Source organism: Hyla sarda, chromosome 1, assembly GCF_029499605.1.
Source record: "Hyla sarda isolate aHylSar1 chromosome 1, aHylSar1.hap1, whole genome shotgun sequence".
Classification (NCBI taxonomy): Eukaryota; Metazoa; Chordata; class Amphibia; order Anura; family Hylidae; genus Hyla; species Hyla sarda.
Window position 1 is genome coordinate 325,396,956 of NC_079189.1, and position 72,089 is coordinate 325,469,044.

At 41.5% G+C, this 72,089-nt stretch overlaps 1 long non-coding RNA gene across 1 annotated transcript; it reads right to left on the minus strand.

Moving 5' to 3' along the window:
• Positions 1-7,016: 7,016 nt before the first annotated feature.
• LOC130306692 (uncharacterized) lies at positions 7,017-22,051 on the minus strand. Its single transcript, XR_008856023.1, has 4 exons — positions 21,935-22,051; positions 21,509-21,678; positions 17,461-17,590; positions 7,017-7,203 (listed from the first exon to the last, which is right to left on the minus strand). It is a non-coding gene; the product is annotated as an uncharacterized LOC130306692 (long non-coding RNA).
• Positions 22,052-72,089: the final 50,038 nt, after the last annotated feature.

Genomic DNA, 72,089 nt, shown 5'->3' on the forward strand with positions numbered 1-72,089 from the left:
CTTTCATAAACAGTTTCAACATCTAATTGAGAATGTGCTTCTGACATATACAATTCTTTGTCCTGAACGAACGTTGCCCCTCCTTTATCTGCTTTTTTTATAATCACTGTGGTTTCCTTTTTAGTTCTTCTAATGCGGTCTTTTCCTCTCTAGATAAATTCGATTTAATCCTATATTTCTCTTTATTCCATTCCTCTGTTATTTCTTTAAATACTACCTTTTGAAACGTATCCAAAGTGCTGCAGTTTACACTCGGATCAAACATACCTTTTTGATTTAATTTACTCTTCAGTATATCAACTACATTCAGTTCTCTATCTCTATCACTATTTCCAAAGTACATTCTGAGCCGAAGTAACCTGCAGAACTTATGGAAATCAATCAAAAAATAAAAATTACTAACATTCTCAGAGAGAACAAAACCAAGTCCTTTGTTAATTACATTTCTCTGGGCAACGGTTAATTCAACAGATGAAATATTGACTAGGAGCTCACAATCTTCTGATATTGTTTCTTGTTGCAGGCTCTTGTATACATCCCTTCCATATTTCCAATGTCTCTTCCTAGGGAAGAACTGAGAAAGAAAAATAGGATGAAGAAAATGAATAAAGATAAAAGCTTTACATATATATCGACATATGACGGTTACTCTAAATTGATAAGAAGGGTGGTTAACAAGTATTGGAATTTACTGAAAGCAGATGAAAAATACGGAAGTATGTTCAGACAAAAACCAAGATTCATATATAGAAAAAATAGATCCATAGCTAATCATTTGATTAGGGCAGATATAACAGAGAAAAAGGAACTAATTAAGGATGTTACTTTGAGTAACACTCAGATACAGTTTATAATGGATCTGCTGGAATTGATTCTGTACAGGAATTATTTTAGATTTGGACAAGATTTCTTTTTACAGCGACAGGGGACTTCGATGGGGTCCCCTGTCGTACCTAGTTTTGCTAATATTTTTATGAGTAAGTTTGAAGAAAAGTTTATTCCAGCACACCCATTATCAGTTCATGTGAAAAAATGGTTAAGGTATGTGGACGACTGTTTTGTCATCTGGACAGGGACCCCAGAGGAGTTGATGATATATATACAGTTTCTGAATAGTTGTCACCCGTTAATAGAGTTCACATGTGAATATAGCCCAAACCTTGTTCATTATCTGGATGTAGAGGTAAGCTATGGAGAAAATAGGTTTGAGACCACCCTTTTTTCCAAGAAGAGTGACCGTAACAATTTATTACATAAAAATAGTGGCCATGCCCCACAGGTATTCAGAGGAATACCGAAAGGTCAAATGATACGGGCTAAACGAATTTGTAGTACGGAAGAGGAATATGCTAAAAATAATTAACGCTAATTAGGAAGTTTGCCCAAAGAGGTTATGAAGAAAAATAATTAATTAAGACAGCAGTGGAAGTAGATCAAATTCCTAGGGGAGAACTGAGAAATAAAAATAGGATGAAGAAAAAGAATAAAGATAAAAGCTTTACATATATATTGACATATGACGGTCACTCTAAATTGATAAGAAGGGTGGTGAACAAGTATTGGAATTTACTGAAAGCAGATGAAAAAAAACTGGTCATGGTAGCCCCAGATTAATAGAACATGTTTTAGAACAGCATAATGGAGATCCCACTAGTCTAAATTTCCTGGGAATAGAAAGGGTTAACTATAAGGAGGGAGTAGATAGCTATAGAGCCCTTTTACAACGAGAAGCCAGGTTAATCCTGGAGTTGAATGCCCAGGGAAATCTGGGGCTAAATGACCGCTTAGATCTTAGTGTGTTTTTGTAATCCTGTGTAGCACTCCATGTAATTAGTTGTTATGAATTCACTGTTTATGTTTTTAACTGTTTTATCTTGCATAGCAAGCCACCTCCCCCCCTCTGGTGACGTCACGCAAGGTGAAGGTATTTACCTGTGTGAAGATCCAGAGACGGGTTAGTCTGAAGAAACGCCCGAAGGGGCGTGAAACAATTGTCACTCAGTGTTACATCCACCGCTCCGGCGTCCCACGCCGCTGTCAGCAGACTGCCGCATCCACAATAAAGAAGCTGTGATCCACCATCCGAACGTGAGTGCCTCCTGATTTCTCTTTTTTTCTTCTGCTTTGCATGTTGTGACCTGGAGAGGATTGAGCACCGCAAGGATTGTTGGACATATGGTTGTGAACGCTGCCTTAGTTCCTGTTGTCAGTGCACACAGTGCACTTAATTGCTATACACAGCAGCTGTGCCGGTTCTGTGTCTTGGTTTCAGTCTTGATTTGGATTTTCTGTTGTTACCTGAGCACGCCGCAGTCTATTTAAAGGACAAGTGTACAGCAACCTTAAAATGGAATCAGACGATTCAGTGAGCAGTGCGTTTAAGGTGCGTTTAATGTGGGACGCCAGGACGCGGATAACTTCTTCATGGAGTGCAATAGTAAAGATATTTATCAAGTGCTGAGTGTCAAAAATTTGGAGTTTAGAGTGGCTAATCTGGCTGAAAAAGAGACTAGACTCTTTTGGACTCTGAAATCATTAAAATCATATGCTGAAAGCAATCGAGTCCCAAGAGGACTAATAAATTACAAAGAGCCAGCCCTCTATACAGATGACACCGCTTTCTTGAAAGAATGGACGAAAATACACGAAGTATACTCCCTAAATATAATGAAGCTTGTAATAGCCCGGCATGAAAAAGAATATGAAGAGATAACGGCTGAATTGCTTAAAGCCAAGATGGAGTTAAAAGTGAGAATTCCCGAAGAGCATTTCTCTGCTTTTCTAATTAAAATGGAAAAAAAACTTACCTCCATTCAGACCGTTATTAAAGACGTCAAGAAAGCTAAATTCATCCGAGACAAGAGAGACTATGACACCGACAAGGTTTTCACATATGCTAAGGTCACGAAATGCCAGAATAAATATAGAGGCCGCCGCAACAGGAATAAAAATAGTAATGATAATAAAACAGACTATTGGACAACAGATTCAGAGTCCAGCAGCACCGAAGACCCAAACTCTGGCCCATCAGGAAAAGGCAATATTCCTGGGAAAACATCAGAAGCCAGTACCTCTCAATCGGCATCTAGTCACCCTTTAGGAGGAGGACCAGGAGAGGATATACAAGATGGGCAAAGCAAAGAAGGAAAATTCAAGAGGAAGAAGGTATCTTGGAGGCATTGACCGGGCAGAATGAACTGAATCAGGACAGTCTAGTTAATATTAATCTAACAGACCTACAATTAGATCCACATATGGAAAGTCCGTTAAAAAAAGGAATGAGTTTTTGTATGGTAGAAAAATTTGATCCCATACAATTTGAAATTGACTTGTTCAAGACTGTCAGGAAGTTGAATTGAAAAAGATTTTTTTTCCCTTAATAAATACACTTATGAGCAACAGAGATGTGAGGGGGAAATTCCAGTAAATATAGGTGCATTGGGATTTAGTGTCTTTGATGAAGCCTCCCCCGCTGAATTGGAAGGCTTGGAATCTTTAATAGACCTACTGAGTGAGAATGATCCTGACCTCATTCATGACAATTTTTTATCTGTCCCTGAATTTGTAGGGGGTAATAAATCTGTATTTTGTCCCCCGCTAGCGGTGGGAAGTGGCTTAGACCTCTTTCAACAGAGGGTACTTGAGAACATCAAAGCCCTTCACTACCCAGGGGGGAATGAAAACCTCAATAAAGAAGAAAAAATAGCCCTAGAAACATTAAAAAAGAGGGATGATATAATTATCAAAAAATCTGATAAAGGGGGCAATATAGTTCTCATGAAAAAGGAGTACTATGTAGAAGAGGCAAATAGACAACTAAATGACAACAGGTTCTATCAAAAAGTTAAATCCAATCCCCTTCCTAAAATTAAAAACAAATTACAATCCCTGTTGCGTCATTATAAGGAGAAAAATATTCTTTCTAAAAAAATGGCCAAAAAATTGCTACCAAAAACAATGAAAGCAGCCCATTGGTACTTTCTTCCAAAAATCCGCAAAACGTTGGAGTCCCCACCCGGACGCCCTATTGTGTCCGGAGTGGGGACTCTAATGGAGCCCATCTCTAAGTTTGTGGACTGGCTCCTCCATCCTTTATTGACGGAAATTCCGTCTTTAGTTAAGGATACTAATGAGTTTCTGATAACTTTAGAGGTGCTCTCTTGGCCCACGGACTGCATTTTAGCATCCATGGACATAGAGAGCCTTTATACTAGCATCCCTCAAGTAGAAGCAATTAAAGCTATACGTGACTTGTTACAGGCCTCTGACAAAACGACGGGTTACATTGACTTCATCTGTGATTCCCTGGAGTTCATCCTAATGAATAACTCCTTTAAATTTGGAGAACAATGGTTTACTCAAACTGGAGGAGTTGCTATGGGGACGCCAGTGGCGTGTACACTGGCTAACCTATATGTAGCAGCCTTCAAAAAGAGGTTTATTTTTTCAGGGAAAAAGTATTTGAAGTCAATTGCCTGTTACAGGCGATTTGTTGACGATGTGTTCATCGTTTGGACGAACATGGAGTCCTCCTTTGAGGCCTTCGTGTCCGACCTAAATGATACCAATGATATGAATCTTAAATTTATTTATAAGATCGGAGGTAAAGAACTTGAATTTCTTGACGTCTTAGTCTGTTTGGAGGGGGCTACCTTAAAAACTAAAGGGTATCGGAAGCCCACTGCCTGCAATTCCCTCTTGCATTTTGAATCTTATCCTCCTGAGCATGTCAAAAGGGCTGTCCCTTATGGGCAGTTCTTGCGACTAAGAAGAGTGAATAGCAACGATGAGGATTTTAAATTGCAGGCATTGGACTTAAAACGACGCCTTATTGCTAGAGGTTACCCGGCGAAAGTTTTGGACCAGGCTCTAGATAGAGCCTCTAAACAACAGAGGAAGGACTTGTTAAAGGGGAAAAAACACTATAAAAAGCTAAAGAATCAGGTGGATACACCTTCTTTTGCTTTTTCTTTCCGCTTTAGCCCTATGGCAGTAAAAAATCAAGAAGGCAATTTTTGATAAATGGTTTCTGGTGCAAAATGATGTGAATTTGAGGGAATTTACTAAAAATAAACCCTTAATAGCATTTAGAAAATCCAGAAACCTTAAGGACGAATTGGTCCAAAGTATGTTTATTGAAAAGAAACAAAATAGTGATTGGTTGTGTAAAACTCTGCCACCAGGTAATTACAAATGTAATACACTCAATTGGTGCAGTTATTTATGCATAGATAAAAGTGTAAATATAGGTGGCAAATTTATACAGTTCAAGGACACTATATGTTGCAGAACCAGTTTTGACGTATACATCATAATATGCCTGTGTAAAAGGTTTTATGTAGACTGTACAAAAAGAGCTTTAAACATCCGTTTTAGGGAGCATGTACATTCATTAAAAACTGGTCATGGTAGCCCCAGATTAACCCCTTAAGGACCAAGGACGTACCGGTACGTCCTTGGTCCTGCTCTTCTGATATAACGCAGGGTTACACAGTAACCTCGCGTCATATCACGGCGGGCCCGGCGTCATAGTGAAGCCGGGACCCGCCTCTAATAGCGCGCAGCGCCGATCGCGGCGCCGCGGGCTATTAACCCTTTAGCTGCGCGCTCAGAGCTGAGCCGCGCGGCTAAAAGTGAAAGTTCCCGGCTAGCTCAGTCGGGCTGTTCGGGATAGCCGCGGCTAATCGCGGCATCCCGAACAGCTGACAGGACAGCGGGAGGGCCCCTTCCTGCCTCCTCGCTGTCCAATCGCCGAATGACTGCTCAGTGCCTGAGATCCAGGCATGAGCAGTCATGCGGCAGAATTGTTGATCACTGGTTTCTTATGAGAAACCAGTGATCAACATAGAAGATCAGTGTGTGCAGTGTTATAGGTCCCTATGGGACCTATAACACTGCAAAAAAAGTGAAAAAAAAAGTGAATAATGATCATTTAACTCCTCCCCTATTAAAAGTTTGAATCACCCCCCTTTTCCAATAAAAAAAAAAACACAGTGTAAATAAAAATAAAAATAAACATATATGGTATCACCGCGTGCGGAAATGTCCGAATTATAAAATTAATTAAACCGCTCGGTCAATGGCGTGCGCGCAAAAAAAATTCCAAAGTCCAAAATAGTGCATTTTTGGTCACTTTTTATATCATTTAAAAATGAATAAAAAGCGATAAATAAGTCCTATCAATGCAAAAATGGTACCGTTAAAAACTTCAGATCACGGTGCAAAAAATGAGCCCTCATACCGCCCCATACACGGAAAAATAAAAAAAGTTATAGGGGTCAGAAGATGACAATTTTAAACGTATTAATCTTCCTGCATGTAGTTATGATTTTTTCCAGAAGTCCGACAAAATCAAACCTATATAAGTAGGGTATCATTTTAAGCGTATGGACCTACAGAATACATATCAGGTGTAATTTTTACCTAAAAATGTACTAAGTAGAAACGGAAGCCCCCAAAAGTTACAAAACAGCGTTTTTTTTTCAATTTTGTCGCACAATGATTTTTTTCCCCGCTTCACCGTAGATTTTTGGGCAAAATGACTGATGTCATTACAAAGTAGAATTGGTGGTACAAAAAATAAGCCATCATATGGATTTTTAGGTGCAAATTTGAAAGAGTTATGATTTTTTAAAGGCAAGGAGCAAAAAACGAAAATGCAAAAACGGAAAACCCCCCGGTCCTTAAGGGGTTAATAGAACATGTTTTAGAACAGCATAATGGAGATCCCACTAGTCTAAATTTCCTGGGAATAGAAAGGGTTAACTATAAGGAGGGAGTAGATCGCTATAGAGCCCTTTTACAACGAGAAGCCAGGTTAATCCTGGAGTTGAATGCCCAGGGAAATCTGGGGCTAAATGACCGTTTAGATCTTAGTGTGTTTTTGTAATCCTGTGTAGCACTCCATATAATTAGTTGTTATGGATTCACTGTTTATGTTTTTAACTGTTTTATCTTGCATAGCCCGCCCCCTCCCCCCCTCTTGTGACGTCACGCAAGGTGAAGATATTTACCTGTGTGAAGATCCAGAGACGGGTTAGTCTGAAGAAACGCCCGGAGGGGCGTGAAACAATTGTCACTCAGTGTTACATCCACCGCTCCGGCGTCCCATGCCGCTGTCAGCAGACTGCCGCATCCACAATAAAGAAGCTGTGATCCACCATCCGAACGTGAGTGCCTCCTGATTTCTCTTTTTTTCTTCTGCTTTACATGAAAAATACGGAAGTATGTTCAGACAAAAACCAAGATTCATATATAGAAAAAATAGATCCATAGCTAATCATTTGATTAGGGCAGATATAACAGAGAAAAAGGAGACTAGACAATCATTTTTAAGAACACAGAAAGTAGGGACGTTCCCTTGTAGGTCATGCCAAAATTGTAACAGCATAATCAGGGGTGACAATGTAGTACATCCTTCTCGTGGGAATACCATTAAATTAAAAGGCTTCCATACATGTGATTTGAAACAGGTTATCTATATGTTAAAATGTCCATGTGGAATGACATACAGTTTGTGAAATGAAAATTAGGTTAAATGAACATAGAAGTTCCATCAGGTTGTTTAAAAAGAAAATAGAGAATGGAGATAATGTATCCGGAGATTATTATAATAGAGAGAAATATGGGGAGGCAAGTCTGGCTAGACATTTTGTCGAGAATGGACATCAGATAAGTGAGTTAAAATGGTTGATGTTGGAGGAAATAGAGGGTATTAATAGTGAACAGGTAAAGAAGAGACTAAATCAAAGAGAAGTCTTTTGGATACATTGTCTCGATTCTCTGGCACCAAAAGGGATTAATGAAAGCTGTAATTTTAATGTGTTCTTATGAATACTGTCTGATTAGAATCCTGGTTTTAATTATTTTATATTTTGTATATAGAAAAGAATTCTCGCGAGAAAACGTACCTGTATAAGTATATGGTGGTGGGTTCACAGGAACTATGTTGAGAAAGGGAGGAGACTCCTGAAACGTCCAGCAGCTCGCATGCCAGTGAGCCTTTCCCCACCCCCTCAGAATTAGCGTCCACATGGCCAGGAACATACCGTCCAACAAGCAACAAGTCTGGGATGGAGAGTTCTTAAGACACCAAGTGGATTTACCTCTGAGCAGTTCATTGAGCACCGGGTGATTATGTTCTGTATATCTCATTGCAAGTTTGTACATGGATAAATATTGAGATACAGAACTTTTTAAGTGCAATTCCCAGTTGTATGTCTGTTTCTATATATACGGTCTATTGCACTCAGGATACGGAGCCCTGGGATAGACATAGGGAAGCCACCCATTATGTGCACACCTCTGGTCTGATTGTATTGAAAAATTCAGTGCTATACCACACAGTATACACTTGCTGGTGTATGAAAGAAAAAAAAAATACGCTTAACAGTGCCCTCATCATTGCAAAGGGCGTACATACAACCAAATAGTGTACTATATACTACCTTTATTTCTGTCTCTGCGCTAAATTCAGTGCTATACCACACAGTATACACCTGCTGGTGTATGAAAAAAAAATGTTTTTTTTCTGCATAGAAATACGCTTAACAGTGTCCTCATTATTGCAAAGGATGTACATACAACCAAATAGTGTACTATATACTACCTTATTTTCTGTCTCTGTGCTAAATTCAGTGCTATACCAAACAGTATACACCTGCCGGTGTATGAAAGAAAAAAAAAATTTTTTTCTGCGCAGAAATACGCTGAACAGTCCCCTCATCATTGCAAAGGGCGTACATACAACCAAATAGTGTACTATATACCACCTTTTTTTCTGTCTCTGTGCTAAATTCAGTGCTATACCACACAGTATACACCTGCCGGTGTATGAAAGAAAAATAATATTTTTTTCTGCGTATAAATACGCTTAACAGTGCCCTCATCATTGCAAAGGGTGTACATACAACCAAATAGTGTACTTATATACTACCTTTTTTTCTGTCTCTGTGCTAAAATTCAGTGCTATACCACACAGTATACACCTGCTGGTGTATGAAAGAAAAAAAAAATGTTTCTGCGTATAAATACACTTAACAGTCCCCTCATCATTGCAAAGGGTGTACATACAACCAAATAGTGTACTATATACTACCTTTTTTTCTGTCTCCTTGCTAAATTCAGTGCTATACCACACAGTATACACCTGCTGGTGTATAAAACAAACAAAAAAAAAATTCTGCGAATAAATACGCTTAACAGTGTGCTCATCATTGCAAAGGGCATATATACAACAAAGTAGTGTACTATTTAGTACCGGTATTTCTGTCTCTGTGCTAAATTCAGTGCTATTCCACACATTAGTATACACCGGCTGGTGTATACAACAAAAAAGAGAGTTTTTTCTGCGTATAAATACGCTTAACAGTGCGCTCATCATTGCAAAGGGCATACATAGAACCAAGTAGTGTACTATTTACTACCTGTTATTCTGTCTCTGTGCTAAATTCAGTGCTATTCCACAAACAATTAAACAAAAAAAGCATTTTTTTTTCGTAGTGTACTATTAAGTACCTGTTATTCTGTCTAGGGCCTACATACTGTGAAAGGACAGCTGTAAGTAATCGCCTGCTGCTGTTCTATACAACTACTGTTTAAAGAGTAGTGTGCCGTATTGTAATACCCTCATAAATGCACTAAGTATGTCAGGCAGGGAAGTGCCAGGACATGCACAGAGAAGGGGCAGAGGCCTACATACGTCAGGCAGAGTTGGCAGCAGACTTGGGGAGAGTGGCAGCAGGAGTCGCAGCAATAGGCCTGAGCTCCTGTTAACACCCAGCGGTCGTGTCGTCGACCCATCTCTCCTCGTCAATTGGTTTGCACACTCATCCCCATCATCACAAGCGACATCTGACAACCCCAGTCAAGAGTCGGTGGGTTCCTCAGACACAACCTTCAGTTGGCATGGCCCGGGAGCCGTCCCTGTAATCCCATTGCCTTTGTCCTATGCTGTTCCCTCTCCCAAAGAAGTATCTCATGCTTTGGGTTCAGCTCCACTATTTAGTGAGGATGATGTAATAGAGGACAATCAGCAGCTACTGGGCAGCCAAGAATGTGAGGAGACATGTGGCGCTTGCTCCCCAAGGCGGCCAAGTAGTGATGCGGAGAGTGACGTGGGAGGCGGTTTGTTCAGGGTCCTGAAGCAAACACTGTTGTGGAACCTGAGGAGGACATCAGTGATGTGCACACATCTTTTGATGATGATGAAGCCGATCGCAATTGGGAGCTGGGTGCAGAGGCTGGGGCTTCATCATCATCAGGAGAAGAGATTTGCTGTTTGCCAATGAGGCAGCAAGGCAGTAGCACGGTTGGCAGTCAGTGTGGTGGTAGCAGTAGTGGAAATTCCGGAGGCAAACATGCCAGGGGTAGACCACCTGCTTCGCAGCAACCTACCATTCTGGGAGGTAGTGGAACAGGGGTTCCTGGAGACGGCGCCAATAGCAGTCAAATAGTGCGGACTGCGGGTGGGAAAATCAGCTACTCTGCGGTGTGGTTGTTCTTCAAAAAGAATCCGGAGGACCTTAGAGTAGCCACATGGCAAGGGTCCCAATGTGGGCACCACGGCCCTGCACCAACACATGATTCGCCACCATAAAGCGACTTGGGATAACTGTGGCTCCGATGTAGTGGTCCAGCCTGATGCATCACCCAGTGGCCATCCGCTCCCTCCGTCATCCAGCCAAGGCTCCACCACCTCAGCCGAAGGGAGCATTGTGTCAAACCATCCTTCTTGCGCTCCTGCTTCTTCCGCTTTTAGTCAGCCATTCCGCCAACAATCGATCGGCGAAGCCATGTCCAAGAGACAACAGTATGTGCCCACTCATCCAATGGCACAGAAGTTGAATGTGCTCCTGTCCAAGTTGCTGGTGTTGCCGTCCCTCCATTTCCAACTGGTGGACTCTGCAGCTTTCAGGGAATTGATTGCTTGTGCCGAGCCGGGGTGGAGAGTCCCAAGCTGTCATTTCTTTGCGAAGAAGGCAGTACCAGCCCTGCATAAGTTTGTACAAGAGAAGGTGGGCCAGTCCTTGAGCATGTCGGTGTGTTCAAAAGTGCACGGCAGCGCCGACGTGTGGAGCTGTAACTACGGTCAGGGACAATATATGTCTTTTATGGCCCACTGGGTAAATGTTGTTCCTTCACAGCCACAACAGCAACTTGAACAGGTCACATCGCTTCCTCCTCCACGCTCTCGCTTGCTTGCAGTTGGTCCTTTTACAGTGTGCGCCTCCTCCTCCTCTTCCTCCCTGTCCTAGGCCTCCACTGCACGTCCAAATCTCGGTGGCCCTTCATCGCACCATGTGTGTAGGGTACAGCGGTGTCAAGCCGTTCTTCACATGGTTTGCCTTGGCGAACGGAGTCACACAGGGGAGGAACTGCTAAAGTCCATTCGGACGAAATCCGAGTACGGCTTACTCCACAAAATCTGGAAATGGGAACCATGGTGACCGACAATGGGAAGAACATCGTGGCCACGCTGTGACAAGGAAGTGTGAACCATTCGCCCTGCATGGCACACGTGTTGAATCTGGTTGTCAAGAAGTTCATCAAGTCTTCACCCCATTTGCAAGACATCCTGACAATGGCAAGGAAACTGTGCATGCACTTCAGCCACTCGTACACCGCCAAGCACACTTTGCTTGAGCTGCAGTGTCAGAACAATATCCCACAACATTGTCTCATTTGTGACGTTGCCTCACGTTGGAATTCCACCCTCCATATGTTGGACAGACTATACGAACAAAGAAAAGCCATCACCAATTTTTTGATGATCCAAGCAGATAGGAGTACTCCCCTGTGCAACTTAAATGTGAACGAGTGGCAGCTCATACGTGACACCTGCCGTTTGCTGAGGCCCTTTGAGGAAGCCACATTTTTAGTTAGTCGCTCGAATTACGACATGAACAACGTAATTCCACTCCTACATTTACTCCAAAAAATTATTGAAAACATGGCTGGTCACGGCAATGGAGACATTGCGCCTACATCAGAAGGCTACATGAGTCCTGTGGGGGACGAACTGGAGGAGGAGGAGGATGATGAGGGGCAGAGCGGAGCACAGTTTACGGTGGATGAGATGGCCGGTGTTTCTAGGACAGGAGGAGGAGGAGCAGGAGCAGCCAGAGGAGCTGGAGGGTTATTATGAGAGAGGCGAGACAGAGGACCCAGACACACCGTGGCAGTATGCAGTGGAGATGGAGGCAGGTAGTCCCAGCGAGTCACTGGCACAAATGGCACGATGCATGCTCAGTTGCTTGCGTAGTGACCACCGAATTGTCAAAATTCGTCAGTGCGATGACTTCTGGATCTCCACCTTATTAGACCCTCGCTACCGTCCCAAAATTACACCCACTGAGAGGGAGTACAAACTGACCTACTACAGAGAGCTTCTACGTAGTGGGTCTGCCGATGTCTATCGGCCACATGGTCCATCCACTCGCAGGTCTGACTCGGGGGGCCCTCTGCGCTCACCTTCCACTGCCACGGTTGCTGGGGAGGGGAGGGGTGGCAGGAGCAGTACCGGCTCAATCAGCAGCAGCCTGAGTCTTCAGCCGCATAGTGAAGCTACTCATCAGCAGCAGGTGGACATGGAGCAGGACCTGAACCAGCAGGTGGTGGCATACCTCGACATGACCGACATGCCAACAACAGTTGAAGATCCGCTGGACTTCTGGGTGGCAAAAATCGATTTATGGCCGCAACTAGCGGAGTTTGCCCTGGAAAAGCTGTCCTGCCCGGCCAGAAGTGTGCCATCAGAGCGGGTGTTTAGTTCGGCCGGGGCCATAGTCACCCCAAGGCAAACTCGTCTGTCCACTAAAAATGTGGAGAGAGTGACGTTTGTCAAGATGAATCAGGGATGGATCAACCAGGATTTCCAGCCACCAATGACAGATGGGTCTGAGTAGATGGACCATGCTGATAAAGCAACATTTTTCCCAATTATGCTTGGTTATGAAACACTGTTGGGCAGACCAAGGCATTGTACGGCCCCCGGGCCACATACGGCCCTTTGATTGGCTCTGACCGGCCCGCACTGATTGGGGGACAACTATGCTGCCTAATCTGGGGGACATCTATGCTGCCTAATCTGGGGAACATCAATGCTCCTAATCTGGGGGACAACTATGCTCCTAATATGGGGGAAACTGATGCTTCTGGCCTTGGGCCTATAATTTTTTGAAGTTTAGCAGTAGCTAAATACATGCTTAATGCAAATGTAAACATTGATCTTTAAATGTAAGGTGTTATGAAAACCTCTTTGGTACTGCGAATGACTGCTCCAGACTCATTCTGTGTCTTTCAGGAACTACTTGCCTCCCTGGTGCCTCTGGCCTTGGGCCTTCAATTTTTGGATGTTTAGCAGTAGCTAAATACATGCTTAATGCAAATTTCAACAATAATCGTTAAATTCTCGGCGCTCTGCCAGGGCCTTCTCCTACCCCGCCGGGGCAGATCCTAGGAACTCACTAAACCATGCAATCGGTAGTAGCGACGGGCGTTCTGTCAGGTTCTGTCATTGTTCTGCTGTGCGACAGTAATTCTAAGAGTGATGCCGGTAATCTGCAAGCTATTCTGAATAACAATATTATTTCACCCAGCACACTCCATATGCATTTTAGGACACAGCAAAGTGTTCTATACCCCTATAGAGGCTGTATGTAGGCTAGAAATAGCCTTTTTTAATATTGATTCGCCGCGAACAAATTTGGATCGAAACAAACTTTTCGGAAAATTTAACGTATCGGCCGAATCGAATTTTTGAAAAGTTTGCTCATCTCTAGTTATGATCTTTGATTTCCAGCACAAGGCACTTTATTTTGTCATGCACCTTCATGCATTTATATATATATGAGATGCCGGTGTTTATGAACATTTTCCACCACTTAATCAGAATGAGGTGTGCCCCATGATTATTATCTTATTTCTGTAGGATGTGCGGCGATGCAGCATTTTTTGATGCCTTTTCCTCCTCTATCATATATGTATTTGGTTTTTAATGCATACCAATATAATTGTTTGGATTTTATTCATAGTTAATGACTCCATTGCATCTTTTTGGGTTTACCACTTGTGTGGGCTGTAGACTCCGTCTCATGCTACCACTAGAGTGAAAGCACCGTCGGCATTCAAAAATGACCAAAACATCAGCCAGGAAGCATATGAACTGAGAAGTGGTCTGTGGTCACCATCTGCTGAACCACTCCTTTATTGGGGGTGTCTTGCTCATTGCCTATAACTTCCACCTGTTGTCTGTTCCATTTGCACAACAGCATGTGAAATTGAATGTCAATCAGTGTTGCTTCCAGAGCGGACAGTGTGATTTCACAGAAGTGTGATTGACTTGGAGTTACAGTATATTGTGTTGTTTAAGTGTACCCTTTATTTTATTGAGTGGTGTATATAACATATATAAAAATATGAGGGGTTGTGTATTAGTACCACGAAACACTTTTAGATTGTGGACTTTTGAATATGCACTACTACTGCAATATATATGCCATCTTTGGAAAAGCTATTCATCTGTTGCCTGGACAGAATAGCAGTATCCCGTTCATGCACTTTCAATTAAATTGCCGGCCTTCGCTCCCAACACGTCACCCCACGAGGACCTTCTCCTGACTTCACACACCACTCAGCTGGAGCTCCGGTCTTGCAGATCAGAGTAAAAGTGTCTATTCTCCGCTAACCAAAATGGAGTGTGGCTGCGGTGCAGTTTAGACAGCCGTCCTCCCGCAGTCAGAGCTGACCTTATACACGATGTCCACAACATATTTGGTGAGATTATCAATAAGTACTTCTATATACCATTCGTTAGATGCGTATCTTGTGTCAGTGACTGTCAAGCATTTAGGCTGATAGCCACAGACTTTTAACCATCTCCTGCCACCAATGCTGGAGTAGTAGATGCTGGATTAACTGATATTCAAGGGGAACTTTCATCTACCATCTTGATCCAGCATATATATTTTATGGCTATAATATACATTATAATTGCAGTAGAAGAGTATATCTACAGTTTTTAGTTTGTTAGTATAAATAAATCTTATTCAACATTTAATAGATTTTATTATCATACTACAATCAAGCACCAATATCTTTGGTGAGCTCCTTGAGGTTTCGGATTTTTGTTTTGCTTATCTAATCTAAGTATAATATACACACTTAGCGCTTTTATGCTTTTTCCTGTTAAACTCATAGGGCCCAGTTATTGTTAAAGGCCATAAATACCTCCAGGCTGTGGCATTCTGCCACTAAATGGTCTCCTATTGCTGCTGCCAATTAAGCCTGTCAATCTGCCACTATATGGTCTACTCATGCTGCCGCAACTTTAAGCCTGTGTCATTCTGCCACTATATGGTCCACTCATGCTGCTGCCACCTCAAGCCTGTGTCATTATGCCACTATATGATCTACTCATGCTGCTGCCACCTCAAGCCTGTGCCATCTGCTGCCCTATAGTCTACTCATGCTGCTGCCACCTCAAGCCTGTGTTATTCTGCCACTATATGGTCTACTCATGCTGCTGCCACCTCAAGCCTGTGTCCTTCTGCCACTATATGGTCTACTCATGCTGCTGCCACCTCAAGTCTGTGTCATTCTGGTGCCCTATGGTCTACTCATGCTGCTGCCACCTCAATCCTGTGTCATTCTTCCACTATATGGTCTACTCATGCTGTTGCCACCTCAAGCCTGTGTCATTCTGCCACTATATTGTCTACTCATGCTGCTGCCACCTCAAGCTTGTGTCATTCTGCTGCCCTATGGTCTACTCATGCTGCTGCCACCTCACGCCTGTGTTATTCTGCCACTATATGGTCTACTCATGCTGCTGCAACCGCCAGGCTGAGTCATTGTGCAACTATATGGTCTCCTAATGTGATGCCACCTCAAGCCTGTGTCATTATGCCACTATATGTCTACTCATGCTGCTGCCACCTCAAGCCTGTGTCATTCTGCCACTATACGGTCTACTCATGCTGCTGCCACCTCCAGGCTGAGTCATTCTTCCACTATATGGTCTACTCATGCTACTGCCACCTCCAGGCTAAGTCATTCTGCCACTATATTGTCTACTCATGCTGCTGCCACCTCAAGCCTGTGTCACTATTGTAACCATTCATCTGCAATTAATAGAAGTAAATTGCACCGATTCATCTGCAATTGAGAAAGGGTGGTGTGTCACCCAAAACACATCTTGCTTAGGATTATTTTAAAATATAAATAGTACAATTTTAATACTTTATAGTTATTAAACACTTAGTTGAAACAATAAGTGATCTGCTGAATACAATTACTCTTAAAGGGGGCCCAACTTCTGAGTTTGCTACTTACACGTGTATGTGCTTTCCATGTAAGCAAAACCTTCCTTCAACAAGGACTTGGACTGGAACTATTTTTTCAGTCTGTGGCATGAGACTGTATTACCTGTCCCATGCCATGAAATAATCAATGTAGATCACACTAATAAGTTCAGAAAAAGCTGACTATGGCCACAAGGGACTATGGATTTGCAAGGCAATTTTCATTTCCATAAGTGACTGCTGGTGAGCGGCATAATGGTGGGCAAGCTGTGGCAGGTAATAGATTTTTTAAAGTCCAAAGAATCACAGTATGATAGATATCTATCAGTCCCTTTGGTGCACCTTGATGCCAGGTTTAATGTGTGCTCTCCAAATGTGGAGAAAGGACCAGTTAGAAATGATTGTTCTACTGTTGTAAATGTACAATAAACTTTGATTGTTTGAATTGTTCCTCTTATATGACAAATGCAAGCAAAATAAGACTGCATTAAGATCAAAATTGGGTACTACAGTTAAAGATTGCATTCTAAGGCAATACTTAAAGTTCTATTTTCTAGCCATTTTAACAATCCAGCTTGCATTATGAACATTTCCATACATAGTTCATGCTGTGTAAAGAATGTATTGAGTCCTACATGGGCAACAGTGCAAATAATGAGACCAAATCTAATTTCACAACTTGGAATGAATAAAGTAAGTTCAGTCTTGTGCTCACAACCCCTTACTTTCTATTGATTTCAGCTCTTCATCACAAAAGGTTTTGCAACAAAATAACTTGTTGTGCTTATTCAATAGACATAGTAGAAGTGGATTTTTATACTTTCCATAAAGTCCCAAGTGGATAATAGTTGTTTAGTTTTTTACATTCTCTTAAAGGGGTTATCCACCATAAGATGATTTTAGTATGTACCTGGCAGGCAGTAATGGACATGCTTAGGAATTATCTGTGCTTGTCTTGGGGCTAAATGGCTATGTCATGATATTACCATAACACTGTGGCTAGCTTTTTGTGAACTTGTATTTCCTGTTTGACTTTTTTTTTACTACAAACCCCACAATTCCATTTACCTCCCTCCCACACATCAGCCACCCCACCCATTGAAACATAAATGAGCTGCATCCATTCAAAAGACCTGTGGTTTTCAATCAGGATACCTACAGCTGTTGCATTAGCTGCAGGTTGATCTCTCTCCCACCAAGCGATCGCTCCACCCATTGAAGCAGACAGGCTCCCTATCATCAGCTGACTAGTGTGTCAGGTCTTGGCCGCATTGCAATCTGGAAAAAATCTGAGACAACAGTCATTTTGTATGCTGGTAAAAATAAATATTGGGGAGAAAATCACAGAAGAATTGTGAGAAAACCGTCACACACAGGTAAAGACACTATATTATGAACTAAACTAACTTTACAGCCCTTGTAGCATAGTCAAATAAAAAAAAATTCCTGGAATACCCCTTTAACCCCTTAAGGACTGGAGCCCTTTTTCACCTTAAGGACTCGGCCATTTTTTGCAATTCTGACCACTGTCATTTTAAACATTAATAACTCTGGAATGCTTTTAGTTATCATTCTGATTCTGAGATTGTTTTTTCGTGACATATTCTACTTTAACATAGTGGTAACATTTTGTGGTAACTTGCATCCTTTCTTGGTGAAAAATCCCAAAATTTGATGAAAAATTTGAACATTTTGCATTTTTCTAACTTTGAAGCTCTCTGCTTGTAAGGAAAATGGATATTCAAAATAATTTTTTTTTATTCACATTTCCAATATGTCTACTTTATGTTTGCATCATAAAATGTACGTGTTTTTACTTTTGGAAGACACCAGAGGGCTTCAAAGTTCAGCAGCAATTTTTCAATTTTTCAATTTTTCACAATATATTGAAACTCGTTTTTTTTTAAGGGACCAGTTCAGTTTGAAATGGATTTGAAGGGTCTTCATATTAGAAATACCCCACAAATTACCCCATTATAAAAACTGCACCCCTTAAAGTATTCAAAATGACATTCAGTCAGCGTTTTAACCCTTTAGATGTTTCACAGGAATAGCAGCAAAGTGAATGAGAAAATTCACAATCTTCATTTTTTACACTCGCATGTTCTTGTAGACCCAATTTTTAAATTTTTGCAAGGGGTAAAAATGGGAAAATTTTTACTTGTATTTGAAACCCAATATTTCTCGAGTAAGCACATACGTCATATGTCTATGTTAACTGTTCGGCGGGCGCAGTAGAGGGCTCAGAAGGGAAGGAGCGACAAATGGTTTTTGGGGGGCATGTCACCTTTAGGAAGCCCCTATGGTACCAGAACAGCAAAAAAAAACAACACATGGCATACCATTTTGGAAACTAGCCCCCTCGGGGAACATAACAAGGGGTAAAGTGAACCTTAATACCCCACAGGTGATTCACGACTTTTGCATATGTAAAAAGAAAAAAAAATTCCTAAAATGCTTGGTTTCCCAAAAGTTTTACAATTTTAAAAAGGGTAATAGCAGAAAATACCCCCCAAAATTTGAAGACCAATTTCTTCCGATTCAGAAAACACCCCATATGGGGGTGAAACGTGCTTTTCTGGCGCACTACAGGTCTCAGAAGAGAAGGAGTCACATTTGGCTTTTTGAAAGCAAATTTTGCTCTGGGGGCATGCCGCATTTAGGAAGCCCCTATGGTGCCAGAAGAGCAAAAAAAGAACCACATGGCATACTATTTTGGAAACTAGACCCCTCGGGGAATGTAACAAGGGGTAAAGTGAACCTTAATACCCAACAGGGGTTTTGCGACTTTTGCATATGTAAAAAAAATTTTTTTTTTCCTAAAATGCTTGTTTTCCCCCCAAAAATTACATTTTTAAAAAGGGTAATAGCAGAAAATACCCCCCAAAATTTGAAGCCCAATTTCTCAGGATTCAGAAAACACCCCATATGGGGGTGAAAAGTGCTCTGCTGGCGCACTACAGGTCTCAGAAGAGAAGGAGTCACATTTGGCTTTTTGAAAGCAAATTTTGCTCTGGGGGAATGCCGCATTTAGGTAGCCCCTATGGTGCTTGAACAGCAAGAAAAAACCCACATGGCATACTATTTTGGAAACTAGACCCCTCGGGGAATGAAACAAGGGGTTAAGTAAACCTTAATACCCCACAGGTGTTTCACGACTTTTGCATATGTAAAAAAAAAATAAAAAAAATTTTACCAAAAAAATGCTTGTTTTCCCCAAAAAATTACATTTTTAAAAAGGGTAAAAGCAGAAAATACCCCCCAAAATTTGTAACACAATTTCTCCCGAGTACGGCGATGCCCCATATGTGACCCTAAACTGTTGCCTTGAAATACGACAGGGCTTTAAAGTGAGAGCGCCATGCGCATTTGAGGGGTATTCTACGCCAGTGATTCCCAAACAGGGTGCCTCCAGCTGTTGTATAACTCCCAGCATGCCTGGACAGTCAGTGGCTGTCTGGTAATACTGGGAGTAGTTGTTTTGCAACAGCTGGAGGCTCCGTTTTGGAAACAGTGGCGTACCAGACGTTTTTCATTTTTATTGGGGAGGGGGGCTGTGTAGGGGCATGTGTATATGTAGTGTTTTTTACTTTTTATTTTATTTTGTGTTAGTGTAGTGTAGTGTTTTTAGGGTACAGTCGTACAGGCGGGGGTTCACAGTAGTTTCTTGCTGGCAGTTTGAGCTGCGGCAGAAAATTTGCCGCAGCTCAAACTTGCAGCCAGATACTTACTGTAAACCTCCGCTCATGTGAGTGTACCCTGTACGTTCACATTGGGGGGAGAAACATCCAGCTGTTGCAAAACTACAACTCCCAGCATGTACGGTCTATCAGTGCATGCTGGGGGTTGTAGTTTTGCAACAGCTGAAAGCACACTGGTTGTGAAACACCGAGTTTGGTAACAAACTCAGTGTTTTGCAACCAGTGTGCCTTCAGCTGTTGCAAAAGCTACAACCCCCAGCATGTACGGACAGCGGAAGGGCATGCTGGGTCTTGTAGTTATGCAACAGCTGGAGGCAAACTACTTTGGCTGGGGATGCTGGGGATTGTAGTTATGCAACAGCTGGAGACACACTGGTTTGCTACTTAACTCAGTGTTTCACAACCAGTGTGCCTTTAGCTGTTGCAAAACTACAACTCTCAGCAGTCACCGACAGCCAACGGGCATGCTGGGAGTTGTAGTTATGCAACCAGCAGATGCACCACTACAACTCCCAGCATGCACTTTAGCTGATTGTGCAAGCTAGGAGTTGTAGTTATACAACAGCTGAAGGTACACTTTTCCATAGAAAAAATGTGCCTCCAGCTGTTGCAAAACTATAAGTCCCAGCATGCCCATAAGGGAATGCTTGGAGTTGTGGTGGTATGCCTCCTGCTGTTGCATAACTACAGCTCCCAGCATGCCGTTTTTGCATGGGAGCTGTTGCTAAGCAACAGCAGGAGGCTGTCACTCACCTCCTACTGCTGCTCCGGGCACAGGTCAGTCCCGCCGCTGCCGCCGCTCCTGGGGCCCCGATCCCGACATTGACGCCGGGGATCGGGGTCCCCAGCTCCCTGGGTCTTCTTCCCGCACCCGCTCACGTGCTCCGGAAGAGGGGCGGAACAAGTTGCGGGCGTGACACCCGCAGCAGGTGCCCTGATTGGTCGGCCGGTAAACCGGCCGACAAATCAGGGCGATCGTAAGGTGGCACCAGTGCCACCTCACCCCTGCTGGCTATGGCTGTTCAGGGCCGTCAGAGACTAGAGACCCGATTGACCCGGAATCTGCTGCAGATCGCTGGACTGAATTGTCCAGCGACCTGCGGCCATCGTCGACACGGGGGGGTCATCATGACCCCCCTGGGCGATATGCCGCGATGCCTGCTGAACGATTTCAGCAGGCATCCGGCACCGGCTCCCCTCCAGCTAGCGGTGGGGGGCCGGGATTTGACAGGACGTACTCAAACGTCCTGAGTCCTTAAGGACTCGGAAAAGGGGCCGTTTGAGTACGTCCTGCGCCCTTAAGGGGTTAAGGCCACAAAGAAGACAAAAATCTTCAACATTTGAATGTGTATGATAATGTGTATAATCTTGCATCATTTTTAGAATAAGTTATCTGAATACAAACATTATTTGCATGTCTTAAATATTTCTTAAGAAAGAACATACTTATTCTAATTGCTTTTAAAGTCTCTGCCCAGTCAGGAGCCAATGAATGGGAATGATTACCTGCTATGTACTTTACTCCTATTCTGACTGCTTGTTTCTTATCTCCATTAGTGCAGAGCTATGATCTGTGATTACAGTTTATCTAAATTGCCCACCGGATGTCTATGGTTGTGTCATCACTGCAGCTTTACATCCTCAGATAGACTACTTTCATAAAACACATACTCATTCTAAAGTATAAATGACAAAATCACAAGTAGGAAAAAGATGAGGATCATATAATTTCATCACAAACATTAAAGGGGTATTCCGCCCCTAGACATCTTCCTTTGGATAGGGGTAAGATGTCTCATTGTGGGGGGTCCGGATACTGCAAAGGGGATAACATTTCTAGGGGCAGAGTACCCTTTAAGACAAATAAGCTCTATTAAGATCAGTAGTTACCGATTAAGAAATGTAGACTAAGGCATTGAAAAAAGTTATCACCTATCCACAAGAGAAAGGAGTTTCCTGGGGGAGAAAAGAGACCTCTCTTCAGTTAAAACTAATGGAACAGAGAGCCATTGACTCCCTGTCCTATCACTTTGTCTTGTAGGCAGCCAGCCTGCAGCCTACAAATGGTTAGGACAGTTAGTGATGCCAGTTGGTCATTTCACTGCACTGCATTAGGGTGATTTTGCAGGGAGAAGACCAGCCCACTTATCATGATAAATCTGGGGAGAGGTGAGTCCAACCTTTTCTTTATTTTTTTTTTAAATTATAATTTTATGTGTGTGTGTCTGGGGGGGGGGGGGGGTTACTACAGATGGAGGCACAAAAAGGGAGCCTGACTACAGAAAATCTGAGTCTAATTAAAGATAGAAGCATAAAAGGGACCTATCTACGCATATGGGTACAAAGTAGGGTATAACTACAGACAAATACATAAGGAGGAGTCCTAACTATAGATAGGGGCACAAAGAGGAGGCCTAAATATAGATGGATGAATGGATGATGGATAGCACTACGGCTCAAGTCCCGATGCACGTAGATGCAAGATATCACAGGTAAAAGGAATTCCCGGCACACGGTAATCGTTTTCTCTTGCTTTATTGAAGTTTACAGCTTAGCGTCTGAACGCGTTACGGCTCCACGAGAGCCTTTCTCAACAGTTGATTACATCAAACGGAAATGACATCTTATAGCATGACAGAAAGTAGGCGTACATCACTTGTAACATGATCAGTTAGATAACTGCTTAACAAATGGTTAACTCAAATATAACTAACATAAAAATCACATGTATCTGTGCAAACAATCTTATGTTATCTCTTTGTTTAGGTTTTCTTAAGATAAGTTTTTTCTTAAGGTAAATTGTTGAAACCATCCTTTGTTGAATCTGGAAACGGAAAATAATTTGTCAAAAAAAAAAAAAAAGTCAAATAAGATGCAAAATTTCATAGTCTTCCGTTGTGAGGTTTCCCCAATGTATAAAAGTAATTATAAAAGGACATTTTAGGGCATAAATGACATTGGATGAAACACATGTAAAATGTCCTTTAATTTTGAAAGGTGTCCCCCTATGCGGATGAAAGATCTGATCTCCCTTAATGACACTGGAGCAGTGAGTACAACGTTGGCACGGGAAGGTACCATTTTTGCGGGCAGCTAAGAATTTTTGATGTGTAATTTTGTGATATTACCTATATCGGCATGGACTAATTTACTTCTAATGTTGGGAGCTTTTTTATTGCAACAGATGGGCATGTGAATAAATTCTTTATTCTGTGGGTAAGCTACTCTGAGAAGCGGCGGCGCTATAAAAAAAAGTTACTTCTCCATAGAGAAGCATATTGGATACATATCCTCGACACATTGTCCCCTAGAGGTCTCAATCTCTGAAAGACTATGACATTTTGCATCTTATTTAACATTTTTTTTAATAAGAATTTTTTTTTACCGTTTCCAGATTCAACAAAGGATGGTTTGAACAATTTACCTTAAGAAAAAAACTTATCTTAAGAAAACCCGAACAAAGAGATAAGATAAGATTATTTGCACATATACATGTGATTTTTGTGTTAGTTATATTTGAGTTAACCATCTGTTTAGCAGTTATCTAACCAATCATGTTACAAGTGATGTACGCCTACTTTCTGTGATGCTATAAGATGCAATTTCCGTTTGATGTAATCAGCTGTTGAGAAAGGCTCAGGTGGAGCCGCAACGCGTGCAGACACTAAGCTGTAAACTTCAATAAAGCAAGAGAAAACGATTACCGTGTGTCGGGAATTCCTTTTACCTAAATATAGATGGAGGCACAAGCAGAGGGCCTAAATACACAGTAGGTGTACAAGGTGGAGGACTTACTACATTGTGTGGGGGCATAAAGAGGTTACTTAACTACAGATTGTGGGGTCACATAGAAAGGGCATAACTACAGTGTGGGGTCCCAAAAAAGGGGCTTAACTTCAGTGTTTAGGGAGGAAGAAAGGGATAACTATAGTGCGTGGACACAAGAGAAACCCACATACAGTGTGAAGGCACAAAGAGGGGCTAAAATGATACTATAATACTGTTCTGACAGACAGTAACTCCTTCTCCTGGGGGACTCACTGGGCACCACCACTCAAAATATTTAAAAACAATATAACATGGTAATATACCAGATAATAGTTAAAGGAAATCTGTCATCAGTGTCACCTGCACTAATCTGTCGGCTCGGCCTTGAAACATGTCATACCAATAAATAAACATCGGAAAGTACCTTTCAACTATTATCCGGTCTATGACCTTGTATGAATTTTTTAAAATAATTTGAATAGTGGCGCACAGTGAATCCCCGGGGAGGAGGAGACACTGTCTGTATTTTTGCGTGTCTGAGTGGCCATAGGGGAAGGAGCAGTAGCCAGTGATATACCATCTAGATCTTTATTCGAGTTGTGCAGAGTTCTGGTGAGTCGGACCTGACATCAGCTACACCTGTGCTGAATATTGAGAATGATTCACACAGGGGAGCACTTGTCTTTTTGCCTCTTTTATAATACTTCTTGGGGCATTACTACCATATGGGGTACAATAGATGTTAATTTTATGTTGATGGGGATATGGTGTTAGAGGAGGGTGGTACTGGAAAAAGGTTTCAAAGTATTTGATAAAATCTGCAGTGACAAGTCATGGCTGGAAGAATTCACAATGGCAGTCTAAGCCGGCTTAACCAGTCAAATCAGAGAAGATGCCACATGTCAGTCACTTGATGTACAGTTAGGTCCATAAATATTGGGACATCGACACAATTCTAATTTTTGGCTCTATACACCATCACAATGGATTTGAAATGAAACAAACAAGATGTGCTTTAACTCCAGACTGCCAGCTTCAATTTGAGGGTATCTACATCCAAATCAGGTAAACGGTATAGGAATTTCAACAGATTGCATATGTGCATCCCACTTGCTAAGGGACCAAAAGTAATGGGACAATTGGCTTCTCAGCTGTTCCATGTCCAGGTGTGTGTTATTCCCTCACTATCCCAATTACAATGAGCAGATAAAAAGTCCAGAGTTCATTTCAAGTGTGCTATTTGCATTTGGAATATGTTGCTGTCAACTCTCAAGATGAGATCTAAAGAGCTGTCACTATCAGTGATGCAAGCCATCATTAGGCTGAAAAAACAAAACAAACCCATCAGAGAGATTTAGGCGTGGTCAAAACAACTGTTTAGAACATTCTTAAAAAGAAGGGACGCACAGGTGAGCTCAGCAACACCAAAAGACCCGGAGTGGGTGATTGGAGTCCCCTGTGGTAAATTCAGGTGATTGGACAGGATTTGGAAAGACACAGTCCTGTCTATATAAGGTCTCACAGCTGACAATGCATATCAGAGCAAACATGAATAGGAAAGAACTGCCTGTAGAGCTCAGAGACATTATTATGTGGAGTCACAGATCTAGAGAAGGGTCTAAAAATGTCTGCTGCACTAAAAGTTCCTAAGAGCACAGTGGCCTCAGTGGCCCCTCAGTGGTCCAGCCAAAACCTAATTAAACATCTCTGGAGAGTCCTAAAAATGGCTGTCTACTGATGGTCCCTATGGAACCTGACAGAGCATAAGATCTGCAGAATGGTAGAAAATCCCCAAATCCTAGTGTTTAAACCCTGTGGCATCATGCCCAAAATGACTAGAAGCTTTAATTGCTGACAAAGGTGCTTCAACTAAGTACTAAGTAAAGGGTTTGTTTTGGTTTTTCCTTGTCAATAAATTAGCTAAGATTTCTAACATTCTGTTTTCACTTTGTCATTATGGTGTATTGAGTATAATGCAGAATAATGCAGAATAAGCCACAGCAAAGCAGGATAGGCAACAGCCATTAACATTAAATAGGTTTTATCAGACAGTGTGGTCTTAACATGTGGTCCATCTATACAAGTGTTTCCCAAACAGTCTGCCTCCAGATGTTGCAAAACTACAATTCCCAGCATGCCTGGACAGCCTTTGGCAGCCTTTGGCTGTCCAGGCATTCTGAGAGTTGTAGTTTTGCAACACCTGGAGGCACCCTGGTTGGGATACACTGCTCTATACACACAAACACCAAAGCATATAGACCATAGCATATTATACTACATATAATCACACATATCATGTGTGATTGTCTGTAATAAAAAAGCCCTAACAAGATATGTAATTATTGAAGGCAAGCCTAGTGATACCAATGATGCAACATACCAAATAATTCAAGATCCCCAGTCTTAGGCTGCATTCACACCGCATTTTTGCAAAACAGTTCCCATATCAGGATTTTGATGAAAAACGGATTCCCCAAAACCGGACTAAACTGTATCAAAACGTGTGTACAAATGTTAACCCGTATACGGTTGAAAACAGTATATGGTTTGAAAAATTATGTCTGGTTGCATCCGTTTTTTAAGAAAAAAAAACGCATACTTTTTAAACTTTTCACTCCATTGCCAATAAAGTTTCACTTGTTTGATTGAAATTTCAAGAAAAAACTTTGTAAAGTCAAAATCCGTATAGTGCAAACCGGATGGAACTGTACACACATACCGTTCTCTATGGTTCCCTTTGACACCCATGTTAAAAAAAAGTATATGGTTTCTATACGGTTTTTCACCCGAACCAAAAACCATGGTAGGCTACAGTTTTGAGTATGAGGAAAAAAACAGACAAAATCGTACAAGACGCAAAACGGATACAACCGGATGAATCGTTTGGCACACGGTTTTCAATGGAGAATCAATGAATATGGTTTTCAATATGGTTCCATACAGTTTTCAAATTGAAAATGTATCCGGGAACTGTATTGCAAAAACGTGGTGTGAATGCACCCTTAGATAGTAAGGATACTTGCGGAAGAGCCATTTAGAGTTGCAGTCTGGTCATAGTTAATCCCTGTGAACTGTATGTCAATTGTATTGGAAAGAATAGACATTACTTTACTCCTTGGAGATGTGTCTGCAACAAGAGGGTAATGTTCTCTCCCTTGTGCAGAGTAAAAGGGGCATGTTACCAAATCCGGAATTGCTTCTCTTGTTCCTTTCCCCTATGCCATACTATAGTGTTGTTGATGATAATTGTGGCTTTGCTAAATCTAATTGATATGTAAATCAATGGAATTAACGGTATCTATACTCTTGTTTTACATAAAACAATAACACACCCTAGTATTTATGTTTTAAGTTTACCAAAATACATATTGTTTTCGATATCTGTGATTTTATCAGATTAATCCAAATTCATTTTTGTTACACCCTGTGCAATGGTAAACATCCAGGAAGAAGTAGAACAAAAAAGAATGACACTCTGATTCACCTGCATTAAATCTTTTTGTCTAATGAATCCTTAATAACTTGTTACAATACCTCCTTTTATTTTTATTTCTCTTTATTGCATGTCCTCAGAGTCTCAGTAGAAGCAAATGATTTAATGTAAGAAGATTAAAGCACAAATTCACCCCAGAAAACAGACAAAATACACAACAGGATATAAATGTTTGTACACAGATAAAGTTTAATTTCTTTTCTTTCCAATGATACACTAATGTACAACACATTTTATTTTAATTGACTTTGCTTTTAATATTGTTCACTGTAAGAGATGCATGTTTTATTTTTGTATTAGCAGATTTTTAACACATATTAAAAAAGCAAAACAAATGAAACTATAATAAAAACAACATAAGATAAGTATTAAAAAGTGATAGTAGATACAAGATGCTTAAAATGGTTTTGACTAGTGTTAAACAAACCATAACCTGTAGAACCTGGTTTTGGTCAGAAGTTTGGTCAGATTATTGGCCCATTCGGGTGAAGCTGGTAACATGGCTCCAACACCATGTGAGTATGGGAGAAGGGATGAGAAACAAATGGTGTTTATGTTATTTTATCATAGCTACAAGAAGTAGGGACACAAATATTGTTCCAGGGTAGCCAATAAGGGCTTTCATACAGCTCCCAGCCAATCAGCAGGCAGTATAGGGGTGTATCAGAGGCACCGGAAAAGCCTAAGCATGCAGCCTTTTTAGGGAGAGGAGCTAACAAGAGAACATTTCTGTTAGGGACAGTGTGTGTGATTGGAGGCCAGAAAAGCAGTGGTGCACTTACCAAAGCATTACAGAAGCTGCATTGTGTTGGGCTTGTGGGCAGTCTTTGACTTGTCAGCTTAAAGGGAGTAGAAGACTGAGGGACAATCACACTTGGTGTATGTTCAGTTTAGCTACAGTCCTACTACAATACATAAAAAGCACTATAGCAGTTGCATTGAGCTGGGCTTATATGCTGATTATTTGTGTGGCAAAATAAAGGGGAAAAGGTGTGCATACAATGGATTTGTGTCACATTTGCACATAGTTGTTAAAGTGCAAATTCACGTGCTGCTGTTTGCTTGTTTGTGAAAAATATGCTCATCGCTTGTTGAGATCCCCTCTTAAACACTTAGACCAGAAAATAGAAGGTTATACCTCCAATCCCTTTAAAATCTTCAAAGATCCTTAATGCTCAAAGAAGCATTTTAGCATATCAAAGCTAAAACCCATATTACATTTAAACTCTGCAATCATATATTAGTGAACTTTGCAATGGATGGACTATTCCTACATTCCCGGCTCACAGCTCTTCTTACTATGTCATTTTAACAAGCTAAATTTCTGAGGGATTCCCTCAGGTCTCTTGCTTATTCTGGAATCACTTTTAGGGTATGTTCACACATACGCAGATTTGATGTGCAGGATTTTCTGCTGCAGATTTCAATGTAAACTAAAGGATTAGGCTCAGCTTCCAATCTGCAGTTACAAATCCTGCATCAAATCTGCTCAGGATCCTGTTTGTGTGAACATACCCTTAGGTAGTGATAAGCGGCATTGGCCATATTCAAATTTGCAATATTTCGCGAATGTAGAGACAAATATTTGTCCTATATTTGCGAATTTCGTGTATTCGTTATATTTGCATGTTCGCATATGTGAATATTTGCATATTCGAGGAAGAAAACAGTGAGGGGGTGGGCAACTTTACTATTGGTTGCAAGGGATGGTGTTGATGCCCTCTGACAAGTGTATTTGCATCATTCTAGTTGGCCCACAAGTGAAAAGAAGGAATATGCAAATATTCACATATGCGAATATACGCATATGCGAATATTCACATATGCTAAAATGCGCATCTGCAGAAAAAAAGTGAATATTCGTAATTTTGAATATATATCGAATATATTCACGAATTTGCGAAATTTGCGATAAAAATTTGAAATGTGAATGTGCGTGCAACACTACCCTTAGGGTTCCAATGACAGTTGAATCCTGTTAATAATGTTAAGAGAAAATCATTTGTGTACTTATTTATTGTAAATTTATTTTTATCTGATCCCTTTCTCGAGGTGCCTACTTTCATGAAATTTTGGGAGAGAGAACTTAAAATATTATTTTATAAAAGTAACACTATTTTTGTATATGACATTTGGGTCTCCAGATGTGTCAGGATTAAAGAGAATTTCTACAAGGTTCTTACATAATTGTATAATACCCCCTTAAAGGGGTTATCCACCATAAGGTGATTTTAGTACGTACCTGGCAGACAGTAATGGATATGCTTAGGAAGGATCTGCACTTGTCTTGGGGCTAAATGGCGATGTCATGAGATTACCATAAGACTGTGGCTAGCTTTTTGTGAACTTGTATTTCCTGTTTGACTTATGTTTTTTTGACTACAAATCCCACAATTCCATTTTCCTCCCACCCATTGAAACAGAAGACCTGTGGTTTTCAATCAGGGTGCCTCCAGCTGTTGCATTAGTTGCAGATTGATCCCTCCACCCATTGAAGCAGAAAGGCTCCCTGTCATCAGCTGACTAGTGAGTCAGGTCTCGGCCGCATTGCAAGCTGGAAAAAATCCGAGACAACAGTCATTTTGTATGCTGGTAAAAATAAATATTGGGGTGAAAATCACAGAAGAATTGTGAGAAAACCATCACACACAGGTAAAGACATTATATTATGAACTACACTAACTATACAGCCCCTGTAGCATAGTCAAATAAAAAATAAAAAATCCTGGAATACCCCTTTAACACTGCATCAGTTTTGCCAATCAGTTAGGGTGCATAGGGTGTGTAAGGGGGAGAAATTTAAAAACTGTCTGCTGCCATAATCCGGCAATAAAAACTGATACAGTTAAAAAATGAGCTGACTGAAGTCCCTATCTGACTCCGTATAGCTCATTCAAATGAATGGGATGTGGTGAGGGTCTGCGGGGGATACGACAGCAGCCTTTTTTTTAAATTTCTCCACCAGATCCGGCTGCCGTATTGCATAATCGTAATGAAGATGTAGCCTTGCATTGTCACTATGCAGTAGGATCCTTGGGTTGCATGGTGGCCCTGCCCTAGGATTGCAAAATATTTGTGAGATATTTGAGCTAAGATATCAAAAATATGTAACATTTAAATTCCTTGCTCTCCCAAAAAAGGCTTCTTGAGCATACTCACTGAGGTCTCGTGTCTATCTGAAACAAAAAAAATGCCTTGCTGACTACTGCCAGAATACTATTCTTGAAAATTACTATTTACTGAAAACTACCAAAACCCTTGTCGCAATGACTGTATAAATCTGATCAACTGTATAGATTTGAGTAATTTGTCCATGGGGCATCATACACTCACATTTCCTCTGAATTTAGGAACTATGGATAAAATCATGGAACCAGTATGTGGGCTAGGAGATACGAAACACTAACTCATCTAAGACAGATGTCCTGGCATACCATAGTTGACCCCCTTTCCCCCTATACTCTATATTGCCCTCTTTCCCCTTCTCTTCTGCTTAGAATTACTATTATTATTATTTACAGTAGGTACTGGTAATATGTGGCTCATTATTGTTATATGCAAATTTCACACCCAATTACTTGTAATCTTCTGCTGTTGTGTAATGTTTTTAGTTTTTATTGTATTTTGATGTAATTATTAATTGTAACAGTGCAGCATGTCTTTGGTTAAAGGGGTACTCCCGTAGAAAACTTTTTTTTTTTTAAATCAACTGGTGCCAGAAAGTTAAACAGATTTGTACATTACTTTTATTAAAAAAATCTTAATCCTTCCAATTCATGTTATGGGCTGTATACTACAGAGGAAATGCTTTTCTTTTTGGATTTATCTGATGTCACAACCACAGTGCTCTTTGCTGACCTCTGCTGTCCATTTTAGGAACTGTCCAGAGCAGCATGTTTGCTATGGGGATTTTCTCCTGCTCTGGACAGTTCCAAAAATGGACAGCAGAGGTCAGCAGAGAGCACTGTGGTCATGACATGAGAAATCCAAAAAGAAAATAATTTCTTCTGTAGTCTATAGCCCATAAAAATTACTGGAAGAATTAAGATTTTTTATTAGAAGTAATTTACAAATCTAACCTAGTGATAAGGCAAGAAAGGAGAGGGCACACAAGAGGTGATATCACCTTACTACTGCAGCACGGTATTGGCAACCTGGGTACAAGTCTCCTGCGGGGTGCATATACAAAGGGTGAGGTATCCAAATAATTCAATGAAGAAAGTGTGTATGTACTCACCACTCAACAGAGACAGCTGTTGCATAACTACAACTCCCAGCATGTATGGTCTGTCAGTGCATGCTGGGAGTTGTAGTTTTGCAACAGCTGGATGTTTGCCCCCCCCCCCCATGTGAATGTACATGGTACATTCACACAGGCGCGTTTACAGCAAGTTTTCTGCTGCAAGTTTGAGATTTTCAGCTGCAGCTCAAACTCCCAGCTCAAACTCACTGTAAACTCCTGCCCGTGTGAATGTATCCTAAAAACACTACACTACACAAAATAAAAAGTAATACACTACATATACACATACCCCTAGAAAGTCCCCCCACCCAATAAAAAAAAAAACGTATTGTACGGCAGTGTTTCCAAAACAGAGCCTCCAGCTGTTAAAAAACAACAACTCCCAGTATTGCTGGACAGCCACTGACTGTCCAGGCATGCTGGGAGTTTTGCAACAGCTGGAGACACCCTGTTTGGGAAACACTGCCGTTGGGTATTTTTGTGGCGGATTCAAATCCCCAATTTAGGATTCAAATGCGCATGGTGCTCTCTTGCTTTGGAACCCTGTCGTGTTTGAAGAAAAAAGTTTAGGGCCACATGGGGCCGTACTCGGGGGAAATTGTGCTACAAATTTTGGGGGGCTTTTTCTCCTTTTAACCCTTATGAAAAGGTAAAGTTGGGGTCTACACCAGCATGTTAGTGTAAAAAGAATTTATTTTTACACTAACATGCTGGTGTTGCCCCATACTTTAAATTTTCACAAGCGGTAAAAGGAAAAAAAGACTCCCAAAATTTGTAACACAATTTCTTCTGAATACGGAAATACCCCATATGTGGGTGTAAAATGTTCTGCGGACGCACAACATGGCTCAGGAGTGAGAGAGCAACATGTACATTTGAGGTCTAAATTGGTGATTTGGTGGCTGATTTTACAGCGGTTCTGACATAAACGCAAAACGATAAATACCCATATATGACCACATTTTGGAAACTACACACCTCATGGAACGTAACAAGGGGTATAGTGAGCCTTAACACTCCTCAGGTTTTTGACAAATTTTCGTTGGATGTGAAAATGAAAAAAAAAAACGAAATGCTGGTGTTACCCTACATTTGTAATTTACATAAGGGAGATCAGGAAAAAAGTCCCCCAAAATTTGCAGCCCCATTTCCTCTGAGCAAGAACATACCCCTTATGTGGATGTAAAGTGCTCTTCGGGTGAACTACAATGCTCAGAGGAGAAGGAGCGCCATTGGGATTTTGGAGAGAGAATGTGTCTGAAATTGAAGGCCATGTGTGTTTACAAAGCCTCCATAGTGCAAGAACAGTGGACCCCCACACATGTGACCCCATTTTGGAAACTACACCCCTCACGTAATGTAACTAGGGGTACAGTGAGCATTTACACCCCACAGGTGTAATTTCATTTTTCGTTTGCTCAGCCCACTGTTCCAAAGATCTGTCAAATGCCAGTGGGGTGTAAATGCTCACTGCACCCCTTATTAAATTCTGTGAGGGGTGTAGTTTCCAAAATGGGGTCACATGTGGGAGGGTCCACTGTTCTGGCACCACATGCACATGGCCCCCGACTTCTATTCCAACCAAATTCTCTCACCAAACACTCAATGGCGCTTCTTTTCTGAGCATTGTAGTTTGCCTGCAGTGTACTTTACATCCACAAATGGGGTTACACATTTTGGGAGGCTTTTTCTCCAATTACCCCTTGTGAAAATGAAAAATTTGGGATAACATCAGCATTTTAGTGAAAAAAATCTAATTTTTCATTTTCCTGTCCAACTTTAGCGGATATTTGTCAAACACCTGTGGGGTGTTAAGGCTCATTGTACCCCTTGTTACGTTAGTTAAGGGGTGTAGTTTCCAAAACAATATGCCATGTTTTTTTTTTTTTTTTTGCTGTTCTGGCACCATAGGGATGTATGCCCCTAAATGTGACATGCCCCCCAAAAACCATTTCAGAAGAACTTACTCTCCAAAATCCCATTGTCGCTCCTTTCCTTCTGAGCCTTGTAGTGCACCCACAATGCACTTGACATCCACCTATGAGATATTTCCTTACTCGAGAGAAATTGGGTTAAAAATTTTGGGGGGCTTTTTCTCCTTTTACCCCTTGTAAAATTTCTAAAACTGGGTCTACAAGAACATTAGAGTGTAAAAAATGAAGATTTTGAATTTTCTCCTTCATTTTGCTGCTATTCCTATGAAACACCTAAAGGGTTAACACACTTTTTGAATGTCATTTTGAATACTTTTAGGGGGTCAGTTTTTATAATGGGGTCATTTATGTGGTATTTCTAATGTGAAGACCCTCAAATCCACTTCAAAACTGAACTGGTCCCTGAAAAATTCAGATTTTGAAATTTTTTTAAAAAATTGGAAAATTGCTGCTGAACTTTGAAGCCCTCTGATGTCTTCCAAAAGTAAAAAATGTCAACTTTATGATGCAAATATAAAGTAGACATATTGTATATGTGAATCAATATATAATTTATTCCGAATATCCATTTTCCTTACAAGCAGAAGGTTTCAAAGTTAGAAAAATGCAAAATTTTCTAAATTTTCATGAAAATTGGGGATTTTTCACCAAGAAAGGATGCAAGTAATGACGAAAATTTAAAGTTAAAGTAGAATATGTCACAAAAAAACTATCTCGGAATCAGAATAATCGGTAAAACCTCCCAGAGTTATTAATGTATAAAGTGATAGTGGTCAGAATTGCCAAAAAAGGTCTGCGTCCTTAAGGTGAAAAAGGGCTCAGTCCATAAGGGGTTAATGAAGCGATTTGCGCAATCAAATCGCGGCAATATTCACATTAGTTGGGAATCCATTTTTTTCCTGAAATTCGTAACGATTTTGGATTAGTCAGATTCAATTTGTTCATCCCTAGCCATAATCTGTTCGTATATAGAATGTACTGTGAGGAATTATATATATGCAAATATAAATATATAAAAGAAATATATAAAAAAAATATCAGCTATCTATGGATAATATTATAATGCTCGATGGTAATATCGTATATCGTTGGTAATATTCGTCTGACTTTGAACTGGCCGGGCATATGGAATTGCTGTCAGCAGTGGAGCACCAACTATTGTACCTCCTAGTACAGGTTTGTTATAGAGTTGCATCCCTGGTCTCTGGCTGTATGGGAACCATAGCTTGATTTTGGAGCTATTTAAATATTTTTGCCATTGTTGATTGGTTCTTGGAATCTTCCTTCTCATAGGTTATATCTTTTATTGGTTGTACTGTTGTTCTCAGTGGTTGTACAGCATGTTGCTGACAGGTAATATTAGATATTTATATCTCATGGCATATAGTACTTATGGAGATACGATTTTTATAGATATAGGACAATGAGTAAATTTTCAGCAAATATAGATGCATATAGATGTATATTTTAGCTGGATAATATAGCTCGATAGTATAAAAATGTGGATAGTTCACAGAAAATATCGATGTGATCGATCTCTTATGTATGATGCTACATTATAGCTGTATCTTACCAATACATAATATAATATAATGATGATCAATATGTAATAATAGTAGGAGAAATAGTAAATAAGTACTAGTAGTGGAATACATAATATAATATAATGATGATCAATATAAAATAATAATTTAGAATAATAACATAATACTACCATAAATGTGCTTCCTAGTTAGTGGACAACTTGGAAAAAGCCATTGATTCTTTCAATACATCTATGTGCATATAGATGAGGCATCTGCTTCCAAAAAGGGATAATGTGTTGTTAAAAGCATAATAAATGTACTAATGCAGTGTTATTATATTCAACATTTTAGTTACCACTGGGTACCATCCTTTTACCCATAGTGATACAATTGTGCAATTGGCCGAACCAAAATTTGAACAAAAAAGTTTTCTCATCTCTAATATTTATGCCATTTTTCCATTGTAGTGTTTACCTGAGTCTCTTGTTTAGAATTCATTAGATTATTATGAAAATAAAAAACTTTTCTACAAGGAGGAATGTAAGAAAGGTACTGTATTAGTTTACCATCAGTACTGAAAGTATCAGTTTTTCTTTATGTTAGAAAATAGTTTACTCTTAGAAAGGAAATTAACTCTCTAGAGGGTAGTTAGTACTTATCTGTCAAAAAGTTCAGCTAAATTATTGATGCCCAGATATTTCAAATAACTAAGACTAAATTAGGGATATCTTGTTCTAAGTATTCAAATGAATTAACTTTGTTGGTGAAATTTTTGGAAATAGGGAGTGCAAGGTTTTCTTCATCTTATCCGGAATATGTACTAAAATAGGTACTGAAAGCAGTTAAGAGCTAAGAGGCACAATGGGGTTTATTTACTTATGTGATCCCGACTCTTTTTTCTCGGGTCTTGCGCCCAAATTGTGTTGCACGTTCCATGCAACACAATTTGCGACCAAAGAAAACAAAACCATTCATTTTACAAGAAAAACGGAAAAGGGGCATAACCAATGGAGAAAGGGGGTGTGGTCCAGAAAAAGGGGCATGTCCCCAACAGTTCTGAAAAATTCCAACATATTTACTAAGGTTACCATAGAAAATGTGGTGGATTTGAGCTGGGAAAAACCGACAGATCAGAACAGTTGTAAAAAAAAAAAAAAAAAAAAGCAAAACGTAGGGAAAAATGCAAAATGTAGGGAAACCTTAGTAAATATTGTGGGAAAATACCTGTCGGGAATCAAAACCCACAAAGAAAACTACACTCCACTCTTAGTAAATAAACCCCAATATCTTGATGTAACCATAAAAGTCTGTTCTTCATTGAAAAAACTTAGTAACATTTTTGAGTAACCCATGTTTTCTCATTCCCACTCCTACAGCAAGTTTCATTATAACAGCCTGAGAAGTTCTAGTTTTTTTTTTTTTGCTTTCCCAAATAAATTTGAAGATCACCTTATTTATAGAAAGATTTTTGGCACAAGGATTAAAATGGTCTAAAAAGGAACAAGATTTTAGGTAATATTATCATTATTTTATAACCTGCAAAAAAATATACCGGTCACCCAACAAACCCTATTCAAGTCAATTAAATCTTTGGGATCCGGCAGTGTCAGTTGTGTTTCAATCTATTTGGCGCAAAAAAAAAAGTCAAACATACCCTTAATGGGACGCAGCCTAATGTCAGTCTCAACCTAGCCTATGATCTAAACAATGGAGGTCTATTTACAAGGTTGTCAGGGTCATTACAGTCTCTTTTGTGACAGCTGTTTTTAAAGGGTGCCTTTCTTTGACCATATCAATGAAAAAATCCATATTCTTTATAAAAAGGTAATAAAACAGTGGAAATTGATCAATGGCATTCAATTGCACTGCTCAACAACTATTTTCTGGCAACAATTCTCAACAAACAGACAGTGCTTTTCATGCGGCTATTCCCTCTCGAGCACTGCTATTTTCCACAAGATATGCCTCTCAGTGCTTCCGTTGATATCCGGAAGGTTATTTTTTCTGTCATTGTATCAGGCTAAGGCTTTTCATCGAGTCAATTACAGGTACTACTTGCTCCTGCTAAATAGAAATTGTTTGCCCCAGAGATCCAGGATGACCATCTCAAAGCATTGTAAAAAATCACTGGGGGTTTCTCTCTGGTCATCAGTTTGTTAGCAATCTGGCAACCCTTTTAGGCTTAGTTCTGTTGTCAAGCAATGTTGTCCATTGAGAAGCTTCCTGTATGTATTTACAACCTATCCTTTTATTCAGAGGCTACAATGTGGACCTTTGGCAGGGGTTTTTATGGATCCATGACTAGAGGCCTTAGGCACAGTGTTGTACATGGATTATGTCATAACTAGAGATGAGTGAACCTCTCAAAAGTTTCTGCTGGTTCTCTAAACTTCTGTAAAAAGTAGTCTGACCAGAACCTGAACTTGACTAATAACCCTAAAACTTATATACTGTAAAACACTGTCTGGAAGCACCTTTTGACACTTTTAGATTGTCTAGCAGTCATAACACACTGTAATGAAGTAATGAAATGTAATCTATTAGGTCCAGTACAAAACCAAAAAATCAGTGGTAAGAAAACACAAAAGAAACATGAAAGAGACAATCTGGTTAGTTTCTAGTGTCAACCTTTTCTCTAATCAGTTTTTGATAAATCTCCTCCATGATTTTTACAGAAAATCTTTACTAAAATAATTTTTAGCCCTTGTCAAATTCTGTCAGATTCTTAATATTGACCATTTTCCTTCTTACAGCACATCTTAGAGAATTGCCTTTTCTGGTCACTATTATATCTCATTTACTGACAGGGTATCCAGAAAATTGCTGTTCACGTTCAGTGGTTTTAATGCTATAGGTCATAATAATGACAATTTGTTATGTAAAGTTAACTTTTTAAGTTGGCTACCAATTAAACATATTGGTTCCTTGATATTTTTTGATAAGTTAGTAAATACTTTATATGCAGAGGCAGCAGAAGTGACATTTTTATATTACTTTTAACATAGCTTTTTGTGGAGCAGGAAATGTAAATCACTGTAAGGGATGTTTCTAATAGTAGGTGCTAGTGTTGGAATAAAATCCTCACATGCTCAGTGTTCCCTTTGAACATAATACATATTTATCCCTTAGAGCAAACAGTGGTGTGAAACAAATACAAGTTTTCCAGTTTTAGTGTATAGTTTTACGTTTATTTTCTGAATTATCAATGATGCATGAACTATGCAAACTGACAGGGTAAGTGGTAAGAGACAATTTGATGCATGCTTCTTACGTATTGGTGTCACATAAAACAAGTTTTACCTTTTTTTTTGTTCAAATAAAATATATTAAATTACTACATATTGCTTTGTACTCCAATAGGCAATGTTTTGCTTTTAAAATGTCCAAAAAGTAAAGGTATAATAAATCTTTCCTGTCCTCTACAGAAATGACAATATTTTATAACACTGTTTCCATTTGTTATTTGTTCAGACTTAATCATTTGTAGAAAAGGGTGAAAAGTAAAGTTTGCCGTTATATTGAAGAAAATGTTATTATTTGACTTACCAACTTATTTATTACTTATTCATTTATTATTACTTCTTTAACAGAATAAAGACAATGCATTCCCCATGTATAGTTGTTGTATGAATTTAATAAGCAATACTGAGATAATAATAGGCTTGGTCCCAAAAAAGACTCACCCTGATAACATATTTCTCAGTATAACGACCAAAATAGATTTTTTTTTTTTTCAGATCTATGCCATGGATACTAGTTGTTTCACTTCAGTGGAAATCATTTTTTTTTTTATGAACTGGCTCCAGAAAGTTGAACAGATTTGTAAATTATTAAAAAATATTAATCTTTCCACTACTTATCAGTTGCTGTATAATACACAGGAAGTTTATTTCTTTTTGAATTTCTTTTCTGTCTGACCACAGTGCTCTCTGCTGACACATCTGTCCATGTCAGGAACTGTCCAGAGCAGGAGGGGTTTGCTATGGGGAATTGTTCCTACTCTGGGCAGTTCCTGACATGGACAGAGGTGTCAGTAGAGAGCACTGTGGTCAAACAGAAAAGAAATTAAAAAATAAATAAACTTCCTCTGTATTATACAGCAGCTGATAAGTAGTGGAAGGATTAAGATTTTTGAATAGAAGTAATCTACAAATCTGTTTAACTTTCTGGCACCAGTTGATATATAAAAAAAAATGTTTTCCACCGGAATACCCCTTTAACCTCTTAAGGACCCATGACGTACCGGTACGTCATGAGTCTGCTCCCGATCTATAAGGCGGGGCGTGTGGCATTGATCGCGGTGCTGCGCGCTATTAACCCTTTAGACGCGGCATTCAAAGTTGAACGCTGCGTCTAAAGTGAAAGTAAAACCATGCCGGTTAGCTCAGAGGGCTGTTTGGGATCGCCGCGGCAAAATCGTGGCATCCTGAACAGCTTACATGAAAGCCGGAGGATCCCTACCTGCCTCCATGCTGTCCGATCGCCGAATGACTGCTCAGGGCCTGAGATCCAGGCATGAGCAGTCAAGCGTCAGAATCATCGATCAGTGGTTTCTTATGAGGAACCACTGATCAATGTAAAAGATCAGTGTATGCAGTGTTATAGGTCCCTATGGGAGCTATAATATTACAAAAAAAAAGTGAGAAAAAAGTGACTAAAGATCATTTAACCCCTTCCCTAATAAAAGTTTGAATCCCCCTCCTTTTCCCATAAAAAAACTGTGTAAATAAAAATAAACATATTCGGTATAGCCGCATGTGGAAATGTCCGAATTATAAAAATATGTTGTTAATTAAACCGCACGGTCAATGGCGTATGCGCTAAAAAATTCCAAAGTCCAAAATAGTGCATTTTTGGACACTTTTTGTATCATGAAAAAATGAATAAAAATCGATCAATAAGTTCTATCAATGCAAGAATGATACCGCTAAAAACTTCAGATCATGGCGCAAAAATGAGCCCTCATACCGCCCCATACGCGGAAAAATAAAAAAGTTAAAGGGGTCAGAATATTTTAAACGAATACATTTTAGACGTATACATTTTCCTGCATGTAGTTATGATTTAGGGTATCATTTTAATCGAATGGACCTACAGAATAAAGATAAGGTGTCATTTTCACCCAAAAATGTACTGTGTAGAAACGGAAGCCCCCAAAATTTACAAAATGGCGTTTTTTTTTTTCAATTTTGTCTCACAATGATTTTTTTTCCTGTTTCACCCCATTTTTGGGTGAAATGACTGACGTCATTACAAAGTAGAATTGGTGGCGCAAAAAATAAGCCATCATAAGGATTTTTTAGGTGCAAAATTGAAAGAGTTATGATTTTTTAAATGTAAGGAGGAAAAAACGAATGTGCAAAAACGGAAAAACCCCTGGTCCTTAAGGGGTTAAGACAATCATGGCATATTGCTAGGACATGCTATCAAAGGGGTTTTCCAGAACTTTATGATTGCTGTCCTATGGACAAGCTAAGCCATTAATTCATGACAGGTGGGGGACCCTCACCTATCAGCTGTTTGATGCTTCACCTATACAGTGAACAGGTCCAGAAGCCCTGCACCATTCATTGCATAGTAGTGGCACCGGGTAACTGCAGCCAAAGTTCCCATTCATTTCACACTTTATAGTCCATAGGGATTTGCCATGGCTTTCAATTCTCACTGAGAAGGAAACTGAAGGGGCTAATCTTTCTTCTGGGAATCATTGGAAGTTGCTCCTCTTAACACTGCTTCCTTACTTGTTCCCTTCTTTTCTTAGGCTAGTTTGTAGAGAAACCAGCAGTTGGAGACAAGGTTAAAAAAAAAAAGTCTTCTTCACAATCCAAAGCATCAACCTAACAGGGAAAACATACAGAGGAGGCTTACATTATAGTTTACCTGTAGGTTATCTGTGCTGAGAAAGATGTTGATCTTTATTAATTTTTTATTTTATTTTGATTTATGATGTGACCAAAAATCAGCAATTTTTGGTATTTGGTATTTTTTTTTTACATTTATGTCATTCACCAAATGGGATAATAAATATTATGGTTTGATAGTTCAGGCATGTTTACATCCAGTGATGCCAAATATGTGTTTTTGTTCTTGTTTTAACCTCTTGGGGACGCAGGGCCCTGCATTCCTGACCCTTAAGGACACAGGGCGTACCTGTGGAGACCGGACCGGGATGCCTGCTGAAATCATTCCTATGACTCATACGGGTCATACGGTCATACTAAGGTCATACGGGTCTCCGGTGACCCGGAAAATAAGGAGTATCGGGGCTATCCAAGACACCCCTGATCCCCCTGAAGGGATAGGAGTGAGGTGGCAGGAGTGCCACCCCTCCTATCCCCGCTATTTGTCGGTCAGAAACGACTGAACAATAGCAGATCGGGGGTCGGGGGGGGGGGGGTAAAGTTCGGTTCCCCCTCTCTGCCCACCCATGGCAGTCCGGGCAGAGCAGGAGAACTGTCCTGTGAGTGGTGTCGGGCAGCGGCGGTGACTTACCGATCGGTGGGCGGCGATACTCCTGAAGGTGCAGCAGGTGGCGATCCTACCGGTGACAAGATCCTGGTGGTGAGTAGTTGCCTAACAACATCTGGAGGGTCACAGTTTGGATACCACTATACAGTGGTCTCTAATCTGTAGCCCTACAGGTGTTACAAAACTACAACTCCCAGCATACCCAGACAGCCGTTTGCTGTTTTGGCAAGCTGGGATTTGTAGTTTTGCAAGATTTAGAGGGGTAAAGTTTGGAGATCACTGTGCAGTAGTCTATAAACTGTGGCCCTCTAGATCTTGCAAAACTACAACTCCCAGCATGCCCACACAGCAGTTTTCTCTCTGGGCATGCTGAGATTTGCAGTTTTGCAACATCTGGAGGGCCACAGTTTGGAGATCACTGTGCGGTGGTCTCTAAACCATGGCCCTCTAAATCTTGCAAAACTACAACTACAATGGCTGTCTCGGCATGCTGGGAGTTGTAGTTGTGTGCAGCCAGCTGTTGCATAACTACAACTCCCAGCATGCCATTCGGTGATCAGTAGTGATAGAAGTGATCAGGTGAGTTAGGTAACAGAATCCAAGGTTCTCCAACCCGTGTGCCTCCAGCTGTTGCAAAACTACAACTCCCAGCATGCATGGTCTGTCAGTGCATGCTGGGAATTGTAGTTTTGCAACAGCTGTAGGTTTGTCCCCCAACCCCCGCCACCCCAATGTGAATGTACAGTGTACATTCACACAGGCGGGGGTTTACAGAGAGTTTCCTGCTTCAAGTTTGAGCTGTGTCAAATTTTCCCCCACAACTCAAACTCCTAGTGGAAAACTCACCGTAAACACTACACTACACAAAATAAAGGGTAAAACACTACATATACACATCCTTACACTGTTCCCACCCCACCCCCAGAAAAATACAAAATGTCTCGTACAGCAGTGTTTCCAAATTGGAGCCTCCAGCTGTTACAAAACAACAACTCTCGGCATTGACAGCCACTGACTGTCTAGGCATACTGGGAGTTTAACAACACCTCGAGGCACCCTGTTTGGGAATCACTAAAGTACAATATTTTTGGTAGCGGAGGCAATTGTAAGGCCCTATTCACACGGCAGAATTTCCACTCATCTACCCCCAATTCTGATTCCGCTTTTGAGGATTTTGTGCTGAATTGGTACCGAATAAAAGCGGAAATTCTGCAGAAGTGTGAATGGGAGTGTGGGCTCCCATAGAAGTGTATTAACCTTGAGAAAATTCTGCCGTGTGAATAGGGCCTAAGGCTTGCATCCGGGTCAGCCCCTATGCAAATCCCTAATTTAGGCTTCAAATGCACATGATGCTCTGTCACTTCGGAGCCCTTTTGTATTTCAAGGAAACAGTTTAGGGCCACATATGGGGTATTTCCGTACTCGGGATTTTGGGGGGCTTTTTCTCCTTTTACCTCGTATGAAAAGGAAAAGTTGGGGTCTACACCAACCTGTTAGTTATCCAAAAAGTTGAACAAAGGCACAGATAGCAACCTAGGCCACTTGTAACTACTCTCACAGAAAAGGATGCAATCTAGGTGAATTTTAGCAAAAAATTATAATCTTTATTTCACAGTAGGTTAAAAGTACATACACATTAAAATCACGAGAGGCATGATATGGTGGTCAGAAAAACACACACTGAAAAGCAGAGTGAGGCTGTTCCAAATATTCAACTTAGCAATAAATACAAATAGATAGACAATTATAATTCTATCTGTATATGCAATAGTATCCTCCAGCATGCAATGAAATAGCTAACTAAAGACAGTTAGTAAAAATGTAAATGGATGGAGGTAATAGTATATCAGATGATGTAATCAGAATGAATAATAGAATAGGGGAGACTGAAAATGAAAGCAAAGCAAATATAATCAACAGTACCAGTCATGCACCCTATGGAGGAACATCTCACCTACCCTGAACGCGTTTTCGCTATTCGCTTCGTCCCCAGACAAACTACAAGACAACAAAGAAATTCAAAAAGAAAATAATTTCCTCTGTAGCAAACAGCTGCTTAAAAGTACCGGAAGGGTCAATATATTTTAAAAGAAGTAATTTAAAAATCTGTTTAACTTTCTGGCACCAGTTGATTTAATTAAAAAAATGTGTTTATTTTTCCACCGGAGTATCCCTTTAAGGTGAAAATGGGCTGAGTCACTAAGGGATTAAATGGAAAATGGGGTAAAAATAAAAATGTTTTTAATTATTTTATTTACACTTTTTAAGTCTCCATGTGGCTTTTATATGTAATCATTAATTTGCTAACATTAAATAATGTTATGCTATTGCATAGCATTACTCAGTGTCATAGCCGAGAACCCACACGGAGTAGGTAAGGCATATAAACTGAATGGACAACTGCATGTATGTTGCAGGAGTGTCAATCAGGTGGGGGGACATGGATAGTAGCTCTTAAGTACCTTGATCGCTATTGATCAAAGCATTAAAGGAGTTAATTATGGGATCACCATTGTCCATCAGAATGCCGTATACGAATGCCATATATTGCCATAAAGTAAATCAATAAGGTAGCTATCAACCAAAATTAAATAGTCTTCCCACAATATATATCAAATAAAATCAGGGAAGTGCTTAAAATCTAACTTCATACACAGTTTACGATACAAAATGCTGCTCAGTATGTCTATGCCGTTCAGTATTTAAATGTACTTACTGGTATGTTAAGTACCAGGGCACCAGAACTTACATCTATGTCTGATGTTTTTTAGGAGTTAACCTCTTAAGGGTGCGTTCCCACCTGGCATATATGCAGTGTATTTGATGCTGCGCAAAATTTGCGGCAGCAGCGAGAAATACGCTGCGTATTCCTCGCTCACTATACACACAGGGCTTTCCGGCGGCAGCCCTAGGCATGTAGTGAGTTTTGGAGGCGGAGCCTTATGCCAGCATCACTGTGATGCGCGTCTCCATCTCCAAAACTCACTGCCGCCAGAAAGCCCTGTGTGTATTTCCCACTGCCGCAAATTTTGCGCAGCATCAAATACGCTGCATATATGTCAGATGGGAATGCACCCTTAGGACCTCGCATTTTTTGCACTTCTGACCACTTTCACTTTAAGCATTAATTACTCTGGGATGCTTTAACTTTTCCTTCTGATTCCGAGATAGTTTTTTGTGACATATTCTACTTTATGTCAGTGGAAAATTCCAAAATTTTACCTTTTTTTAACTTTGAAGCTCTCTGCTTATAACGAAAATGGATATTCCAAATAAATTACCGTATTTTTCGCCGTATAAGACGCACTTTTTCTTCCCCAAAAGTTGGTGCGTCTTATACGGCTTTGGGGAAAAGTTGGTGCGTCTTATACGGCAAATACACATTAAAACCTGTCCTATCGCGGCGGTCCCTGCGGCCATCAACGGCCGGGACCCGCAGCTAATACAGGACATTACCGATCGCGGTGATGCCCTGTATTAACCCTTCAGATGCGGCGATCAAAGCTGACCGCCAAGTCTGAAGCGAAAGTGACACTAACCCGGCTGCTCAGTCGGGCTGTTCGGGACCGCCGCAGTGAAATTACAGGACACCGGGAGGGACCTTACCTGCCTCCTCGGTGTCTGCTCCGTGCCGGATACCCTGCATGGTCGGCGCTCTCCTTCATCGTCATCACGTCATCGCGCACGCCATCCCGTCATCCAATATGAGCGGCGTGCGTAGCAGCATGATGGTGGTGACGGAGAGCGAGGATACCCGGCAGCAGAGATGTTCCGGAGCGACGGGGACACCCCAGGGACGCAGCGACAGCGATGGAGGGTGACATCCAGGGCAGCGGTGACGGGTCCGGAGCGGCGGGGACACGTGGGTATTACCTCCTATACCAGTGATCTTCAACCTGCGAACCTCCAGATGTTGCAAAACTACAACTCCTTGCAACATTTGGAGGTCCGCAGGTTGAAGGTTCAGAATCTTTTTTTTCTAGATTTTAACCCTTTAAAATTGGGTGCGTCTTATATGCCGGAGCATCTTATATGGTGAAAAATATGGTATATCTTGATTCACATACACAATATGTCTACTTCATGTTGGCATCATAAAGTTGACACGTTTTTACTTTTGGACAACATCAGAGGGCTTCAAAGTTCAGCAGCAATTTTCCAATTTTTCACAAAATTTTCAAAATCTGAATTTTTCAGGGACCAGTTCAGTTTTGAAGTGGATTTGAAGGGCCTTCATATTAGAAATACCCCATAAATGATCCCATGATAAAAACTGCACCCCCAAAGTATTCAATATAACATTCAGAAAGTGTGTTAACAGGAATAGCAGCAAAGTTAAGGAGAAAATTCTAAATCTTCTTGTAGACCCAGTTTTTGAAATTTTACAAGGGGTAAAAGGAAAAAAAAGATTGTAACCCAATTTCTCTCAAGTAAGGAAATACCTCATATGTGTATGTAAATAGTTCATTGGGCGCAGTAGGGGGCTCAGAAGGGAAGGAGCGGCAATGGGATTTTGGAGAGTGAGTTTTTCTGAAATGGTTTTTGGGGGGCTTATCACATTTAGGAAGCCCCAATGGTGCCAGAATATAAAAAAAAAAACAAACAACATGACATATTAATTTGGAAACTACACCCCTCAAGGAACGTAACAAGGGGTACAGTGAGCATTAACACCCCACAGGTGACTTTTCATTAAAGTCTAATGTGTACATTTTTACAAGGGGTAATAGGAGAAAATAACCCCCAAAATTTGTAACCCATCTCTTCTGAGTATGAAAATACCCCATGTGTGGACGTCAAATTCACTGCGGGCACACTACAATGCTCAGAAGAGAAGAGGTCACATTTTGCTTTTGGAAAGGAAATTTTGCTGAAATGGTTTTTGGGGGGGGCATTTCGCATTTAGGAAGCCCCTATGGTGCCAGAACAGCAAATAAAAACCCACATGGCATACTATTTTGGAAACTACACCCTCAAGGAACATAACAAGGGGTATAGTGAGCCTTAACACCCCACAGGTGTTTGACAAATTTCCGCTAAAGTTGGATGTGGGGGGCGGGGCCTGACCGCTGAGCTGGATGGCAGCATAGAAGTGCAGCTCTCCACGGCATAAGAACTCACCAGCGGCAAACAGCTCTATATCTTACTGAACATGGGCAAGACAGATAAGGCACACCTGGGGGACACCCCTGGCCCCACGAAAGGCATAAAAAGCCAGCCAAATATGGCTAAATTCCTGCAAAGACAGACCAGCCAAAGCCCGGCGCGAGCATCTAAGATGGCGCCCGCTCTACACAGCGATAGAGAAAGAGAGGAGGACTCGCACATGGACAGCGTGGCTGGAAGCCAAAGAGACTCAGCAGGTGAGGAGTCCAGGGCACCCATCTCCCGCAACTTTATCAGAAAAATCGTACACCAGGCGGTGGCCAAATCTTTACAAGCCGCTTTTGCCCCAGTTCTCCAAGAACTACAAGAAATCAAGGCAGACATTCGCCACGTAGGTGGCCGCGTGGAACAGCTAGAAAGCGCCGTCACAAGCGCCGTCTCCTTCTGTGACTCAGCCACACACCAACTGCGCCAGCATAAACATCATCTGAACACGGCCTTTCTGCAACTGGAAGACCAGGAAAATAGAAGCAGGCGCAAAAACATAAGAATCAAGGGCTTACCTGAGTCCTTTGCCAATGAAGCACTACTCTCTGTGACGCGGCAGATCTTCTCATCCCTGCTGGGAGAAGAACGCGCGGCCTCCATTGTCAGAGAACGAGTACACAGAGCTCTACGCCCGCAACCTCCTCCCTCCGAGCCTCCGAGAGACGTCATCTGTGGACTTCTAAGCTTTCTTGACACCGCTGCTGTTCTAAAAGCAAACCATGAGACGGAAGTGGTAACCTATGAGGGCACTGCGATCAAACTCTACCAAGACATAGCGCCATCCACGCTTGCGAAGCGCAGGATGCTCAATCCGCTACTACAGAAGCTTCGAGACATGAATATTCTGTACACTTGGCTGTTCCCATTCGGTCTCTCACTATCCAGGAATGGCAAATGGCTAGCAGTACGCTCTCCTGACGACCTACCTAAAGTATGGACCTTTTTAGACGTTGAGCCTATTGAAATTCCCTCCTGGCTACCTGTCCAACTGGGTACACATCTGCTGGAATTACCGAAGCTACCTGCATGGACCAGAGTGGAAAAGTTCAAGTCGCCCAAGAGCAAAAAAGCAAACCATAAGCTGAACCAGAGAGGAGACCTGGCTCCTGCATGAAATCCGTGAGCATCGCTGGTCAGATCTCTCTCATCCCACACTTGTACGCACCTGTACAAGGCCCGGTTCCTGTTTGTTCACCATGCTGCGTTCCTCTTGGTTTCTTTGCACACGAAGGTTGGAGATCTGGATGGACTGCATTGGAGACTGTACCCATGGGACATAACCCTGACAGGTCGTATCAGATGCTGTTTTAACCCCTCACCACCTATAGTCGGTGCCCCTTATCTCCCCCTCGCCTATACCCTTCCCCCGCCCTGCCCCCCCCCCCCCCCCTGTGGGACTTTTACTGTAGGCGAACTCTGCCTCCTCATGGGACCCTGGCACTCTCACCCCGTGCTGTGTGTCCCCACTCTTCCCGTGCTGACATACTTGTGCCTCCAGGACCTGCCGCGGAACACAGAGATGACATTCCCATTGAGCGTACATGGCGATGCCAGCTCTGCGGCGGGGGGACCACCCTCCTGGGGCCCTTCACGCGGAGGCCTTTCCTCTTGATACCCCTGGTTCTCGTTAGTGAGACTGTGTTTCTGGACTTCAGGAAATGTATTTTCTCTACACACTTTCCCTCAGCTGCTGTCCTGTAGCAGCGGGTCTGCCTAGTTCATATACACCGAGACCCGAGGGTCCCGCTGGATTCACTGGGGGGGTGGGGGGGTGTGGGTTGCGGGGTCTTAGCAACACCGACACACATATAGAACAGAAGTTTACTATGTGACTTACAGGCTGTGTTATTTGTTGTGACTCCTACACTTCTTCCCTGTCTTACGCTCCCCTCCATTTACCACTGGCTTACCTTCTCTGAGATATCTCCTCCTCCCTCCCCACCAGTACCCCCTTCCTTCCCCCCCTCCCTCCCTCCCCCCCTGTTTGCGCAGATATTATGTTATTAGATTTGTCGAGAGCCTTACTCCCTTCTTTAGTCGGTGAACTATCTGATATGCAACCCTAGACTTGATGCCGCCTTCAGATATGGCCTTATACTACTATGTACCTTAGGCGCTTACGATGCCTTATGTTCTCTTGAAATTGAGCACTTCGTCCAGATCTCTCTAGTTTGACAGAGCTGTTCATTGTTGTTGTATTATTGCTACGTTCAGTAGCTGGTGAGATTCCGCTGTCGGCCATGGATTTCATCCGCCTCGCCTCACCTTACCTCACCACACTTTAGCACTCAAGTGTATCTGACTGCCCCATTACTTACTAGTGGGGTTCCTATCATTAACCAATAACTGACTGTTCTTCCTCTTCCTCTGCTTTCTTACTCCTTCTCTACTCTTTCTTCTGCACCTCTTATCTCTCGCTCCCACTCTCCCCCAATATTCCCAATATCTTACCATCTTCTCTCCCTTTCTAGTGATATCCCCCCCTCCACCCCACCCATTGTCTCTCCCCAAGGTGATCTTGACCTCACCCTCTACGCCTCCACCTACCCCTCATGTTGCCCATTGCCCTTGAGGGAGGTTTTACACTTGGTTGCACTTCTTACCACTCACCACGGCCCCCCTCAGGTTCTGCACGTATAATGTTAAGGGATTCAACTCCCCTGCCAAAAGACATAGAGTATTGTCTCTCCTGAAAAAAAATAAAGTGGATGTCTTATTCTTACAAGAAACGCATTTTAAGGAAGGAAGACTTCCTTCTCTACCTACTAATCTGTTTGCCTCTTGGTTCCACAGCTGCAGCACAAATTCCTCTTTCAGAGGAGTGGCCATTGCGATCCGCCGGGATATACCTTTCACGCTTCTGGAGAGCCATGATTGTGGAGGCTGTCGAGCCATACTACTAAAAGGTAAGGTGGGGATCGGCCACATATACACTAGCTTCCTTATATGCTCCGAACGCGCACCAGATTCCGTGGCTGCTTGGTGTGCTGGAGAGGCTGCACACTTTCGTTGAGGACCCAATCATAGTGGGCATGGATGCTAATCTGACCCTAGACCCTAAGATGGACTCCTCCACAGGGCGATCCGCGGTCTCTCCGGTGGCACTACGCACCCTGAGGAATAAATTGCACGAACTGGGCCTTGTAGACATCTGGAGAGCCCTAAACCCCTCTGACCGCACTTATTCTTTTCACTCCAGACCACATGACTCATACCAACGCCTAGACTACTTGTTCTGCCACGACAGTATCCTGTCAACTCTCCAATCAGTTGATATTAACCCGAGAACACTATCAGATCACTCGCCGGTCTTGGCAACCATTCATCTCCCCCACATCCCTGACAGAGACTGGACATGGAGACTAATGAAGCATTGTTGACGGATGACCTAGTGGTATCCCAGTTGTCAGAACAGTTGAGCTCCTTCTTTGATACTAACCTGACGCCTGGGATGCCCATGCCCGTGGTTTGGGAAACCCATAAGGCTTTCATGAGAGGGCTGTTGATTGCCCTCGGGTCACATAAAAAGAAGGAGCGCAACGAAACCATCTCCCAAATACTTAAGGACCTTGCACTGTTGGAAAATGTGTCTCAGGTGACCCCAGATAGCACCTGGGAAGCACAAAAACAATCCCTGAGAGACAAGTTGAAAGACATTCTTAATAAGAAACACTCGGAGAACGTTATTAGGTTCCGTCACAAATTATTCATGCTCGGAGACAAAGGAAGCCGCCTAATGTCGACCATGCTCAAGAAACGGAAAGAAAAAGCGTTTATCCCCAAAATAATTGATAGGAACGGTTCCACCCACACGAGCCCTAAAAATATAGCCCTCGCCTTCCAACAATACTACAAATCCTTATACAATTTACCCATAGCTGAGGAGGTGGGAGTAAATAGGACTCAGGCTATAAAGAACTTCCTTAACGACTTACATTTGCCGACACTTACCTTAAAAGATGGCAAACAACTCCTAACTCCATGTACCGATGACGAGGTACTGCGAGTCATAAAATCCTTCCCAACGGGGAAAAGCCCAGGGCCTGACGGTCTTAGCCTATTTTACTATAAAAAGCTCCAAACCCCGCTCCTCCCTCGAATCACCAATTGGTGCAATGCCCTACTTAACGGCGCCACACTACCAAAGCAGGCGTTAGAGGCACACATTACCATTCTCCCGAAGGAAGGTAAGGATGCTTCTCTCTGCCCCAGTTACAGACCTATATCATTACTGAATCTGGATGTGAAAATATGGGCGAAGTTGCTCTCTATGAGACTGAGTCACTTTCTCCCAGACCTTATTCACCCGGATCAGACAGGGTTTGTGAGGGGCAGGGAGGGAAAGCATAATTCGCTTAGGGTGATGCAGGCCATTCATTACGCTAACACTACAAAAAACCCCTTGGTCTTATTAAGTACGGACGCAGAAAAGGCCTTTGACAGAGTGGCCTGGGACTACATGTCATTGACGTGTCAAAGGTTTGGCCTGCCACGGCCCTTCATAAGTGCAATAATGTCCTTATACGACAAACCTAGTGCACGCATCAAGGTAAACGGAACCTTATCCCCCTCGTTTGATATTAGCAATGGGACACGCCAGGGTTGCCCTCTATCCCCCACCCTGTATATCATAGTGATGGAAACTCTCCTGCAGACACTCAGACAGGACGAGGGGATTCGGGGGCTGATGGTGGGGGGTCACACTCACTTAGCAGCTGCATTTGCAGACGACCTGCTACTGTTAATCACAAACCCCATCTCCGCCCTTCCAAAAATACAACTCATCCTTGATAGATATGGCACCATGTCCAACTTTAAAAGTCAATTACACGAAGTCGGAGATACTTAATATATCTGTACCACCAAAAGATTTAAAGGGCATAAAACATGACTCACCCTACCGTTGGCCATCGAGTAGTTTAACATACCTAAGGATTACCCTGCCCTCATCCTTGGATAGGATTTTTGCCCTAAATTATGTCCCACTGCTACAAAAAACTAGAACCAAACTGGAAGCATACAAACTACCATACCTATCCTGGTTGGGTAGGAGAAACTTGCTGCAATCCTATATAGTTCCCCCTATCTTATACTTGATGCATATGGCTCCAATTGACCTCCCGAAAAACCACCTGGCCCAATGGAGGAGGCTTTTCTCATCGTTTTTATGGTCCTCAAAGCGTCCCCGCCTCACACACTCCCTCCTGACTAGACACAAAAAATATGGAGGAATAGGCATACCGGACGTTGCACAACTTCATAAAGCTATACACATCCACAGATGGATCGAGTTGGTGTCAGAGACCAGCTTACTCCAGGGGTCTTCACTAGAACTGATGCAACTTGATGGGAGAGATGGTGGACAGGCGCTCATTGTGGGTCCCTACCAAAGAAATGATAAACAAACAACAAAACCCTCTGTTGAAAGGAACACTTGTGGTAAAAAGGTGCCATGATATCCAAATGAACTGGGATGCCTCACATAACAAGTCCCTGTCCCCCATGATGCCGAGCTCACTAATACCCTACATACTGACTGGAAGGGAGTCCCTACTCCCTGATATATGGTCCAAATTAACGACAATCCCGCTCATAGACCTCTGCCCAGGTAAAAGACCTCCAGGGAAGGAGCGACTGAGAGAACTGCTACCTAACGTTAGACTGAGATACCCAAAGAAAAAATTCCCACACAGTAGGTCCTACGCCACAAGACATAGAGTAATTCATAAAGAAAAAGGCGTCAAACAGGACATAACTAGCACAAAGTATACTTTATTAACATGAAAAATGACAAGACATTTAAAATAATTTAAAAGAATACATATATAGTAGTAAACATGAATCCAATAAATGCTGAGAGAGAAAAACGGGGGCTATGCTTGTCTGCCAGGGAAGGAGTTAAATAAATAGTGCACAATAAGTATTGACTCCCGTGAATTAATAAGGGAGGCTACGGCTCAAGGGTTGTGGATTAAATATTAGAATCGGATCCAGCAATATGCTTGGATCGCAAATAAGTACAGAAAATCAGAGAGCAAATGAGGGAGCCTCAGGGGATCAATAGCGCATTATAGTTAGAACAAACCCTGAGCTAGACAGAATAAGGAAATACTTTACCAAGTGGAGCGAGGAGTACAATGCTACAGCCACCCGCCACCCAACGTTTCACCAATGAAGGCTTCTTCCGGGGTGTGGTCAATAGAGTGTGGGGTATGTATATATGCAGAGACTTAACCAATTAAAACCAGGGACTAAAACACGTGATGTAGTTAAGGCGTCGAAGACGCCCATAGGTCACTGTTACCAAGCCTCGCATTCATGGCGAGGTCCGGAAGCAGATACGTCTGTCAGCGCGCATCACCTGACAACGGGAAGTCGCGCCAGAGAGCTCCACAGCGTCGCGAAACAACCTAGCCTCGCTTCCAGAGCGAGGCTCGGATGTACGGGCCAATCGTATACTAGGGTTGTATCATTATCAGGTGGAGGGCCAAGCCTCGCTATCAAAGCGAGGCTTGGAGGGTACTCAGATGCGGAGATCCCTACTAATGCGAAAGTTCATGACGCTAGATAGTTAATTATAATTATATACAGGCACAATTCAAACATAAATAAAGTATATTCATTTCTATATCAAATCACCATATTATAGATTACGTATCAGGGACTAAATATAATAATAATAAATCATAATAAATCATGATGGGTACATATTGTGGGTAAATACATAAAGAGTACACACTTTAGGTAAGTACATATAATACTAGGGTCACATGTTATGTGGATGCAAGTGCGTATTATTTTGTATTTTTTCATATATTTATATATTTTATTATATAGATATTCATGCTGCTGCACTGCACAAGGGCAGTACAACAACATGAAAAATCAAGGTAAAGTGCATCGCGTGCAAAAAAAAAAATAAAAATAAAAAAAAAGGGGGGTTTTTGGGAGGGGAAGGGAAACAGATAATTACAATAACAGTGAAAAAAGGTGCAAGTGCAAGGTAAACACACAGTGCCAAGGTGAAAGTGACATGCAGAAAAGGGGGGGGGGGAAAGGGGAAAAAAGAGGCATATATAAATGTCTGACTAGTGAAAGGGGGGACATAATGTCAATTAATGTGTAAGAAAGTGAAAAGTGGGAAAATATGAAATATAGCTTAATAATTAATACCACTCTCATAATTAAATAAATAAATGGGTAGCAGTGAGTGTTAAATATAGTTTAAACAATTTGATTAAAGCCCCAAGGGTAATGTAAATAAACAAAGAGGGGCGTAAAGATGTGGGTATTTAAAAATAAGGAGGTGACAGTATAGTGTGAGATTAGTGTATGGAGTGTATGATGGGATGAAAGAAGTGAAAAGTGTGAGTGAGGACATGTATATGTGATTAAAAAAACCTTTGTTGAAATGTGATAGGATAATGTGAAGAAAAGGAGATTATGATTATGCATAAAAAACATAGGGTACATGAAGTGAGAGTAAAAATGTCATATCAAGAAATATATAGTTAAAAATTAGTAATTAAAAATAGAAAAATATTAAAAATATATAAAGAATTTATAAAGAGGGGGTTGTGACCCTGGAAGTGTACATAGAAAAATATGTTTTAAAGTTGATAAGAGGAAGAGAGTCCCAACATGATTCCGATGGTGAGGTCGCTCCAACGATGGAAGGAGGCTAAAAATAGTCACGTGATGGCCCTGGTTGATAAGTCTCATAACACATCTAGATAGACAATCAGATACTCTTTATGTATTTACCCACAATATGTACCCATCATGATTTATTATGATTTATTATTATTATATTTAGTCCCTGATACGTAATCTATAATATGGTGATTTGATAAAGAAATGAATATACTTTATTTATGTTTGAATTGTGCCTGTATATAATTATAATTAACTATCTAGCGTCATGAACTTTCGCATTAGTAGGGATCTCCGCATCTGAGTACCCTCCAAGCCTCGCTTTGATAGCGAGGCTTGGCCCTCCACCTGATAATGATACAACCCTAGTATACGATTGGCCCGTACATCCGAGTCTCGCTCTGGAAGCGAGGCTTGGTTGTTTCGCGACGCTGTGGAGCTCTCTGGCGCGACTTCCCGTTGTCAGGTGATGCGCGCTGGCAGGCGTATCTGCTTCCGGACCTCGCCATGAATGCGAGGCTTGGTAACAGTGACCTATGGGCGTCTTCGACGCCTTAACTACATCACGTGTTTTAGTCCCTGGTTTTAATTGGTTAAGTCTCTGCATATATACATACCCCACACTCTATTGACCACACCCCGGAAGAAGCCTTCATTGGTGAAACGTTGGGTGGCGGGTGGCTGTAGCATTGTACTCCTCGCTCCACTTGGTAAAGTATTTCCTTATTCTGTCTAGCTCAGGGTTTGTTCTAACTATAATGCGCTATTGATCCCCTGAGGCTCCCTCATTTGCTCTCTGATTTTCTGTACTTATTTGCGATCCAAGCATATTGCTGGATCCGATTCTAATATTTAATCCACAACCCTTGAGCCGTAGCCTCCCTTATTAATTCACGGGAGTCAATACTTATTGTGCACTATTTATTTAACTCCTTCCCTGGCAGACAAGCATAGCCCCCGTTTTTCTCTCTCAGCATTTATTGGATTCATGTTTACTACTATATATGTATTCTTTTAAATTATTTTAAATGTCTTGTCATTTTTCATGTTAATAAAGTATACTTTGTGCTAGTTATGTCCTGTTTGACGCCTTTTTCTTTATGAATTACTAACGTTAGACTGCATTACTTACATGAACGTATGATCACTGGTGCGTGTTCGGAGCTGTTACACTCATACACCATCAGAGCTGACCCCACCTGGCCTGAGTCATTCCTACCACTGGCTAGGGAAGCCAGAATCAAATTAACTGCTGTAAAAAAGCGCATTATGGAGGATCAAACTGGGGGCGCGCCTGCATACTTACTCTCGTGGGAAAAGGACTTGCATCGGACTTTTTCTGATGCGGATCGGGCTACGATCTTGAACCGCTCTCATGGCTTCTCCAGGTGTGTCAGATTGCAAGAATGCCAATTTAAATTGGTATCTCATTGGTACAGGACTCCCAAGCTTCTTCACCGCTGGGGGCTTTCCCCGTCAGATAAGTGCTGGAGGAACGGTGGAGCCACAGGCAATCTTTTTCACATATGGTGGACATGCCCTGAGATAGTACGGTTTTGGTCAGAGATTAACAAAGGGCTGAATGACATATTCGACAAACAGCTGACCTTGACACCATCGTTGATCTTATTAAACTTGTCTTCAGAACATGTGCCACTACATAAACATTCCCTCTTAGCACACCTTCTTTCTGCCGCGAAAGCACTAATACCTTTACACTGGAGAGACCCTCACCCACCCACATACCAAGAATGGGTCTCAAAAGTTAACTCCATTTGCCGGTTGGAGGAACTATCCAGATGGAGTGACCGCTCCTTTGACAAACACTTTGCCACATGGCATCCGTGGCAACATTATAGGGACACAGATCCACTCTTACCTAGCTCCCACCCCCCCTCAGTAGCCAATGCACAGCATTAACAATGCTCCCCCCCTTACTCCACTATCACTAAAGATCACCTACCCTCCCCCACTCCTCCCCCTCTCCCTTACCCTTCATTGTGTGAGCCCTCCCTTTCCTTTCCCTTTCTTTCCTAATCCCTTATGTCATGCATAGAACACATGCCCACTCCTCTTCCTTCTCTTCTTCTTCTTCTTCCTGTCCTTCTTCTCCCTCCTTTTCTTCCTCTCCGTCTATACTAGTTTCAACTCTCTACCTGAACTTGACTCCCACTTCTTATCTAATCTCAATGGTATTGAGCTTCTTAGTTGTGTGACACCATTCCTGTTCACTGTACAATGCGAATCATACACCAGATTGTAATACCAGCCATATGCCTTTGCACTTAGACTGGTGAAATGTGACCATATGATGTGTCTGTACTTTTGCTCGCAATTCATGTTCTACTGACAGAATGATGGACGTATCACAGTTGTCATTTAGTGACGGGTTGTATGTTGGGTCTACGAACCCTTTAACGTTTGTACTAAGATTTAAAAAAATAAATAAATAAATAAAATTCAAAAATAAAGAATTAAAAAAAAAAAAAGTTGGATGTGAAAATGAAAAATGTGATTTTATCACTAAAATGCTGATGTTACCCCAAATTTTTCACAAGAGGTAATAGGAGAAAAAGCTTCCCAAATTCTGTAACACCATTTCTTCGGAGTATGGAAATACCGCATATGTGGATGTAAAGTGCTCTGCAGGCGAACTACAATGCTCAGAAGAGAAGGAGCGCCATTGAGCTTTTGGAGAGAGAATTTGGTTGGAATAGAAGTCAGGGGCAATGTGCATTTACAAAGCCCCCCGTTGTGCCATAACAGTGGACTTCCACTGTGACCCCATTTTGGAAACTATACCCCTCACAGAATTTAATAAGGCGTGCAGTGAGTATTTACACCCCTGGCATTTGACAAATATTTGCAACAGTGGGCTGTGCAAATGAAAAATACAATTTTTCATTTTCTCGGACCACTGTCCCAAAAATCTGTCAGACACCTGTGGGGCGTAAATGCTCACTGCACCCCTTATTAAATTCAGTGAGGGGAGTCGTTTCCAAAAGTGGGTCACACAGGGGGGGGGGGGGCAAACCTCCAGCTGTTGCAAAATTACAACTCCCAGCATGCACTGACAGCCCTTATATGCTGGGAGTTGTAGTTATGCAAGAGCTGGAGGCACATTGGTTGTGCAACACTGAGAGTGTATTACTTAACTCAGTGTTTCTCAAACGGTGTGCCTCCAGCTGTTTCAAAGCTAGAACTCCCAGCATGTACAGTCTCTCAATGCATGCTGGGAGTTGTATTTTTACAACAGCTGGAGGCACACTGGTTGCGAAACACTGAGTTAGGACACAAACGCTGTTTCACAAACAATGTGCATGCTGAGAGTTGTAGTCTTGCAACAGCTGGAGGCACACTGCTACAACTCCCAGCATGCCATTTGGTAGTTTGTGCATGATGGGAGTTGTAGTTATGCAACAGCTGGATGCACTTTTTTCTATGAAAAAATGTGCCTGCAGCTGTCGCATAACTAGAACCCCCAGCATGCACAGACTACCAAAGGACATGCTGGGAGTTGAAGTTGGAACTCCATCTGTTGCTGTTGGATGTGCATGCTGAGAGTTGTTGCTAAGCAACAGCAGGAGGTGAACAGGCCTCACCTCCTGCTGTATTCTGCCGCCGGGACCGCCGCTGCTATTGCCACCGTTCCTGCCGCCACCGCTCCTGAGGGAACCCTCGCCGGGCCAGGGAGAGATAAGAGACCCCCGCCTGCCCCGATCGTCACCCTGATCACCGCCCAGCAGCATCGTTCTGGAAGATCAATCACGTGATCATGAGGTGGCACCCGTGCCACCTCACTCCTGCTGGGTAAGGGTGAATGGGGCAGGGACCGAAATTAGCACGGGCGTACAGGTACACCCTGGGTCCTTAAGCACCAAGGAGCCAGGGCGTACCCATACACCCTGGGTCCTTAAAGGGTTAAACAAGGAAATTTTGAGAACAGAGGCTACATGGAGCATAGTACAAATACACAAAAAACATAACTGGGAGATAAAGAAAGACTATTGGAAGCCATTCTTCATGTCACAGTGATAAACTGATCAAGCCTAGCTCTTTACCTGGAATCCACAATTAAGATGGAAAGGGAAATTTGTTTGGGGGTCTGGCAAGAACTGCTCAATGGCAGAAGAAATGAGGAATTACACAGTACCAAATAACATTAATTGGGTGTTCTATAATGTATAATGCACATATATAGCAAGGTTTCTTGAGTGAAAGGCTCTCTTTGTGGTTATTCTCTTTTAGGCTGTAACGGACCTGGATGTGGATCCCCTAACCTGTGTGGCTGATGACTAGGACTGTATCGGGGAGCGGAGTCTAAGGTGCTGCTGGTCTTCACCAGAGCATGCTGCAAGGCAGGATGAAACCCAGGCGACACCCAGGCGACACCCAGTTCGCTACCCCCGATATGGTTCGAGCACACAGATAGCTGGGCTAGCTGGTACCGAAGGATAAGGCAGTAGCGTAGTCAAACGTAGCTGAAGGTCAAGGCAGGTGGAAAAGGTGCAAAGTCAAATAATGTAGCAGAAGGTTTGGATACACGGGTAATGCAAACAGGCTATAAGGGTCGCTTAATCTCAGGCTAGGGGCACTGAAGATCCGGCAGGGAAGTGTGGGAGGTGCAGGGACTTTATAATGTAGTGTCAGGTGCAACAACTAATTGTCCTTTAAATTTCAGAGCTCTGGCTCGTGCGCGCCCTAGGAGATGGGGACACACGCCAGGGCTGAGACACAGAGGAGGAGGCGGTAGTGGAGTATGGTGAGTGACGGGCTGGGATTCGCATGCGAATCCAGCTGCTAAGAAGTACTGGAAGGGTAAATATTATTTAATAGAAGTAATTTACAAATCTGTTTAACTTTCTGGCACGAGTTGACTTATAAAGACCTAAAAAAAATGTTTTCAACCGGAGTACTCATTTAACCCCTTAAGGACTGAGCGTTTTTCCGTTTTTGCATTTTCATTTTTTCCTCATCACCTTCTAAAAATTATGACACTTTCAATTTTGCACCTAAAAATCCATATGATGGCTTATTTTTTGTGCCACCAATTCTACTTTGCAGTGACATTAGTCATTTTACCAAAAAAATCCACGGCGAAACAAGTGCGACAAAATTGAGGAAAAATTTTCATTTTGTAACTTTTGGGGGCTTCCGTTTCTACGCAGTGCATTTTTCGGTAAAAATAACACCTTATCTTTATTCTGTAGGTCCATACGGTTAAAATAATACCCTACTTATATAGGTTGGATATTGTTGTACTTCGGGAAAAAAAATCATAACTACATGCAGGAAAATTTATACGTTTAAAATTGTCATCTTCTGACACATATAACTTTTTTATTTTTCTGTGTACTGGCTGGTAGGAGGACTCATTTTTTGTGCTGTGTTCTGAAGTTTTTATCGGTACCATTTTTGTATTGATCAGACTTTTTGATCGCTTTTTATTCATTTTTTCATGATTTAAATGTGACCAAAAATTCACTATTTTGGACTTTGGAATTTTTTTGCTCACACGCCATTGACCGTGAAATTTAATTAAGGATATATTTTTATAGTTCGGACATTTTCGCACGTGGCAATACCACATATGTTTATTTTTATTTACACAGTTTTTTTTTATGGGAAAAGGGGGTGATTCAAACTTTTGATAGGGAAGGGGTTAAATGACATTTGTTAACTTTTTTTTTTTTCACTTTTTTTTTCAGTGTTATAGCTCCCATTGGGATGCTTTTACCTTTCATTCTGATTCAGAGATTGTTTTTCGTGACATATTCTACTTTATGTTAGTGGAAAAATTTCTTGGTGACAAATTCCCAAATTTGATGAAAAAAATTGAAAATTTAGTATTTTTCGAACTTTGAAGCTCTCTGCTTGTTAGGGAAAATATACATTCCAAATAAATCATATTTTGATTAACAAATACAATATGTCTACTTTATGTATGCATCATAAAGTTGCCATGTTTTTACTTTTGGAAGTCATCAGAGGGCTTCAAAGTTCAGCAGCAATTTTCTAATTTTTCAAAAAAAAATTAAAATTGGAATTTTTCATGGACCAGTTTAGGTCTGAAGTGGATTTGAAGGGCCTTCATATTAGAAATACCCCCTAAAAAACCCCATTATAAAAAAAACTGAAAATTACAAAATCAAAGTATTCAAAATTACATTCAGTAAGTGTGTTAAACCCTTAGATGTTTCACAGGAATAGCAGCAAAGTGAAGGAGAAAATTCAAAATCTTAATTTTTTACACTCACATGTTCTTGTAGACCCAGTTTTTGAATTTTTACAAGGGGTAAAAGCAGAAAAATCTTATCAAAATTTGTAACCCAATTTCTCTTGAGTAAGGAAATACCTCATATGTGTAAGTGTTCGGCAGGCGCAGTAGAGGGCTCAGAAGTGAAGGAGTGACAATGGGATTTTGGAGAGAGAGTTTTTCTGAAATGGCATACCATTTTGGAAACTACACCCCTCAAGGCAAGTGACAAGGGGTCCAGTGAGCCTTAACATGCTACAGGTGTTTGATGACTTTCCGTTAAAGTCGGATGTGTAAATGATTTTTTTTTCTCACTATGTTAAGACGTAAAATGCTCTGCTGGCGAACTACAAAGCTCAGAAGAGGAGTCACATTTGGCTTTTTTTGCTGAAATGGTTTTTGGGGGGCACGTCCCATTTAGGAAGCCCCTATGGTGCCAGAATAGCAATAAAAAACACATGGCATACTATTTTGGAAACCACACCCATCAAGGAACGTAACAAGGAGTACAGGGAGCCTTAACACCTCACAAGTGTTTCACGACTTTTTGTTGAAGTTGGATGTGTAAATGAAAAAAAAAATAGTTTTCACTAAAATGTGTAACCCCATTTCTTCTGAGTATGGAAATACCCCATGTGTGGACGTCAAGTGCTCTGCTGGCGCACTACGATGCTCAAAAGGGGAGGAGCACCATTGAGCTTTTGGAAAGAAAATTTGTTTGGAATGGAAGTCAGGTGCCATGTGCGTTTACAAAGACCCCGTGGTGCCAGCACACCCCACTGGCGTTTGACAGATCTTTGGAACAGTGGGCTGAGCAAATGAAAAATAAAATTTTTCATTTTCGAGGACCACTGTTCCAAAAATCTGTCAGACACCTTTGGGGCGTTAATGCTCACTGCACCCCTTATTACATTCCATGAGGGGTGTAGTTTCCAAAATGGGGTCACATGGGGGGTCCATTGTTCTGGCACTATGGGGGCTTTGTAAACACATGTGGCCTTCAATTCCGGACAAATTTTCTCTTCAAAAGCCTAATGGCGCTCCTTCTCTTCTGAGCATTGTAGGGCACCCGCAGAGCACTTTACATTCACATATGAGGTATGTTCTTACTCAGAAGAAATGGGGTTACAAATTTTGGGGGACTTGTTTTCCTATTTTCCCTTGTGAAAATGAAAACTTTAGGGTAGCACCAGCCTTTTAGTGAAAATATATATTTTTTCATTTTCCCATCCAACTTTAACGAAAATTCATCAAACACCTGTGGGGTGTTAAGGCTCACTATACTCCTTGTTACATTCTGTGAGGGGTGCAGTTTCCAAAATGGGGTCACATGTGGGTATTGATTTTTTTGTGTTTATGTCAGAACCGCTGTAAAATCAGCCACCCCTGTGCAAATCACCAATGTAGGCCTCAAATGTACATAGTGGGATCTCACTCCTGAGCCTTGTTGTGCGCCCAAAGAGCATTTTACGCCCACATATGGAGTATATCCTTACTCAGGAGAAATTGCGTTACGAATTTTGGGGGTCTTTTTTTTCCTTTTACTGCTTGTGAAAATAAAAAGTATGGGGCAACACCAGCATGTTAGTGTACATTTTTTTTATTATTTTACACTAACAGTCTGTTGTAGCCTCCAACTTTTCCTTTTCATAAGGGGTAAAAGAAGAAAAAGCCCCACAAAATTTGTAGTACAATTTCTCCCGAGTACGGAAATACCCCATATGTGGCCGTAAACTGTTTCCTTGAAATACGACAGGGCTCTGAAGTGAGAGAGTGCCGTGCATATTTAAGGACTAAATTAGGGATTGCATAGGGGTGGACATAGGGATATTCTACGCCAGTGATTCTCAAACATGGTGCCTCCAGCTGTTGCTAAAGTTGTTAGCAACTGGGAGTTGTTTTTTTTACAACAGCTGGAGGCTCCGTTTTGGAGACACTGCTGTACAATACGTTTTTCATTTTTTTTGGTGGGGACAGTGTAAGGGATGTATATGTAGTGTTTTACCCTTTATCATGTGTTAGTGTAGTGTAATGTTTTTAGGGTACATTCGCACTGGCGGGTGTTTGCGGTGAGTTTCCCGCTAGGAGTTTGCGCTGTGGAGAAAAGTTTGCCGCAGCTCAAACTTGAAGAAGAAAACTCACTGTAAACTCGCCCGTGTGAATGTACCCTGTACATTCACATGGGGGGTGGCAAACCTTCAGCTGTTTCAAAACTACAACTCCCAGCATGTACTGACAGACCATGCATGCTGGGAGCTGTACTTTTGCAACAGCTGGAGGCACACTGGTTGGAAAACCTTCACTTAGGTTCTGTTACCTAACTCAGTATTTTCCAACCAGTGTGCCTCCAGCTGTTGCAAAACTACAACTCCCAGCATGTACTTATCGCCGAAGGGCATGCTGGGAGATGTAGTTATGCAACAGCTAGAGGTATGCAACTGCAACTCCCAGCATAACAAGACAGCTGTTTGCTGTTTGGACATGCTGGAATTTGCATTTTTGCAACATCTGGAGAGCTACAGTTTAGAGACCACTGCACAGTTATCTCCAAACTGTGGCCCTCAAGATGTTGCAAAACTACAAATCCCAGCATGCCCAGACATCAAACTGCTGTGTGGGCATGCTAGGAGTTGTAGTTTTGCAAAATCTAGAGGGCCACAGTTTAGACATCACTGCACAGTGATCTCCAAACTGTGACCCTCCAGCAGTTGCAAAACTATAAATCCCAGCATGCCCAAACAGCTGTATGGGCATGCTGGGAGTTGTAGTTTTGCAACATCTGGAGGGCTACAGTTTAGAGACCATTATATAGTGGTCTCAAACTGTAGCCCTCCAGATGTTGCTAGACAACTCACCGGCTTCCGTAGGATCCAGGGAGCCACATCGCCGTCCTCTGCTGCCACCGATCCCCGCCGCTGATCGTTGCCTCCGCCGTGGTAAGTGGACTTCGGCGCCGGTCCTCCTCGGTTTCCCCATTCTGCCCTGCCTATTGTGGGTGGGCAGAACGGGGAAACCGAAAGTTAACCTCCCGCCCCCCTATCTGCTATTGGTCATCGCTTATAGACGACCAATAGCAGGGATAGGAGGGGTGGAACCCCTACCACCTCACTCCTATCCCTTCAGGGGGATCGTGGGTGTCTTGGACAACCCTGATCCCCCTCATTTTCCGTGTCACCAGGTCAACCATAAACCCGTATGACCTGGAATCGCGCAAATTGCTGATGTGAATTCACCAGCGATTTGCGGCGATCACCGACATGGGGCTGTCTGATGACCACCCTGGGCATTTGCATGGGGTGACTGCTGATCGATATCAGCAGTCACCCAGGTTCGGTCCCCGCCCGGCACGCGGCACGGACCAAAATTCCCACGGAGTTACGCGTACGTTCTTGGTCCTTAACTACCAGGGAGCTTAGACTTACGCGTAACTCCATGGTCCTTAAGGGGTTAAAGATTATATTGAAGCTATGGGGACTAGTACTATGCTATTGGTACACTCTCCCAAATTTGGTCTCACAAAAATGTCTACTGGAGTACATAGGCAGTAACTTATATTGTCATCTAAACTCTAAAACACAAAACTAAAATAAATAAGTAAATAAAAAAGGCAGAAAAAAAAACACTTGCTTTAGAGCACTGTAACAGAAATTAAAACACAAATGAAGAATATTCTTGCAATTTTCATGACAGTTCAAGTGGTTATTATTCTGAGTGGTTTCCACATAACATTAATTACTGCACATTACATAATGCTCAGCTAGATTGACCAATTATGCATTACACTTTGCACAAAAAGGAAATATAATTGTGTGAGATCTACTGTTTGTGCAAAGCCATTTATTGTCTACAAAACAGAATTCAGGATATCCTGATTAAAATTAGGTCAATGTGTCAAATTGGTCGTATTTCTTTAAAGATTAAAAATATGTTTTACAGTTACAAAAACTTTGATTGACAAGTATACATTTTTTACATGTGTCCATAGCATGTCTTCTTACAGAATATTGTGCATTTTTTTATGAAACCAAATCATTTAAGTAAAGCAATAAACAAATAATAAATATAAGATTTACTTCTGATATGTGAAGATGTATGCATATGAATAATAAGAGTAATAAGTAAAAAATCATTCTATAAAAAAGCTGTTGCATTTTTTGCTAAACTTGCTGTAATCATAGTAATTTTTTTCAATTTCTTTTTCTATTTCTTTTGCCAATGGCAATTTTTGTTTTTTTATTTGATAACGTAATATTTTACAATAATTGTTTTCTATAGATAATGCAATTTGTGAAATATATATTCCCACTTTTAATAACCAAAACAGAGGGAATTCATACCTCAAGGTGTAAACTTATTACAATGTAACCTTCCAGTTATGTAAATGCAGAGAAATAAGATGTAGCTGGTTTAAATAAAATATGTGATTTATTAAATTAATATCAATAATATATGCTTAGTCTGGTATCTGTGCAGGCCCTTTCTACAGGTCCAGTAAAATTTGTTAAAATAACATTAAAACATGGTATCAATGCCAGTATTTATAATAATCATTATAGCAACTACATTTTCACAGTATGTCACCTTTGTATTGTGTCTCAGCTATAGATCCTTATAGACACATATGATTAGATCCAATTATGTAGTCTATGAAAAAAATTCCCAAAAATGATCCTGTGTGCCAGTAAATAAACTAAGCAGAGTTGCAATGTGAGCGCTGGATGATATCAAAAGTTATAGTATAATTGCACACTGTCCCGTTATCGGGACGTGGCCTTTAGCGGAGGGTATGCGATACAGGTTGGCACAGGCTGTGCCCAGCCTGCATGTACAGAGTACCTGTTTCCAGATGCAGATCGTCAGTAGAGGTGTCCTTTTGGTGCGCTGGCTCCACGAACTACAGGGGGATGCCGACTTCTCCTGCTGCTAGGTGGCACGACACTGCGTCCGGCATGCTGTAACAGAATCCTGGCAGGCAGGAGTGGTGAGCGCAGACCTTTTCAGCGACGTCCTCATGTAGCAGTTGGAGGAATTCTCTCTGCTTTGGTTATTATTTTTTTCCCCCTTTTGAGTTTAGTGCAACTCTACAGTGTACCTCGGTCTAGACTCTATATTAACATATTTATATTAGTGTGCAGCCACCCAAGTCATATTTTTCCTCTTAATATTCACACTTTTCACTTCCTGATAAAAGATTTTAGTAGCCATAAATATCTGGTAGGTACGCAGGTTCAGATTACACTTTTAAGACATTGTCTATCTTAAGAACTGAAATCTGCCAGGCAGCAGGAAATACGCTGTGTATGCGCCTTGAGCGGACAAACACAGCTTTCCCTGCCACAGCCTTGTGTGTGCTCGATGCAGGCCCGTGCATCATAGTTACATCCGTGCCCGCCTCCAAACCTCACTGCACACACAAGGCTGCGGCAGGGAAAGCCGTGTGTGTCTGCTCATTGGGGGAGATTTATCAAAACCTGTCCAGAGGAAAAGTTGCCCATTTGCCCATAGCAACCAATCAGATTGCTTCTTTCATTTTAAACAAGGCCTCTGAAAAATTAAAGAAACAATCTGATTGTTTGCTATGGGCAACTGGACAACTCTTCCTCTGAACAGGCTTTAAGAAATCTCCCCCATAGTGCATACAAAGCATTTTTGGCAGATTTCTCGCAGCATGAGATATGCTGTGTATGCCTTGCCGGTGACTCTACTGTAAGTATATTTTTATCTTATTATGTGGAGAATTATTCTAGAGAGCATTTTAAAAAATAAAATAAAATACCTTGAACACAAGCTATAGTTGTAAGTGGTGATGACATAACACTGTGGATTTTTTTTTTTTGCATGTATGATATATTTGGTGATAATATCGATTATCTCTATTACTGGCAACATTGGCCTCGGTATGGGGGGGTATGGGAAAATAAAGTTAAAAAAGTTGGTCAGTGCTATGTGCTTGCCCCCCCAGAATAAATGTTGCCAGCCTTTGACATTAAATCCTTAGCTGATTTACAAGTTTAACCAGTTAAACCTTTCATGTCTATGGGATTTTTTGATTATCCGTTATGACCCATTCTAGCCCGTCATGAATAACGGACGTTATTTGTGATGGAAGAAAAAAACAGCACATGCACTAATTTTTCACAAAAAACGGGTAAACTAACGGTCATTATTTTTAACATTAAAGTCTATGGCAAATGGATTCGCCTTTATGTAATCTGTTTGCACCTGGTTTATAATATCCGTTATTACTTCAAATTGAAGCGCTGCGGTGGGGAAAAATATTCTATATATCTTGCCCCCCACCACGCATTTATGTATGTTCCCTCAGCAGCGCATTTATATATGTTCCCCCCGTAGCGCATTTATATATGTTCCCCCCGCAGCGCATATATAGGTTTCCCCCTTGCAGCGATATCACAAGCCCCCGGCAGCTATGAATGATAAGTATTCTTTCAGCAGTGCATCGCCACCAGCCAGATGTGCTGCTGTTATACTTTTCATTCATACCGCTGCAAAGGCATTTGATTATAGAAGCGGTCTGGGGGCCAGACATATGGATATATGTCTGACCCCTGCAGCACATCTATATATAGATGCCGCTGCAGCTCTATGAATGACAAGTATTCTTTCAGCAGCGCATCGTGCCATCCAGATGCCCTGCTGTTATACTTTTCATTCATAGCTCTGCCGGGGGCTTATGATAGCGCTGCGGGGAGAACATATATATACGCGGCTGGGGGAACATATATATGCGCTGCCGGGGGCTTATGATAGCGCTGCGGGGGGAACATATATGCACTGCGAGGGGGGGACATATATAAATGTGCTGCGGTGGGAACATATATAAATGCGCTGCGGGGAGCAAGATATATAGAAGCGCTGCGGGTACCAGACATATAACCCCCCACCCAGGGATTCTATATATCTCTCCCCACCGCAGTGCTTCAAAGGATTGATCGCACCCGATGTGATTAGAAGTTATTAAACAGGGGAGCGGGCGGCATGCTGTGCTCCCCTGCAATGTACAATGTATTTACTTTCATTTTAAAATTCCCCACCGGGAGCCCTGAATGACCGGTACTAAGGAGCCATTCAGGGCTCCCGGCGGGGAATTTTAGAATGAAAGTAAATACATCGTACATCGCAGGGGAGCGTAGCATGCCACCCACTCCCCTGTTTAATAACTTTGGGTGCGATCAATCCCTCAGCCCCTGTACTGCAACCCCCATCATGGGGTTGTTCCATGATGTGGGTTGTAATACAAACACTAATGTAGCCTCCAGAGCTGGGGAACTACTACTCCCATCATGGAAACAAGTCTGTTCCATGATGGGAGTAGTAGTAGTCCCAGCAGTGGGAGTCTGTAGGCAGAGGTGTTAAAACGGCGGTACATGACAGATGTCATATTCAGCCGTTAGCCCCCATCCATTATCATACATCCGTTATCATACATCCGTTATCATACATCCATTTTTACACAGAAAACGGATGAATTCTCATAGTGTGAAATGAGCCTTATATTTGGAGATCAGTGGAAAGTAGTAGAAAGATATTTGTCAATATCAGAGTGAAGTCTCTCAATACTGAGCTGAATTTGTAGGTAATGTGTAACTAAAAAAGCATAAGTCTGCAGAGAGGCTGCAGATACAAAATTTGTTGTTTTTTTCTTTTAAATAAAGTATTTGCCAAGTTGCACTATCTTTTTGATTTTAGATGCATTGGAACGAGAGAAAATGATTTTAAGATAAAATTAAAATATACCTTCCCTGTAAGGTTAGATAACATTTAAAAAAATAATATGAACATGTTTCTTTTTTATTTTTATTTTTTTATTTAAGAAAATCAAGTCTACTATCTTTCATACTGTTTCAGTGAAGGATATTAAATGTTCTTTTGGCATGCATTGTTTCAATATGCGCTCTGATTCACAAATGAATTCAATCATGTTGTTCTAGTACTGTATGTGCTCTAATTCACAAATGAATTCCGTTTGAAAATGGGATGAACTTTACACTAAAAGATCTTAAAACTTTTATGATAACCCTAATTTCTGTTTCATTAAGATAGAACTATCTCTTCAAACTTCTTAATTTTTTTTTCCACATTAAAAGTTTGAGCAGCAAATAATTATATTCTAGTGAATATTTTGCGATATAAGTATCTTGTACTGTAAAATATTTTAATTATTCATTATACTATTATGAAGATTCCTTTTTCATGTGCTTTGGAAGCTAATAGCATAATAGTGCATCTCATTTAACCATTATGTAAGCATAATTAAAACTGGTATTATTTTAATGTAATTTCTCTACGCTATTCCTGTGTATGTGCTTGATTATGAAAATCATGTCAAATGACTTGTTCAGGATAACTGGAGGCAAAATACAGCTGCTTCCCTGATCTAGTCAATAAGAATACATAGATTTACTGAATCATTTGTAATTATACTGTTAGGTGTAGAATCAATACATAATAGGTTTAATATTATCACGCCAATATGCTAACCAATAGGCAAACTTGTAGTAAATACAATTTTTTTGTTTTTTATTTATGTTGTTCACTGTGTGGGATCAAAAATGCTATATTTTTAAGGGGTATTCCAGGAAAAAAAATAGTTTTTTATATATCAACTGGCTCCAGAAAGTTAAACAGATTTGTAAATGACTTCTATTAAAAAAAATCTTAATCCTTCCAATAATTATCAGCTGCTGAAGTTGACTTGTTCTTTTCTGTCTGGCAACAGTGCTCTCTGCTGACATCTCTGCTTGTCTCGGGAACTGCACAGAGTAGAGTAGGTTTGCTATGGGGATTTGCTTCTACTTTGGATAGTTCCCGAGACATGTGTCATCAGAGAGCACTTAGGCAGAAAAGAACAACTCTACTTCAGCAGCTAAAAAGTACTGAAAGGATTAAGATTTTTTTAATAGAAGTAATTTACAAATCTGTTTAACTTTCTGGAGCCAGTTGATATATAAAATGTTTTTTTCCTGGATAACCCCTTTAACCCCTTAAGGACACACGTCATAAATGTATGGCATACATTTATGGTGTGGCTATGAAGCGAGCACAGGAGCTGCGCTCGCTACATAGCAGGAGAGCTCCAGCTGCTATCAGCAGCTGGGGACTCACTGATAATGGTGGACATCAGTGATCATGCTAATGTATGCCATTAACCCTATAGATGCTGCAATCAATGCCGATCATGGCATCTATAGTGAAACCTTAGGTTCCAGTGGACTTATCTCACCCTCACTGTGTAATAACGGGGGTCAGATAAGCTCAAATCAGAGGTCTCTTACTTTCCTTTGGCGTTCCGAATGGCCAATCTTTTTGTGCAGCCTGGAGAGCTAAGATTGCTGATAGTGCTGATCAGTACTATGATATAACAAAGTACTGAACAGTACATAGCAATGTACTGTAATGATTGCTATTTTTAATCCCCTATTGGAACTGAAATCATGTAAAATAAATAATATGTTTTTTTTTTAAATATATAAAATCCCCTCTCCAATGAAAGTATAAATCACCTCCTATTCCCATTAAAAATAAAAAGAATAAAAAAATGTAATACAAATGAAAAAACACTACATATCTTATACCATCGTGTGCGTAAATGTCCAATCTATTAAAATAAAGCATGAGCAACGTAAAAAAAAATACCAAACACTATAATTGCAGATTTTTGGTCACATCACATGTCAGAAAAAATAATAAAAAGCTATCAAAAACTTCCATCAAAACAAAAATGGTACCAATAAAGACTAAAGATCAGGGCACAAAAAATGAGCTCTCATTCTGCCCCATAAAAGGAAAAATTAGAACGTTATAGACGGTCAGAATAGGACAATTTTAAACATACCGTATTTTTCGCCGTATAAGACGCACTTTTTCTTCCCCAAAACTGGGGGGAAAAAGTTGGTGCGTCTTATACGGCGAATACACCCCTATTGTGTGGGTCCCTGTGGCCATCAACGGCCGGGACCCGCGGCTAATACAGGACATCACCAATCGCGGTGATGCCCTGTATTAACCCTTCAGACGCGGCGATCAAAGCTGACCGCCGCGTCTGAAGAGAAAGTGACACTAACCCGGCTGTTCAGTCGGGCTGTTCGGGACCGCCGCGATTTCACCGACAGCGATGGAGCGACATCCAGGGCAGCGGTGACGGGTCCGGAGCAGCGGGGACACGTGAGTACTATCTCCTCCTGCAGTGGTCTTCAATCTGCGGACCTCCAGATGTTGCAAAACTACAACTCCCAGCATGCCCGGACAGCCATCTTCATTTTTTTAGATTTTGCCCCTAAAAATTGGGTGCGTCTTATACGCCGGTGCGTCCTATAGGACGAAAAATACGATACTTATTTTGTTAAAAAAAAGTTGTTGTTTTTTTAAGTTCTTTTTTAACATAGTACAATATAAACCGAGGTGGCTCTACCATTAGGCGAGTTAGGCAGCCGCCTAAGACCTCAAATTAGCAGGGGCCTCACAGCCTTCTAGTGGTGATGCGTACAATTTTTGCATCGCCACTCAGTATTGTACAGGAGCAGGGAACAGGAATAAAGGTCTATAAAAGGGTAGAGAAGGACAAGTATTTTAGGGGGGCAAGAGGAGAAGATTGCTCTATATTGGGGGTACAGAAGGACAGGAAGAGGGCTTTATATAAGAGGGGACAGGAGGTGAGGAAGAGGGCTGTATATAAGGGGGTACAGGAGGAGAAGAGGGTTCTATATAAAGGGGTTCAGAAGGAGAGGAATAGGGTTTTATAAAATGGTACAGAAAGAGGAGAGGCTTTATATAAGAGGGTATAGAAGGAGAGGAAGAGGGCTGTATATAAGGGGGTACAGGACGAGAGGAAAAGATCTGCATATAAGGGGGTACAGGAGAAAAAGAGGGCTTAATAAATATGGTACAGGAAGAGAAGAGGGCTCTATATAAGTGGTACAGGAGAAGAATAGGGCTCTACATAAGGGAGTTCAGTAGGAGAGGAAGAGGGCTCCATATAAGTGGGTACACAAGAAAAGGAGTGGTCAGGACATGGACAGGAGGAGAAGGTCTTTAGGGGGAAAGCAGGAGGAGTGGAGGGGTCTATGGGGGAAGGAGAGAAGGAAAACATATATATTGGGGGACAGAAGAGTCTATGTGGGGTGCAGCAATGTCACCTATTAAAGGAAGATCAGGAGGAGCGGTCCATACAGAGGGGGGAACGGGGCTTGCAGATGAAGAACGGTGGGACAGGGGAAGATTCTTCAGGGTGAGTGTCAGAGAGTAGAAGACATACAGGGCCGTAGAGCCTAAGGGAGTGCCCCTGTCTGTCACTATGAGGTCCCTTTAGGTCATGTTTCCACTGCTTCTATTCTGCAACTCACAGCGCCCTGCAGGCCAGACACTTCCTGGCACCAGGGTGACATCTCAATCATCTGCTGTCATTAGCATAGGAGTATAGGAGATTTATTTAGATTTTATAGATTCTGAGGCTTTTCCTGTGATATCTGTACCCAGGCAGCTGCCCAGTAATTTATACAATACTGTCCCTTGGCCCTCGTGCTGCCAACCCACACTACGCCGTAACATCAGTGAAGGCCTTGTGTTCAAGTT